The sequence below is a fragment of the Esox lucius genome, chromosome 25 (assembly GCF_011004845.1).
Source record: "Esox lucius isolate fEsoLuc1 chromosome 25, fEsoLuc1.pri, whole genome shotgun sequence".
NCBI classification, from domain to species: domain Eukaryota; kingdom Metazoa; phylum Chordata; class Actinopteri; order Esociformes; family Esocidae; genus Esox; species Esox lucius.
In genome coordinates, this window is record NC_047593.1 from 18806040 (window position 1) to 18878128 (window position 72089).

Below are 72089 nucleotides of genomic sequence, written 5' to 3' on the forward strand. Positions count from 1 at the left end.
TTAATTCATCGATTTGAAATCTCTACTACATCTTCCAGTAGTTCTCTGATGTAACACTGGTTGTTTTCCTCTAGATGGCGGAAGCAATCAAGTCAACGCGCCTACGTTTTGTTCCTATTGCAACTCGTGCCCTTGTAATCTTCGATTTACTGCAATACTTTTGACCTGTCCAAAAGGGGGAAGAAAAGTTTCTGAAAAAAATCCCAGTTCTCTGCATTTTGTTACTAATGGCCTATTATATTTTAGTGCGTGTTCTAAGTCCTTCCTTTTCTGCCAGTTATAACCAAGAAAGGTCTCAAAATATTATGTCAATGTATAATTCATTATGTATAATTAATTATACCTAAACCAAACATTATTCTAACTTCAATGTGTGTACATTGTATATTTGGTTAGTATGTGTATTTCTAGTCTTAATCGTCTAGTTTGATTGTCAAGTCTCATTCGCTTCTTGTACTGTAGATTGTCTATTTTGCTCTTGTCACTTCGAGGATTGCCTGGGTCAAGTTACTGCCTTGATCATTGAATTAGTGTAGTCTCCATTGGCTACTTTGGGAAAGTCTTGATCACTTTTTCTAGGTTTGCTATTTTGATAAAGTCTTTCTATTATCTTTCTACATCCTCTTATAGTCATCTTTCTTTGCAAGAAACTAAGCTCTCCTTTCTGTCTCCCATTTCATGTTTCTTTTGCTCCTTCATTCTTCTACTCCTACTATCTACCCTCTGTCTGGCACCTAGGCTTCTCTCCTAGAACCTAGGCTTCTCTCCTACCACCTTGATTCCTCTCTTAGGATGTAACCTCCTAGCACCTACTTAAGCTAGGTCCTTTTTCTTAGCCAGTGGTGCTACTTCATAATATGCTATAGATAGGTAGCAGGGCCAGAATGCACTCATAATATAGTAAAAATATAGACAAGACTGGAGTTTAAAAGGATGCCCAGAATGCAGGGTCTCTCTGTGAATTTCTAAGGGGCCCAGCGTACAGGAGCCTATCTACAAATATTTAGGGGGGACCAGCATACAGGGCCCTATCTAGAAATATATAGGGGGCCCAACATGCAGGACTGTATCTATACATATCTAGTGGGGCCCAGTATGCAGGACCCTATCTGTAAATATCTAAGAGGGCCCACCATACAGGACCCTATCTATAAATATCTAGGGGGCCCAAGATACTGACATGTAATGTTTGCTTTATCAACCAGATAATTAAAGTAAGTATGAATATTATCACTCAAACACTTGCAAACATTGTGCCTCTGTAAAACACTGTTTTAAAAAACAGTCCACAAAATTACTAGGTAGCAGTTTCTGTCAGACCCTGGGTCCTCCAAACTGCCACCATCTGCAAAACCTTGGCATTTTGAAACTATAGCAGTTTTCAGCTTCAACGTCGGGATTCAACCCTTGTTTCATCAAAAAACAGGAGTCATCTCACAATGCAACTTTTGCAGGCGTTTTCCCAGACATTCACAGTGTTCACATTCATCTTGGGATGCTGTGCGTGGCGGCTTGAAAATAAATGACCTTTAAAAGTCAAGTCAACGTGTCACTCTATGGCACAAACGGTCTCGGGCAAAAAAAAAAATACCCAAAATAAAACCAGTCTGACAGGAGGTTTCAAGGAGCTTTTAATGTCAAAGTCAAACTTATACACATTTTATCATCATGACCATGATAATCAACATGAAAATCACTGTGATAATCACCATGATAATCACCATCATCAACCTTTCTGTCACATAATCTCACCTGCAGCCTCAATGGTGTCCTATTCCCACCACAGTGGTCTACGTTCAACCCCGGGAGCGCAGGCACAGCGTAGGGAATAAGAGTGTCATTTAGGGACACACCACTCCTCCACGTCTTCATTAGCAAATGCAATTAGTTCAATAATGAATGACAGTTAATAATAGAGCAGCAACAAAGATGCGTTGCCACCCACACAGAACAATTAAAGAAAAATAGAGAATTAAAAAAAATAAAAGTATTTTTTTATTTAATTTTTGTAATCTTTATTTTTTTGTTTTTTTTTAATAAGTGCAAGAATTGAAACAGGTAAAACATGCCATTTTGTCTGTTATTCACGTTGTTCTCGGTTCCGCGGGTCCCTCGGTTCTACTGGGTAGTTTTTACGGTTCTATACATACATTAGATGATCCATGGGGAGGAAGAGTATGAGCAGGGACCCACCCCAAAACGCCCCCTAGTACCTATCACTTAAAGTAGTGCACTATTTTGTCCCATAGCTCAGGTCAAAAGAAGTGCACTAAATAGGGAAAGGGGCACTTATTGGGACACACAACAGGATGTGCCTTTAAATACACAAATATCTTCCTCTAACAAAAGAAAGTTCTAAATGGGTGCAAATATCTCGTTAAGACGTCATTAAGCTTGTTATGATGCTGCCGCCCACTCCCTCTCCGGGCCCATCTATCCGGGCCGAGGAGAATTTAATGAAGTTGTTTTTTAAACGTGCAGTATATAAAAACACACCCACACACACGCACGCACGCACGCACGCACACACACTCTATCTCGCAGGCTCCGCGTCCCCAACGACACCCTGTCCCCTAAGTAGTGGATCACAGCCAGAGGGGCTCCTCGTGTAAAATGTTGTGTACTAGACAGGGGACAGGGGCCCATTTAGGATGCAAGTCAGGTTTATTTACACTGTTCCTATAGGTCTGTATTAGTCTGGGTAAGGAAAGACTGGTAGTAGGGTATTATGAAAGGACAGGAAAAAAACTGCATTAAAACAGCAGTTTGACGCCCGAAGGAAGTGATCTGCCCTGCTGGACACACAGATCCCCCGAGCTGTTTTCAGTCCCCCGTAACAAAGTTCTCTTGGCCGGTTGGTGGCCACCGAGTTCCACTCCTTCTCCCGGTTCCAGGATTTCTTGAGGTCCGGAGGCAGTATTTATTTGTCAGTAGCTGAAGGGAGAGCCAGAAAACCCGACAAGGATTTTGGCATGGGCCGATCCCAATCCGCTTTGAGCACCCTAGCTCGGACCCAACGAGCCCGGAACTGCAACCCGCACAGAACGTTAAGTCCGTTGTGGCATCGGCACATCAATGACTCGGTACTACCAATCGCAGACCTCCAGAGGAGGACAGAAGGTTCGGAGACGGCAGGAGACGAAAGTGGACGTTGGAGTGAGGACGGGGGTGGCGAGAAGGTCAGCGTGTCTGTCTATCAAAAAACAGCATTGGTATAGAAATCCGGGTAGGGCGAGAGAGCGAGAGAGGAACAAACATAGAAATACAACGCAATTCTAATTCTACCGGATTCTAATTCTCGTGGATTCTAATTCTAGTGTTTTCTATGGGAGCCTTCGTGCTACTGTATTTATAAAGACGCCCAGTGGGTTATTCTACGCACCCACCAGAGTATTATACACACCATTGGCCCATCTTACCTGAGAGTTGGTTTGTGTTTAACAAAAGCAATAGTGGCTCTCTCTCTGCACGGGGCCATTCATTCCCCTGGCTTCATTTTGACCGCGTTCCCGACGGGTCGCCTCTCTGGGCTGTTTAGAAGCAGCGTCCGGACGCCACAGTTTTAAGCGTCCGTTCGGCGCGAGGCTTTTTTCAAATTTTCTTTTCAAATGCCGCTGCTGTTAACCTCACACATGGGGTCAAGGTCGCACGCGCACGCGCACGCCCTCTCGCTCCCTCTCATCCACTCCTTGAGAATAACAAGGATGTGACTTCACACACTGATGGTCTCTGTCCACAGCCTTTCACTCTCATCCACGCCTGTCTCCCTGCCTCTTCACCAACACACACTTCTACATATATACTACATGTTTTCAAAGAGGCGTCACCCACCCCCCCCCCACAAAAAAAATAGGGTATCCGGTTTTCAAAAAACCCGAATGAGCATTTAGCCGTTTTCTTTCATGCAGGAAAAAAGATACGTTTTTCTTTTTACAGAACATTTGGTTTGTTCTATGACTTAGCTACTACTTACAGTTAGAGGAATATTTTAAATATCCCTTTAATGTATAGCCAGTATATAGACAAAAACGTCCCTTTAATGTCTTGAAATATGAATACCTATTTAAATACATTTCATGTTTACATACTGCATGAAGGAAAGGGGGTGGAGGGGATCAGGCAAAATGGTACAACTAGTTTTCAGAGAGGCAATTATGTTATTATGTGAAAGTATAGTTCTAAGCATCTATACCCTCTGTGTGTGTGGGTGTATGTGTGTGTGTGTGTGTGTCAGGCTGTGGAGTCATGTACAATGTCCATTACGAATGGGGACAGTGCTATCTCAGTCTAAGGCTATGAGGTGAAGTTTCCCCTAGATACAGATCCCGGAGTGATCTGACATCAGCCTCTGGGTCGGGGATGGTGAAACCACTTGACCACATCGAGGTCTGGAAATTCAACAGAGAGCTGCACACAAAAAACGTCGACCGAATCGTGTCCCGTTATGTGAAAATATATAGGTCCATTATCGGTTCTGCACACTTCCCAGTTTTAGAATGTTCAAATCCTGCCGGAACTGCTAAAGCCAAAATTCCAATTTCCTCCCCAATGTAAACCTGACTTAATTGGCTGACAGCACCTAGGTTCGCCCACGCTCCGTCTAGAGGCAACTTCACCGACTCTAAGATATACATATACAGAGTCTGAGGCAGAGAGACAGCGGAAGTTTCATTTTTCATAAGACAACGCTACAGTAAAATTGGCACGGACATTAGTGTGAACCTTGTACACCGAATGTTAAGAGCTCAGTAAAAACGCAATGTTGTTGTTGTTATTAGCTTTTCTTGTATCCCTCCTCAGTCTTCTTGTATGTTTTTTCAAAATACCTGATGTTTATTCAATCAGTTCTGTTTTTGTAAGTCCATGTCCCCCTTCTAAAGGACCTGACTAAATGCTACGGGAAAAAAAATGTTTGTGATTGGTTAGATTCTGATAATTTTCGTTGTGTGACTGGTTAATATCGCAATAGCCATGTGATGGTTGGTGGGTTAGATTTAAATCACATTTGATTGATTAGCATAATGTCCATTGAAAATGATTTTACAACGACGGCTGTCGTTCAACTGGCTAACCCTCCATGGGTGCTCTGAATGGCCAGATCGATTTCGATCCATCCATCTCAGTGAGTGTCCCATCAGTCCTGAGGCTTGCATGGCATCAGGGCCAGTTCCTTAGTCTTACTTTCCCCACAGCTCCCCCGCTGGTGGGAGGTTAGGCATGCATCTGATTAGGTTTAAAGAGAATAAAAAAAAGAGAAGTTTCCACTTGACACTGATCTAAAGTCAGTATTGTGTTGCTCTGCTCCAATTCTTAGGATCCAGGTAGGAGTACGCTGATCCTAGATCTGTGTTTGAGAGAAACTTCTACCCAGAGTTCTGATTAGATTAAGAGTCAGAATGTCACACCAGAGCACCATCTGCTCTTCCTTTGACAAAGACCATCAATCCATATAAATATGAAGTGTTTAGCATCCAAAAGTTCAGATTAGATTCATTTTTTGGCAAGGAGTTCAGTATAATCAACACCTTTTCTCATTTTTTTTCGACACACCTCGTAGTCTTTTCTTCTTGGAGTTCAGTGTCCTAGTTTCTATTCTTCTTTTTGTAGTTTCTGGATGTCCGTATCCTTTGCTGGTCAGTCTCAACAATGCAAATCAAAAACATGACTGGTCCCATGTCCCCCAGTCACGATCTGCTGCTGGTCAAAGTTCTCAAAAAAATTAAATAATGGACCTTTCCGGTGTTTAGAGAACCAACAGGGTGGATCATTCCATTGAGTCAGAAATGGGGGTGACCCAGCAGTGGAGCGACCCATTCCCCCTCCTCTCACAGGTAGACCTCTCTACGGGAGAGCGTGAGGCATGACGTGGTCTTGTAGTCCCCCGTCCTCGTCAGTGGAATGACCTCTGGGGGGTTGACCCCGCCCTGAACGCCGCCTTCCTCCTCCTGATGCCGTCTCCCAAACCCGGCAGAGCTGAACGTGTCGTACGATGCCGACGTCATCTTCCGGTTGAGCAGGTTCCGGTTGTGGTCGCCCATGTTCCTGTTCAAGCCGTCTCCGCCCACCAGGCTGCCGAGAGGATCCCCGTTTCCCAGCGGTAACCTCTGACCCGCGCCACCGACCCCTACGCTGACCACGCCCGGTTCCGAGCTCCCGGCGCTGCCGCCGCTCACGCTGTCGCTGTCTTCCTCGTCGTCGTCGTCATCGTCGTCGTCGTCGCGGTTGTTGTTGTTGTCGTTGCCGGGGGACGTGAACGTGGACAGGCGGGGCGGCTCGCTGCCGTGGCGCTGGCGTTGCCGGGGTGACGGGCGGATGGTGGCGGGCATCCAGCAGGTGTCAGAATGTCCGAACTCGTCACACTCCCTGGTGCATTTTCCTGTCAGGGCCACATCTGGAAGCTGCCTGGCATCTGGGGGGGGGGGGGGGGGGGGGGGGGGGGGGGGGGGGGGCAGCAGAAATATATTGCACATTTATAATCATTTCCAGAGTAGGCTTAGGCAATATGTAAATTGTGAAGTCATGCTAATAAAGCAATTTCAATTGAATGGAATTGAGAAAGAGAGAGAGAGAAAGAGAGGTAGAGAAAGAATAAAAAAAGATAAGAAATAGCCGGTAGGGAGCAGACACGAAGAGGAGAAGAGGAAAAGCGAGAGAAGGAGACAGACAGGAAAAGTGAGAAAGAGCTATAGAGAAAGAGACACGGAGGAACAGACAGAAATCGTGAGGAGACGAAGGGGAAAAAGAGGAGAGAGGTTGTTTTTATTAAAGAATCAATCACGTCTGGTAGCTGTCTGGCAATCTGTCACTGTGGGATTTAAAGAAATCCCCTAATAATGCAGAACACTGTCATCATATTGGTAATAATAGCAGCAACCAGAGGATGTTTGAAAGAGGGAGAGCTACAGTCCAGACATGACATTCACTGGCCACCGGGTGGCGCAGTGCATTAGAGGAGGCTGTGCTGTCTCAACATTCTCTGAAGACTTGTTGTGATGGGCCCCTACGAGCTCAATCGTGGTTTCTGGCCCGGGAATGAGATCCCCTCCTGCATACGTGTGCTTCCTGGCTGAACCGGAACAGTGTGACCGGAAACAGAAGCGCTTCCCGTGGAAAGCTGGCTCGTAGCGAGATATGGATCGCAGTAAATTCGTGTTTTTGTTTGCTTATTCGGGATCGGTTACATCGGCAACATGGGCTTTCCTCGCAATCCTGGTGACCACAAGGGGTCGCTATACAGCGCCATGGTTCAGCCCAAAAGCTTGGTCCTAGAAATTGGACAACAAAATCTAGTGCATGCGTGACCTCGCTAAGCCCCATGAATGAAACCGGTCTGGACTTGTATCTTAGATCTATAGTCGGAGGAGAAGGAAGGATATAATCTGTTAATATCGGATTAGGAATAACAGATTATTTTTGTTGGAATTAATCTGGTAATAATCAACATCTACAATCGTTTATTAGATTACAGGGAGAGGGGGAGGGGGGGGGGAGTGGAACAGATTGAGATACTTCTTTACTAGATGTGTAATAGAATATTTAGAATAACACATTTCTTACTGAGATATTAAAGATTTTTGCAAGGAAATATATAAAGCAGTCTCAACAGCACCAAACGGTCAATAGGCCAAATGTCAGAGGTCAGTCTGTTAATGAGGTCACCTGAGTCATGACCCTATGTAGACTGATTTCATGTATGCAATTACAAAAAAATAAATATATATATTTATTTTAAGTGGTCTCCAGATATTACTTAAAGCACTCTCTACAAGTCATTTGAGCGGCTTGTGACTGTAAAAAATGTATTTCTCAATTTAAAGGGATCTCTAGACACAGAAGCAAACCTTTGAAGGGTATGCTTTATGACTACAGTTATAGAGGGTAGTCATAGAAACAAGTTCCAAAAAAAGTTGCTCAAAAAAATATATAGACGTTGTGAATAAAATAAACATTTAATTAAAAATATATTTTTAACAACCTTTGCACTCTGAACACAATATGTTTCTGAAGAGAAGTCTCCCAACTTAATCCAAGCCCTATGTCGCTAACAGAAATACAGCAGCAAGAAAAACTAGGAAGAGTTTCGCCCTCTCTGTTTCAATAGGAAGCAGCCTCTGAATGGTCCCGGCTATCACAAACTGGATTTACTCCCAACAGCAGAATACACACTCATAAAAAAGACTTGCACACAGTCACACACAAACATACACATGCACAAATAACACACACACACACACATATAAACACAACATTAAAGTACTGCAGCAAAGGACTAACTGGCTGACCTTGACAAGCAACGGGCGAGCAATGGAACCAAACAAATGAACACACACAGCCTTGGCAATTCTAGACTTTGCTAAAAACGGCCAATAGCAGACGGAATCCGCACTGTATAACCACCCACAGCCAAGCCAGAGGAGAGGGAGGGGAGGGGGGGAGATTGGGAGAGGGTGGGGAGGGAGAAAGAGAGAAACTAGGAGGAGATATGTATTCAGAGACGAGCGAGAGAGGAGGGAGACAAGCGTACACAAATGAGAGGAGAGAGACAAGGAAGAAAAAGAGAATGCCAATGGGAGAGAGAGAGGAGAGAGACCAGAAAGAGAAGGCCAATGAGAAAGAGAGAGGAGAGAGACCAGAAAGAGAAGGCCAATGAGAAAGAGAGAGGAGAGAGACCAGAAAGAGAAGGCCAATGAGAAAGAGAGAGGAGAGAGACCAGAAAGAGAAGGCCAATGAGAAAGAGAGAGGAGAGAGACCAGAAAGAGAAGGCCAATGAGAAAGAGAGGGGAGAGAGACCAGAAAGAGAAGGCCAATGAGAAAGAGAGAGGAGAGAGACCAGAAAGAGAATGCCAATGAGAGAGTAGAGAGACAAGAAAGAGAACGCCATTGGGAGAGAGCGTAGGGAGACAAGAAAGAGCATGCGAATTAGAGGGTGTAAGTACAGTAGTGACTTGAAGTACAACCTCTAACCTCCACTCAGAACCTTGACAAGAGCTTCACATAACGATACAGCAGAGCGGTTGACACTGAACTACCAGGCATGTTTCTCACCGTTCTCCACATGCTCCTCTTCGCCCACGCTGCCCTCCGGGGTGGTCCGGTCGTACCCCTCTTCAGGCAACGAAAGGGCCCCCAGGCGGGGTCCACAGGAGCCCTTACTGCTGGGAGTCTCGGAGTCCTCCAGACCGCTGTCATAGCAGCCGCCATCCTGGGGCCCAGCCACCACCGAGAATGTTACCCGTCGGAGGGTCCCCTGGAGAGACCGGCAGGGATGAGGGGATGGAGAGAGAGGGGGATGAGGGGATGGAAAGAGAGGGGGATGAGGGGATAGAAAGAGAGGGGGATGAGGGGATGGTGAGAGAGAGGGATGAGGGGATGGTGAGAGAGAGGGATGAGGGGATGGAGAGAGAGGGATGAGGGTTTGGATTAGGAGGGGGATGAGGGGATGGAGAGAGAGAGGGATGAGGGGATGGAGAGAGAGGGATGAGGGTTTGGATTAGGAGGGGGATGAGGGGATGGAGAGAGAGGGGGATGAGGGGATGGAGAGAGAGGGATGAGGGGTTGGATTAAGAGGGGGATGAGGGGATGGAGAGAGACGGGGATGAGGGGATGGAGAGAGACGGGGATGAGGGGATGGAGAGAGACGGGGATGAGGGGATGGAGGAAGAGGGGGATGAGTGGATGGAGACAGAGGGGGATGAGGGGATGGAGACAGAGGGGGATGAGGGGATGGAGACAGAGGGGGATGAGGGGATGGAGAGAGAAAGGGTGGTATGATGAAGAGAGAGACCGACATCTGTTAGAATGGGAGTATACATCTGGAATGAGGTGGTCGTTAAATATCACAGGAAATAACAGTCACTTTTTTAAACACATTCCGCAAACTACTTTTCCCATAATTCTACTGAAAACGGACGGTTTCTGTTAGCACTGACCCTGAAGGATCCTTCTGGAACAGAAAACCCACTTCTACACCCTCTCTGTTGCTACATGACTGATTTAGCCCTGTGCAAATTACAGCCCAACTAAATTAGCTTCTCCTTTAATTCCCACTTCAAATCTTAAAACAGGCAGAGAGAGAAAGACATAACGAAAGAGAAAGATGGAGATAGAGAGAATGGCAGAGAGAGAGAGAGAGAGAGAGAGAGAGAGAGAGAGAAACTAAATAACTAAAATATTGCTAAAACATTACAGAACGATGACTCTGAAGAAACGCCTATGGGCAATTTCAGAAAAATGTACGGATAAGACAGATACATTTCATCCATTCACTGCATTTCCCCTGAAGATCACAGTGGAAGCATTATGTCGCAATCAGCGTGAGAGAGAGAACAAGATTTTTTTTTTTTTATACCGACGAACAGAGAGAAAAAGGGGCGAAGACTGGATATAATTAGATAGAAGGGATCCCTCGCTCAATCCATCCGACAAAAAAAAGGAGAGATGAAAGGAGGAGGGGAAGAAGCGAGGAGAGATGAAAGGAGGAGGAAGGAGGATAAGATGTGAGGAGAGATGAAAGTGGAGAGGAGGGGAGGAAGAAGGAGAAGTGTGTCAATCATGGATGTCCTATCTGATACACAGAGAAACAGAAAGAGGAGGAGAGAGGGGAGACAGAGAGACAGAGAGAGGGGAGACAGAGAGACAGAGAGAGGGGAGAGAGGGGAGACAGAGAGACAGAGAGACAGAGAGACAGAGAGAGGGGAGACAGAGAGACAGAGAGAGGGGAGAGAGGGAGACAGAGAGACAGAGAGACAGAGAGACAGAGAGAGGAGAGAGAGGGAGACAGTGAGACAGAGAGACAGAGAGAGGGGAGAGAGGGAGACAGAGAGAGGGGAGAGAGGGAGACAGAGTGGGGGGAGAGAGGGAGACAGTGAGACAGACAGAGAGAGAGAGGGGAGAGAGTGAGACAGAGAGACAGAGAGAGGGGAGAGAGGGAGACAGAGAGAGACAGAGAGAGGGGAGACAGAGAGAGGGGAGAGAGGGAGACAGAGAGAGGGGAGAGACGGAGACAGAGAGACAGAGAGACAGAGAGAGGGGAGAGAGGGGAGACAGAGAGACAGAGAGAGGGGAGAGAGGGGAGACAGTGAGACAGAGAGACAGAGAGAGTGAAATAGAGACGGAGAGAGGGGAGAGAGGGAGACAGGGAGAGGGGAGAGAGGGAGACAGTGAGACAGACAGACAGAGAGAGGGGAGAGAGGGAGACAGAGAGACAGAGAGGGGAGAGAGGGAGACAGTGAGACAGAGAGACAGAGAGAGGGGAGAGAGGGAGACAGAGAGAGGGGAGAGAGGGAGACAGTGAGACAGACAGAGAGAGAGAGGGGAGAGAGGGAGACAGAGAGACAGAGAGAGGGGAGAGAGGGAGACAGAGAGAGACAGAGAGAGGGGAGACAGAGAGAGGGGAGAGAGGGAGACAGAGAGAGGGGAGAGACGGAGACAGAGAGACAGAGAGAGGGGAGAGAGGGGAGACAGTGAGACAGAGAGACAGAGAGAGTGAAATAGAGACAGAGAGAGGGGAGAGAGGGAGACAGAGAGAGGGGAGAGAGGGAGACAGTGAGACAGACAGACAGAGAGAGGGGAGAGAGGGAGACAGAGAGACAGAGAGAGGGGAGAGAGGGGAGACAGAGAGAGGGGAGAGAGGGGAGACAGTGAGACAGGGAGACAGAGAGAGGGGAGAGAGGGAGACAGAGAGACAGAGAGAGGGGAGAGAGGGGAGACAGAGAGAGACAGAGAGAGGGGAGACAGTGAGACAGAGAGACAGAGAGAGGGGAGAATGAAATAGAGACGGAGAGAGTCAGAGATTGATACAGGATCGTATGTGTGATATTGACAACGCGAGATAACTTGGTAATGGAGTCGATTAGCACTGAGTCTGCATTCTGCATTCATCAGGATTGTCACATATGTCTGGAACTAATAGGACAAGCAGGCGTAAACACACACACATTGTGCACATTCTATCACTTGAAAGAAAAACAGCTTTGGGCTTCTTCTCTCCCCCTCTCCCCCCCTCTCTCCTCCTCTCTCCCCCTCTCTGCTCCTCTCTCACCCTTTCTCTCCTCCTGTCTCCATGTCTTCTGCCATTCACAATTACCCCTTCTCTCTCTGTGTCTGGTTTATGATGTAAAGATCAATTCTGTGTCCTTGACTTCACATGACTCCCTCTGCTCTGTCTCTCTCCCCCTTCCTCACCCAGTACTCTCGCCCCGTCACCAGCTGTACTGACCTACTCTCTCTCTCTCTCTCTCTCTCTCACCCCCCACCCCTCTCTCTGTCTTATACTAGCATTGTTTCCGTAACAAGCTTGTCAATGTTTAGCAACAGTGTGTGTGTGTGTTATGAACATAACACAGTGTGTGTGTTTGTATGGATATCTGCGACACTTGTGAGCATATCAGTGTGTGTGTTTGTGTAAGTCTGTTATGAGTATAGCAGTGTGTGTGTGTGTGTGTGTGTGTGTGTGTGTGTGATTGTGTGTGTGTGTGTGTGTGTGTGTGTGTGTGTGTGATTGTGTGTGTGTGTGTGTGTGTGTGTGTGATTGTGTGTGTGTGTGTGTGTGTGTGTGTGTGATTGTGTGTGTGTGTGTGTGTGTGTGTGTGTGTGTGTGTGTGTGTGTGTGTGTGTGTGATTGTGTGTGTGTGTGTGTGTGTGTGTGTGTGTGTGTGTGGGTCAACTCAGTCTTCAAAGTAATTAGAGTGTAAACCTTGTCTCTGCCGGTTCAAAGAGAATTAACAAGGCCTGGTTAATTATGAGTCTGTATCTCACGTGTTACACAAGTGTACATATTCAACGTAGACACACACACACACACACACACACGTTTGTGAGTGTGTATGAATGCAGATGTGTGTTGGTTTATTTTTATTTTCATGTGCATATCTGTTGGTCTATTTCCATGTATATGCCTATATATATATATGTGTGTGTGTGTGTGTTGGTCCATTTCCATGTAACTGTATGCATGTGTGTGTGCATGTGTCTTTTCAGGGTTGGAGGGGGGTTATTTCCTCATTACATGAGTGTGCATATTCATCAAAGTGGATGGGGTATATGCATAAACCACAAGTACAAATATCTAGTGGGATTAGAGAGAAACAGATCTAAAGCCACAGGGCGCCACACACACACACACACGCACGCACGCGCACGCACGCAGTCCATATCAAAGCGCTGCAATATATTTGTAAATGTTTTCCTACAACAGAGGTGTGTTCAGGCTTTTGTTCTATCCTGGCTGCATCAACCAGGCTGACTTTCAAAGGCTTAAATTATCTAAGCTAGTTTATTACAACTTTAATCTTTTTGTTCACTACTGTGTATTTCAATTGTATAGTTCCATAGAAACAATTTGAATAATATGTTTTTTTTGTTAAGCAACTGGGTAAACAACCAAGAAATGTGCTAAATAAATAGACTGATTGTTTGTATAGACACTGACAGGACAGACAGTCCCAAACGGAAGCTATTATCAAAGCCAATACCATATTGACATTGTTTCCTGACCCAGGGACTGAAACCCAATGACCCTGAACTTGTTTTTCGACTAAAATCTAATTCCCCCTGTAGCTCAGGACAGCAGGTTTGTTTCGGGGGGTCACGCGGACCTCAAATGTATACACTCATGATTGTTAATTGTTTCTTAATGAAATTGTCCGCTAAATGACACGTCCCGTGTGTCTGCTGAGCTTATCTGTGTCATCCATTTATCTGTGTCATCCATTTAGCTGCTTCTTTCATTTAGCTTTGTCATCCATTTAGCTGTGTCAGGGTTTGGAGGGTTTTCCTGCTCAGGTTGTGTGGTGACCTGTGTGAGCAGGGGTGAGCAAGCATGTGTGTGTGTGTGTGTCTCTGTGTGTGTGTGTGTCTGTGCGTGTGAGTATGTGTGTGTGTGTGTCTGTGTGTATGTCTGTGTGTGTGTGTGTCTGTGTGTGTCTGTGTGTGTGTGTCTGTGTCTGTGTGTGTGTGTTCCCAAGTGACGACGAATGTCTAACGCTACTTTAAAGTGTAACAACCACGATTCACACCGATGCTTGTGTGTGTGTCCTCAGGTATTTGGAGAACCTCAGGTGTCCAGACACTCATCTTCAGAGACAGGCTGGGACTGCTAGCGGGTGTAGGATAAGCTGAGATTGACCAGCAGGCCTCCACACAGAGTGCTGCCAAGCTAAAGGCAACATGTCGACCGATGCACAGCTTCGACACGCCCCGGCAAGGCTTCATCACGGCAAGGCTTCATCACGGCAAGGCTTCATCACGGCAAGGCTTGGACATGGCAAGGCTTCATCACGGCAAGGCTTCATCACGGCAAGGCTTCATCATGGCAAGGCTTCATCACGGCAAGGCTTGGACACGGCAAGGCTTCATCACGGCAAGGCTTCATCACGGCAAGGCTTCATCACGGCAAGGCTTGGACACGGCAAGGCTTCATCACGGCAAGGCTTCATCACGGCAAGGCTTCATCACGGCAAGGCTTCATCATGGCAAGGCTTCATCACGGCAAGGCTTCATCACGGCAAGGCTTCATCACGGCAAGGCTTGGACATGGCAAGGCTTCATCACGGCAAGGCTTCATCACGGCAAGGCTTGGACACGGCAAGGCTTCATCATGGCAAGGCTTCATCACGGCAAGGCTTGGACACGGCAAGGCTTCATCACGGCAAGGCTTCATCATGGCAAGGCTTCATCACGGCAAGGCTTCATCACGGCAAGGCTTCATCACGGCAAGGCTTGGACATGGCAAGGCTTCATCACGGCAAGGCTTCATCACGGCAAGGCTTCATCATGGCAAGGCTTCATCACGGCAAGGCTTCATCACGGCAAGGCTTCATCATGGCAAGGCTTCATCACGGCAAGGCTTCATCATGGCAAGGCTTCATCATGGCAAGGCTTCATCATGGCAAGGCTTCATCACGGCAAGGCTTCATTACGACAAGGCTTCATCACGGCAAGGCTTCATCACGGCAAGGCTTCATCACGGCAAGACTTGGACAAGGCAAGGCTTGGACACGTGTCCAGAACTCTACTGGAGGGATGTGATGCTGTGCTTCCAACCTGGAAATTCAACAGATTGTTTTTTTCTTTGATGGTGGTTAAGAACTATGCAGATGTCGGGGAAACTCATTAGAGTGGAACTGGGTTGGGGTCTGGTCGGGGGAACATGCCAAACAGGTCTCTTTTTCAGACCCACCGGAACTGGTTCTTCTAGCCAGGGCATCTAGGATAATGAACAACATACAGGCCAATAACCCCAAAGGATTCTGGGTCAATACCTGTAGTATACAAATATGCTACATCCCTCCTATACTAAAACATGTTGACAATCTCCTGAATGTATAGTCTACACACATACTGCATGTAAAGTGTGTGTTCAGGTAAATTATATATTGCAGTAAAAGCACTGCAGACTTCAATCTGTTCTTGGGCCTCCTTTTCTCTTTCTCAACCACTCCAATTTCGCTCTCACTCAGTCTCTTTCTCTGTCCCCCTCTTTTTTCAATCTCTCTCTCTCTCTCTCTGGAACGTCTGCCTTCCTGTCTCACCCCTCTGCTGTCTCTCCTTTTACCCCATCTTCTCCCTCCCTCCCTCCCTCCCTCCCTGCCTCCCTCCCTCCCTCCCTCCCTCCCTCCCTCTATCCACTAGCAGGTGATGTTGAAGTATCTGACTATCAAGATGGAGTCTGTGACAGGAATAATAAACACCACGCAGTACTGCAGAGAAACAGAAAGACGGAGAAAGTGACAGGGAGGGAGAAGGGAGGGAAGGAGAAAGAAAGGAGGAGCAGAGAAAAGGGAGGAGGAGCAGAGAAAATGGAGGAGGAGCAGAGGGTGCAGGGGGGCCAAGAGGGTGAGAGAATATATATATTTTAAATACACAAATAAATGGAAACAGGACGTCAAGGACACTCACTTTTAACTATGCTGATGTGTAGAGTAGAAATACTAATAGTGCCACTAGTAGTAGTAGTAGTAGTAGTGATATTAGTAGTATAATTAGTAGAAGCAGTGGTAGTAATCGTATTTGTAGTAATTGTAGTAGTAGTAGTAGTAGTATTATTAGTGGTAGTAGTAGCAGTAGTTGTAGTCATAGTATTCACAGTAGTCATAATAGTAGTAGTAGTAGTCATAGTTGTATTAGAAGCAGTGGTAGAAATGGTAGTAGTCATGGTAGTTGTAGTACTAGTTGTAGTAGTAGTGGTAGTAGCAGTAGTGGTAGCAGCAGTAGTAGTAGTAGTTGTAGTCATAGTAGTTGTAGTTGTAGTAGTAGTGGTGGTGGTGGTTGTAGTAGTCATAGTAGTCATAGTAATAGTTGTGGTAGTGGTCATAGTAGATTTAGAAGCAGTGGTAGTAGTGGTAGTAAACACTATTTACTATCAGGCATGCTAGTGCCATGTACTGGGGTGAATTTGATTTCTCTGCAGCTTGATCAAATCCCCTGTGAGGTTAGTCTTCAAAATGGCCTGAGTCCCTATTCCATATCTGAAGGACCCGGAGAAACGTCTGATATTTCAGTGTAAATTATGAAATCACAAACACACACACACACACACACACACACACACACACACACACTCCCCAATGGGACAGTCTCCTTAACCCCATTCAGTTCTACTGGATACTGGCACTGCACAAATGATATTGGAAAGAGTGTGTGCATGTGTGTGTGTGTGTGTGTGTGCGCGCGCGTGTGTATGTGTGTTTACAACAGCGTGGACGCTGCATCCCTGCTCCCATTCACAAGAACAATCAAAATCATTATAATTAAGCTACTCAGAACTCCCCCCCTCCCAAACACACACACACACACACACTGACAGCCTCTCGCTAAGCTCTCCCTTTCTCCCAGCTGTACGCCTCGAGTCACACAATCACACCAAATCACTGTTCACAGAGAGAAGAGACTCTGGATCAGCTATCATTGTGTGCTATAAACGTCCGGCTAGAGGAGAATCTCTAAAACAATGGAAGACAAAAGAGGACAGAGGGAGGGAGGGAGGGACGGAGCGATGGATTGATGGAGGGATGGAGGGAGGGATGGACGGAGGGACAGATGGAGCGATGGATTGATGGAGGGATGGACGGAGGGACAGATGGAGCGATGGATTGATGGAGGGATGGATTGATGGAGGGATGGATGGATGGATGGATTGATGGAGGGATGGATGGATTGATGGAGGGATGGAGTGAGGGAGGGATGGATGGAGGGTTGAGGGGGTTGGAGGGGAAATGTGAGACGCCAGCTCAGAGGACGAATGAACAAAAGTTGGATCAGCTTAAGTCTTTTGTGTGTGTGTGTGTGTGGGTGTATGTGTGAGGGGGTTGTCCATGTAAATGTAACCATTTGTTTTAAACTACAGACACACACACACACAGAGGTATCACACAATTTAGAAGGCTGAATTAGATGTTTGTTTAAGTCCCCAGAATGTCAGCTATTACTGTCAAGACGTCTTGCAGCTTCCAAGGGGTGTTGCTGTGGATTGGTGGATGGGCATAACATCTGGTCTCCAGCCCTGAGGCTCACTGGTTCAATCCTGGTGCTAGGCACACCTTTTCTGTTTAAACCCTCACCCAAACCAATCAGAATAAATGCCTAAACTTAACCGTGGCATTGCTTCTGTTTCAATCCATCCCAAAACCCAACCCCTTAACTTAAGTAACGAGGGGTAATGCCTAAATTAAACAGGGGATTTTGTTTACGCAATATAATATTTGATGTGGGTCAGAAATATATATATATTTTCAAAACCAAGAAGGAGCGCAGCGCCAGCCTTGGAAAGGTTTGGCTAAATAAATGGGTTGTAGGTGCATTGTGGCTTGTCCTTCACTGGCCAATCAGAACATCATCAGTGGCCAGTGATGTTGTGGCTTCATGTTGGTGCGTTCATGTTCTCTGAATCTGACCCAAAACAATGATTTATATCCCCAAATGAGTGTTAGCGTCCATTAAATAGGTCTATGTAGACATGTCCCTTGTTTAATAAGTACGTTAACCGGAACATCTAATGTCAGTACATTCAATGTGAAAATACATTAAATATATGCTATTATAATCCTGTATTTGCTTACAATTAAAATACTGTTTAAAAATAATGAAAATACAGTATTTGCTTACAATTAAAAGGCTGTATTAACATCTAATTTAAATACAGTACATGCATGAAATATATACATATTATTCACACTAATATCAAGGCTTTTTTGATAATGGCTCACCACAAACTGATATCAATAAATATTCATTATTGAATGAACCTGAAAGAAGAGTAAACAATGACCATAAACAGGATACTTCTACATATAAGTTTGGTTTTATTCTTTTGAAATTAAACATGACCTATGTTTCCAGAAGGACCGTGTGAACACAGACTAACCATCAGGAGGTTTTATTTTATACCAAAACGGGACCTGGATTGCTTAATGTGGGCTGATAACACAACCTAGATAAAAAGGGGATGTTGATCTTTTAATAGAGCTTTGGGGATGAAAATGCATTTTCCAGTTGTTCTCAAGAGCCACAGTCGTTCCATAGTCTTCAGTACGTGGGATTTTCATGGACTTAGACAAAACAAACTCTGTTCTCTGAGAGGGGGAGACGACGCTTCATAAGAAAAGAGGCCATTTCTATTATTCCATGCATATATGGTTTGTGAGCGTTGTCCCTCAGCGTAGGCTGCGTTGACATCCAACACCCTCCCTATGAAACAACTTAAACAGCCCTGACAACGCTGCATGTAATCTGCATTTCTGATCATGTTGTTGAAGGTCATGTCTTCAATATTCCCACCCCTCCTGTTTAACTGTGGGCCAGTTGCTGGAACTCAGGCATTTATCACCAATCCATGCTGGACAGATCGGCCCGTTGTTGTCTCACGTATAAAAAACAGCCCAAAGAAAACCAGCCAAAATAAATACTTCCTTGTCCGTAACTGACAGCGAAGGCATATGATGAGGCACCATTAACGTTGGTCCTTGTTTTGCTCAACGACAGTTGGCCACGCGCACCAAACGAAACCTTGACCGCGCCCTGTCTGTAACCAAGCCAACCGCTCCTGTCTGTAACCAAGCCAACCGCCCCTGTCGGTAACCAAGCCAACCGCCCCTGTCTGTAACCAAGCCAACCGCCCCTGTCAGTAACCAAGCCAACCGCCTCTGTCTGTAACCAAGACAATCGCCCCAGTCCGTAACCAAGCCAACCAGCCCTGGGGTGAAAGGTCTCAGGCCCGGCCTGGGTGGGACCCCGAACGGTGCAGCCGGCACATGCGGACGCGACTGGCTCGAAGGGGTCCCACGTCCAAGTTGGAGGAGTTATTTCGGCGTCCCGGTGACCCATGGCACAATTTTCCAAACGTCTGTCGCCTAGCTACCGAAAATAATCCAGACTATGGTAGCAACACGGGAGTTATGTGGGAGTGTCATGAAATGGAACTCCCTATTGCCCAAACACTTAACATCTATCCCCTCCTATACCATACCCCCCCCCCCCACCCAGCTAGCCTCTTGCCCTTTAGCTCTAACCCCAAATCCCCTGGTCCCCTAGTCCGTCTCTAAAAGACAGGCTGTGTCTCTTGATGGACAGTGGGAAGAGAGTGGGAGCTGACAGACACACAAACACAGACAAGCACAGACACACACAGACACACATACGCACAAACAGACAACGACTGGGTAATGAAATCAGTTCAGCATACAGTTGGGTGCATTGTGAAGGAACCAGCCTGTTGGTGCCCATCTCAACAAAGACGACTGTTATAGAGTGGAAGAAATGACTGTTTTATAGACACACACACACATGGTGAACAGTGTGTATCACCACACACACACACACACACAGTAAAGAGGGATTCGTGTGCAGTGCTGGACAATGACACAAGCCAATCAAAGGCCATTGAGACATCCGGAGCCAGGGGTGCAGTAACACCAAGGTCCGTCCCAGTCCGCGTCGCCTCCCCCGGCTCCGTTCTCTCCCTCTCCCCGAGTCTCTACCCCCCACTCTTTCCATACGTTTATACTCCCCCTCTGTCCCGTTGTGACACAACGACAGATAGACAAAGATAGGTAAACGGATGGAGTGGCGGTGATAAAAAGAGAGAGGGGTCGAGTGGTAAAACGAGAGAGATGGAGCGAGAAGCAGCAACTCTATTAAGAAACAGAGTAAACAACCGTGTGTCGACAGTGGCTGACAATGTGAGCCAGCAGAGATCATTGAGATCCATCTCGTCCGGTTTGCATTCATGCCAGTCGCTAAAGGATGGTTAAACACGAGGCTAGCACTGCTTAACATTGCTGTCACACACACACACACACAGACACACTACGTGAGAGCGGCACATTAACTCATACATACATTCAGCATTCGGTTCAGGGGGTCTGTGTGTGTGTGTGTGTGGGTGGTTAAATACGTCTATCTCATTGAGCGTCTGCGCGTGCGCGTCCGTGCGTGCGCGTCCGTGTGTGTGTCCGTGTGTGTGTGTGTGCGCGTGTTGTCCCTGTGATAGACACAGTAGAGGAGAAGTGTCTGTCAGGGCAACGCGGGTCACTGTGACAATGGCCTCTGTGTGTGTGTGTGTGTGTGTGTGTGTGTGAGACATGGGGACACGATAGACAGTCGGAGGACACTGCACCCTTTCACTTCTCTGCTAATATTTCTCATGGCCTTTTTTCCTTGACGCAGTATCTCTCCATCATTCTCGCACTTGGCTCTTTTTTGACGCAGGGAAAACATAATCAACTCTTCTCTCTCCCACTCCCTCGGCTGCTTCACTCACCCCTCCTCTCTCTCTCTCTCTCTCTCTCTCCCCCTCTCTCTTGCGCAACTTCTTCCTACCTCACTCCACATATTTCTCCCTCTCTTCTCTCCCTCTCTCATCCCTGTCTCTCTCGCTCTCCCCCTCTCTCGTTCCCTCCCTTTCCCTCTCTCATCCCTGTCTCTCTCGCTCTCCCCCTCTCTCGTTCCCTCCCTTTCCCTGTGTGTACAGTTCTGTATAATTAATTTTGCTTTCATTTTCACAGCATTGTAAAATATTCTTCTACTATGCTAACAGGCATGTGTGTGCGTGTGTGTATCTGTGTGTGTGTGTGTGTCTGTGTGTGTGTCTGTGTGTGTCTGTGTCTGTGTGTGTCTGTGTGTGTGAGTCGATACACCAGAGACAGAGTGCAGAGAGGAAGACCTAGCAAAAGAGACGATACTGCTTAAAGAATCTATCAATATACTCCAGTGTGTTAGTGTGTGTGTGTGTGTGTGTGTGCGGACTGACTGTGTAGATTATAGTCATGGCCAAAAGTTTTGGCACCCCTGCATTTCATTTAAATAATGCAAATGTTTCTATAAAACTGTTCAAATTCAGAAATATTTTGGTATCCACATGTGTATTCACTTGGTTTGCAGTCAAACCAAAAAATCTGAACAATTTACCAAATCTTAGCTAATTAAAAAACATACAAATACAATTATTACAGGCTTCTAGAAGCAATGTAAATAATTACACCTCAATCAGGTGGTTCCCTTTTATTTTGGAATTAAACTCACCTGTGGTCTATTTCAGGTGCCTGCAATATGAAAATCCTCCATCCAACCAGTTTGAGTAAAGGACTCATCCTCCTGTTTGGTGTAATTAGCGGTGAGCAGGGAGAAAATGCAACCAGATTACTGTGTGAGGAGGCCAGACACAAGATTGTGGCTCAGCATGTACAACCTCAAGGCTTCAGGTCCATCCTCAGAGACCCTGACGTTCCTGTTTCCACCATACATAACGTTATCCAGACGTTTAAGGCCCATTCCACTGAGCCAACCGGGGCTGCAAGCAATAACTAGAGTCTAGACCGCACTGAAGAGCTGTTGGAATGGAGGAGAAACCTCGATCAACCTCCTCGCAGACGTAAGCCGACCTTCAGACACGAGGTGGTTTCAAGTCGCACCATCCGTCACCAACGCAGTTAAAGGGCGTCGTATGGCACAGAACACACCGCTGAGAGAACTGTAAGAAAGCCCGATTGCAAATCTGCCAAAACACACTGGAATGTCCCACAGTCCTTCTCGGACATTAGTGTTTTAGTAAAACACAACGAAGCCTCGGAAGAAAACACTTTGCCCAGAGTCAAACATGGATGAGGTCTGGAGAATACCAAGACTTGTTGGAGGGCAATGCTGAACCCGGTTTTAGAAAGCTGGGTCTCCAACCGAGGTCATGGGCCTTCCAGCTGGACAATTACCCTAGACGCACTTCAAAAAGCACCCAGGAGCGGTTCAGGATAAACACTGGACTGTTGTGAGTTGGCCAGCCTGAGGAGAGACTGGGCCAAACTGCCAGTACAGAAATGACTATAGGAAGCTCTTTACTGCAATTATTTTTCCTAAAGGCTGTGCTACAAAATATTGAGTGTAGAGCATCAACAATTTTGTTAATGCTAAAAAATGAGTTAAAATTGCACAAAGTAGTCGGTCTGCACAAATATTTTCAGTGCTAATATAACAAAATACTTTTGACAACCTGACCCTGGCTTTAAAACGTTTGTGTGTATGTGCCTCGCTTTGAATCATTAACCCTTCAAAAATGTACAGTCATTCTAAAGTAATTTCTTTACATGTACAGATCAGTAAAATATCTTGGTTTGCCATGAGTTATTATAACTGTGAGAACTGTTTTTTGTAGCGTAGTGACGCACACGTGCACGCACACACACACACACACACACAATCCAACAGACGGATCTCTGCAGTCACAGCGTTTAAGAACCATGAAAGTAGTTAAAACAACCATATCCTTCTATGCCTATGTTTAAACAAACAGCTTCATTCTCATATTTGCTTTTGTTAATTCATCTGTTCTGAAAAAAAGATGTAGAAAAACTGATATTTTATGATAAACGAGCCGCCCCCCCCCCCTTCTTGCTACCTCAGTGAAGCGTCAGTGAAATCCACTAAATCTACCGTGCTAACGCTGAGAAAACAGCCAATTTGCCAAAAAGAAATAGGGATAACTTTTGACAACAAAGTCCTCTAATAGCACCCAGAATGTGGATAGATTCCAGTGTGAAAAAATATGGTTCTGATGATGGCTTCAAAAACCTCAAAGTCCTCTTAATGGTTATATCTGTCTCATATCTGTCTTCCCTCTATTCACTGGGATGCTCCAATCAAAATGTCCAAGTGCCCTCATTTCGGTGGTATTTAAAAATAAGTTGCTTATGTCTTCAGTCATGTAAATAATAGCAAATCGTGTGGAACGTGTTCATGAAAGGTCTGGTTTTGGCCCTATGCTATTACTTCTTTTCTCCTAGTAGGTGCAAGACATTGTAGACACTCCTTGAAAAGGTGGGTTTTCCAAGAAAATGGACAGCAAACGCTGTTCAAGAGGAAGCTGATTCCACCTTTGGGGGGCAAAGACAAAAGAAGAGTTTTGCATGGGTTTAATGAGTCGCCCATGTTTGCTAATTCCCTCATAGGCAAATATCTCCACTGATATGAATATATGGCACACACCTACTCTATGAGTACTGGATACACAGTATTATATAAAACTACAGGCCTAAATATAGCATTCATATGCCCATCTATACACTGATCTACCACTGACTCAGACAGAGCAGGACAGGAAAGCTCTTGAGAAAAATGCAATGCTAGCCATCTCACAAAGTCTCAGGGCAGTGGTTCCCAACCAGGGGCACTAGGTCCCTATGGGGTTCCAGTTCTGTCCACAGACGAGACCCGTTAGACCAGAGGCTTACAAATGCACGAAGGGTTACTCAGAGGAAGTACTCAGTGGAGGGTGAAATTCAGTACTTGGTACAGTCCCGTCGCAGGGAACCACTGGTCCAGGCGAAGGTATTTTGTCTCCAGCCGGCGTGTTAGCTGAGACAACAGTGTCATAGTTCAAACAGGCCCTTGGCCAATCGGTTTGAAGAACGGGATGCAAACATATTCCCCATGTCACCATTACGACTATAAGAGCCTGCGTTGAAACGTTCTGAGCCAGACGTAGTCGAGGTAGGCCCATTATCCAGGAAGTTATCGACGTATTCCCGCGGCACTAAAGCAAAGATTTTGACAGGGACTGACAGAGGTTAGCCGAGGCTGTTGAGCTCTGCTTGGAGAATTGCTGCTAATTGTCAATCATGGCTTCTCATAAGCCTAAGAGCCACTAAACACTGTGACCAAAGCATCGTCTCTGGTATATAGAAGTACAGTCGGTGCAAAATGTACACGTTTCTACTTGAGAGTGTGTGTGTCAGCTTAAGTATCTGTGTGTATGCACGTGCATGTGTGCTTGAATGTGTGTTTATATCTGTGTGTGTGTGTGTGTGCAGGTATCTGTGTGTGTATTTTCTTACAGATGGTGGGTGAGTGCCCCTTAAGATCTCCAACAGATGGTGTGTGTCTGTGTGAGTGTGTTTGCATGAGTGTGTGTGTGTGTGTGCATGTGAGGTTGTGCATTTGTGTGTCTGAATGGTTGTGTGTGTACTTTCAGAGACTTATCAGGTGGCTTGGTCAGATGTGCTCTTCCTTTTATCCCACCAATTAGACGCTCCCATTTCATCCCCATGGAAACTTGTTTGGGGCCTAATTGGCTGTTTTATTTGCATCACTTTGATTCCAGTTAAGACTGTGTGTGCCTCTCCCTCTGCATGTGAGTGTGTCTCACTCTGCATTATGTTTGTGTCTGTTCATGTGTGTATCGCTCTGTGTGTGTGTGTGTGTGTGTGTGTCTCTGCTTCTGTGTGTACTGGTGTGTGGCTAATGCTTCTCTCTGCATGTTTATCTGTGTGTGTGTGTGTGTTTCTCTCTGTATGTGTTTTTATGAGTGTGCGTGTGTGTCTCTCTGCATGTGTGTTTACTGGTCTCTCTGCACATGTGTATCTCTATGTATGTGTCTCTCTCTGCGTGTGTGTGTGTGTGTGTGTGTGTGTGTGTGTGTCTCTCTCTCTGCGTGTTTCTGCATGTGTGTGTGTGTGTGTGTGTGTCTCTCTCTCTCTGCGTGTTTCTGTGTGTGTGGATGTATCACGGGGCAGGTCTCTCTAATGCATAGACAAAAGAGGTCTAACTTCTCTAGCGTTCCCCACCTGAATCTGTGTGTGTGTGTGTGTGAGCGTCCTTATGTGTTTATGTTTCTCCAAAAAGTCATGACCAGGCAAGCAAGGATCCTTCCCAGAGAATGAACACAGTACTCCCCACTACTGGGGGGTAGCGGGGGGCTGCGGACCGGAGCTGCTTGTGTTGGCCTGCACACTCATACCTAGGTAACGCTTAGATAAGACACACACGCCATCAAGACTTTCTTCGCAGGTTTGACCTTGAGAGGAAAACATCCCGCTATATCTCATGCTCTTTTTCTTCCTCCCCTTCAAACCTTAGCTCTCTCTCTCATCTTCTTCTTCCTCCCCTTCAAACCGTAGCTCTACAACTCCCCTGCTCACCTCTCCCTCTCCCACATCTCTCTCACCCCTCTATCTCTCATTTCTGTCTCAACTAGCTCTCGCTCCCTCTATCTCCATCCTTTTCTCTCCCCCTCCTAGAGAGCGTTCGTCACTCATATCTTGTTCTCCATCTAATTTCAATTGGTTTCTACCACTTTCTAAAGGCAATCAATTGGTCTCTACCACTTTGGTTTCCCTTACCTACCCAAATCAATAGAAAACCTGTTATACGGTAAACCAACAGAAACCAGTTACAAGGTTAACCATGTCAAACCAGTCACAAGGTAAACCATTAGAAAACAATTACAAGGTTAATCATCAGAAACCAGTCACAAACTTTACCATCAGAAACCAGTTACAAGATTAACCATGAGAAACCAGTTACAAGGTTAACCATCAGAAACCAGTTACAAGGTTAACCATCAGAAACCAGTTACAAGGTTAACCATCATGTCAAACTAAGCTGGGAGTAATAATGTATTTTCACACTACGATGACTGCGCCCTAACTAACAACTAACAAAACAACCTACTATCAACTTGTTGTGTATTTTTGTGTCTGTGACTGTGTGTTTGTGTGTGTTTAGATGGAGGCCAGGTTTTGCTGGCAGAACAAAATATATATATATCTCTAAATACCAATCCCCTGCAGCAAAAACACTTTTTCCATCAAAAGCTTCTACTAGTATTAAAAACACAAAAACATCCTGGAAAGAGACAGAGACAGAGTGTAAAAAGACAGATAGAGGGAAACAGAAAAAAAAAGAGAGATAGGGTGACAGAAATAAATATCTCCCTCTCTCTCTCTCTCTACATATATATATATATATATCCCTGTGAGTGTGTGAAAGACAACATTGAGAATGTCTATAGACAGAATAGAACACTGAATAAATTGTATTTACAAAATCAAATATTGGGTTCTACTTTGCCCAAGGCTCTAAAGCCGTTACTTTCATAGACTGGGTTTGGGTCTTTTTGGCAAACATAACTGCCTCTTGTCTATTTCAATGATGCGGTATGGCGGGAGATTTATTTCTGATTCAATTCAATTCACTTAGCCGGCCGCTAAGCTGCTTAACATCCTACAGTGACAACTAAGGAGATATAAGATTGAGAAGCTGTCGGAATTAGAACCAGTGTTACAGAATGCTCCATTGTCCCCTAGAAAACATTATTTGCTATGGAATAATTCTATACTCGCCAAGAGTTCCCGCCCCATCCAACATGGCGCAGGACTAGAAATCTGTTTTAAGCCAGAGAGGTGGTCTCCCATTGGCCTCCATATTCCCTGACGACTGGAAGGCTTGTATGGCTGTGGGTCAAATGTAACGCACCACGTTGAAAAAGGGGTGCTATTAATTCCTATATCACTTATTTGGAATTAATTAGATGTGTTTGTTTTGTTTTAATTCATCTTGCTGCTGTCTTATAGGTTGAAAAGGAGTGCCTAATCCTGTTTATAAATATTTGTATTAAATTTTATGCTCCAAATTAAACACATTTGAAGCCACAATATAGGATTACATATAAATAGGCCTTTCTTAATGAAACCGCTCATGGCTCTGTGTTATTAGAGCCTCTGAATTAATGTAGGCAGGTAAAGGAGGAGAGGCAGGCAAAACACATCCTTTCAACTCTCCCACACACACAGACATGTTTGTGTGTGTGTGTTAATGTGCCAGTTTGTGCATTCTCAGTGAGGGGAAACCTTTAAAGTCTTTCTTGTGTCATCAAATTCTTTGTGTGTGTGTGCGTGTATGTATGTGTGTATGTGTGTGTGTGTATGTTTCTACGTTTGTGTCATGCGGTTGTAAATATGTTCAGAAGTTTATATTTGTGTGTAATTATATGTCGGAGGCACCTGTGTAAGGGTCCATGTGAATGTGTGTATGTGTGTGTGTGTATGTGTGTATGTGTGTGTGTGTGTGTGTGTGTGTGTATATGTATCTGTGCATGTGTTGCGCATACAAAATTAGGAATTTTTATGAGACATCACACCAAACATCTAGGAGACATCACACCAAACATCTAGGAAACATCACACCAAACATCTAGGAGACATCACACCAAACATCTAGGAGACATAACACCAAACATCTAGGAGACATCACACCAAACATCTAGGAAACATCACACCAAACATCTAGGAGACATCACACCAAACATCTAGGAGACATAACACCAAACATCTAGGAGACATCACACCAAACATCTAGGAAACATCACACCAAACATCTACGAAACATCACACCAACCATCTAGGAGACATTACACAAAACATCTAGGAGACATCACACCAAACATGTAGGAGACATTACACAAAACATCTAGGAGACATCACACCAAACATGTAGGAGACATCACACCAAACATCTACGAAACATCACACCAACCATCTAGGAGACATTACACAAAACATCTAGGAGACATCACACCAAACATGTAGGAGACATTACACAAAACATCTAGGAGACATCACACCAAACATGTAGGAGACATCACACCAAACATCTAGGAGACATCACACCAAACATCTAGAAGACATCACACCAAACATCTAGGAGACATCACACCAAACATCTAGGAGACATCACACCAAACATCTAGGAGACATTACACAAAATACATTGTTACATTCTACAACATAGACAGACATGAGGTAAAGATGGCAGACAGAGGAACCGACACAGAAAGACACACACAGACAGACGGACACACACAGACAGACAGACACACACACACACAGACAGACACACACACAAAGACAGACACACAGACAGAGACACACACACACAGACAGAGACACACAGACAGACACACACACAGACAGACACACACAGACAGACACACACAGACAGACACACACACACAGACAGACACACAGACAGACACACACAGACACACACACACACACACACAGACAGACAGACACACACAGACAGACACACACAGACAGACACACACAGACAGACACATGAATCCTTGAAAGTATTGACATTCCAAATGGAACCATATTCAGTAGACTGACATGGCTCCGGTCTGATGACCCAGGATATCTGACCTGTCCAACTCCGTCTGACACACACACACACACACACACATCTCTAACCATTATACATTTCCCCATCAGACATACCTCTTCCTCTCCCACTCCACACCCCTCACATTCTCTGACACATATTCTAGTCCATGTCAATAGAAAAGCTTTCATAGTCCTGTGGCTGGCCAAAAATCGATACCTACTCTACCTCTCCACAATACAAACATGAAGTAGTTAGTCACACACACAAACACACACACAGACACATAGCAGAGCAGAGACACAGGGCTACTATACTGCTATTACACAGTCACTATAATCGCTGTTATTTCTACCATCTCTATCACCTCTATAATCTCTATCGCACCGCCATCATTTCTATCACATCTCTATCACCTCAAACATCTTTATCATCTCCATTACCTCTATCGCCTGTCACTTTTAAATTCTCTATCATCTCAAACATCTTATTCATCTCCATTATCTCTATCACCTGTCACTTTTAAATTCTCTATCACCTCAAACATCTTTATCATCTCCATTATCTCTATCACCTGTCACTTTTAAATTCTCTATCACCTCAAACATCTCTATCACCTCAAACATCTTTATCATCTCCATTATCTCTATCAACTGTCACTTTTAAATTCTCTATCACCTCAAACATCTTTATCACCTCAAACATCTCTATCACCTGCCACTAATTCTCTGTCAACTCTATCGTCTCTATCTCATATATCATCCGTTACCTCTGTCAACTCTATCGTCTCTATCTCAAATATCACCCGTTACCTCTGTCAACTCTATTGTCTCTATCTCATATATCATCTGTTACCTCATCAACTCTATCGTCTCTATCTCATATATCATCCGTTACCTCTGTCAACTCTATCGTCTCTATCTCATATATCATCCGTTACCTCTGTCAACTCTATTGTCTCTATCTCATATATCATCCGTTACCTCTGTCAACTCTATCGTCTCTATCTCATATATCATCCGTTACCTCTGTCAACTTTATCATCTCTATCTCATATATCATCCGTTACCTCTGTCAACTCTATCGTCTCTATCTCATGTATCATCTGTTACCTCGTCAACTCTATCGTCTCTATCTCATATAACATCCGTTACCTCTGTCAACTTTATCATCTCTATCTCATATATCATCCGTTACCTCTGTCAACTCTATCGTCTCTATCTCATATATCATCCGTTACCTCTGTCAACTTTATCATCTCTATCTCATATATCATCCGTTACCTCTGTCAACTCTATCGTCTCTATCTCATGTATCATCCGTTACCTCGTCAACTCTAGACGTCTCTATCTCATATAACATCCGTTACCTCTGTCAACTTTATCATCTCTATCTCATATATCATCCGTTACCTCTGTCAACTCTATCGTCTCTATCTCATATATCATCCGTTACCTCTGTCAACTTTATCATCTCTATCTCATATATCATCCGTTACCTCTGTCAACTCTATCGTCTCTATCTCATATATCATCCGTTACCTCGTCAACTCTATCGTCTCTATCTCATATAACATCCGTTACCTCTGTCAACTCGTTTCTCTAATATCTCGATCACCTCTATCCCATCTACCATCTCTAACATTGTATTGATCAACTCATCTCTCATCTGTAACACCTTCATCACCTGTATGGTCAACTCCATCTACATAGTCTCTATTACCTTTAGAATCTCTAATATCTAAATCTCTATCTCTATCTCCTCTATAGTCTATACAATCTCAATAACTATCAAATGTACACTTCCAACTCACATCTCTATCTGACACCTCCTCTCTCCCCATTTATTTCTCCTCCCCTCCTCCCCTCTACACCTCTCAAATCCATTTCTTTCTGAAGGGCATGTTCGACGCGGGAAACTTATTCACTTAGCTGAAGCAGGTGCAACGTACGAAAGATAAAAATGAAAATAATAAATAATAAAAGAGTTCAGGGTAAACATTACACACACGTTTTAAAAGGATTAAGGCACTTCAAATGTTGTATTATTAGCGTTATACAAAGCCATTCCTCCTCTCTCCCCTTTCTCCCTGTCGCTCACTACTCCACTCCATCATTTCTCTCTGTCTCTCTCACAACATAATTACTAATTGCCTCTTCTTCTGTTTGGCCGCCCTCTGCATTACGTTGTCATCCATCTCGCCTTACCCCCCCACCCCCCCTTTGAGGTGAGAGTCAGGCAGATCAGTTTGCATGCTGACTGTCTAGCTGATCCCTGGTTTTGGTTTCCTCTCCACCTTTGACCTCAATCCCCACACCTCCCCCTGCTTACCTGCCCTATCCATCTCCTCACCTTTGACCTTTCAATACCACTCTCCTTGTCCTCGCACCCCCCTCTCATCACTCGTTTCTTTATTCTGAACCCAAACCCCAACCTCAGCCCCACGACAGGTCAGCCAGTCGAGACCCATCCTCAGGAGATGAAGAGGGTCGGGTCATGGCGTAGGCAGAAAGTGGCAATCCGACGGAGACCGGGCCAGGAGTCAGCCTGACGTGGGCTTTGAAAAGCTTCAGCATAACAGCCGGTTGTCCTCATTAACAGCCCTCACCACTGCGGTGTTACGTCTCTGTCTTATTGTTCTCATGCTTCAGGCAACGCCTTCAATGACAGCCTCAATGTATCATAAGTGAAACGCTGGTACCCCACGCAGGATCTCCAATTGCCCTTTTCCAAAAAACAACATTTGTTTAGCTGGTAGGCTTTAACTAGGCTTTAACTAGGCTTTAACTAGACTTTAACTAGGCTTTAACTAGGCTTTAACTAGACTTTGTTAGTCTGTGGCAAAGAAACAAAACATACGAATTCAAAGTCAGTGTAATCAGAAACAAAACAGCTGATAAAACACGTTTCATTGTAAAACACTGAATCTCATATTCTGAACACTTACATGGCCTTCCATGTGTCACTCGAGTCGATTTCAAACACCAGTTGTTGAGTCACCAGACTCCAACGAGTCATTCAGCCTCTGAATAGAGTGGCCAACCTTTGCACACTTAGCGGAAACTTCGTCCAATTAAACTCGACATGTCACCTAGCAACAACATAGGAAAACCCACATCGTCCTCAGAATAATTTTGGTCCTACAGTGGTTCCATATTTCTACATCTAGCAAAGGAGTTTAGGGCTTGAAAGAGCAGTATTTTTTCATGAAGCACACGAAAAACTAGCATGCTAAACTTAAAGCCAACCACTTAATTTGAAACAAATGTGCAACGCAGTACACTTTGCACTTTCAAGAAGATAGCTACTGTCGAAACAAGTTCATCACCTGTCCAACAACCTTGCAGAGCAACAATTTGCACGTCTGGAAACATGTTGAATTGCAGAACGACTGCTGGGAAAATGAAAAGACGAGCAGAATTTCATCAGGAAGCTGTCAGATTGTCATTGAGCTGACAAGCCAAATATGGTTTATCAGCGCGCCTCAAATCCTCAGCCAATCTAAAATTGCATCGCAGTGGTTGTCAATGAAGAAAATGTTAGCAACAGACAGTAGAAAACAAGTTAAATCAGCTCTTAAAATCATACCTGGCAACCAATTTTTTTTGTACACACATATTTCACGCAGTAGAAAGATGTTTCTTTTGGTTTGTCACCCCCCCCCCCCGTCAGAGTACTGCATGGGGGTCATGAGGTGAGACGGATCGTTGTGCTGCGTCCTCCCCAGAAAATATCATCCCCGCAGTATAACCTAACCCCGGCCCTAATCTCACCCCTGACCTCTCCCAGCCTCACCCGCCCGTTCCATCCCTAACCTCACCGTCATCTGCCCTCTCGGGTAGCATCTGCTGCCTTTCCACCGGCAACCATGTGGCAGAGACTGGAATGGTACGTGCGTTTCTCTGTGTGTGTGTGTGTGTGTGTGTGTGAGTGTGTGTGTGTGTGTTAGAGTGAACGTATGTCCGTCTAGATCTGTGTGTGTGTGTGTATTTGTGATTACGCGTGCTTGTGACAGATGCTGATCATAATTTAATCCACCAGGGAGATTTCATTTCTCTTTACAGATGATGCATCCCAAGTGGCACCCTACAGCCTGAGTAGTGCAGTACTTTGAACAGAGCTCTGTGGAACCTAGGGCACAGAGTAGGGAACAGGGTGTTGTTTGGGACACCAAAGATAAAGCTGCTTTTCCAATCAAACCCTCTAGCAGCAGAAAATCCCCTTTATTCTTCATCCTGATTCCAACACACCAATTATGTGAATAACAGAGACAAGATGCATCCCATTGAGTAGCATTCATCTCCACAAAACATCTTATCTCCATTACATTTAGGGTTATGGGCTAGAAGGTAGGGAATATCGGATATAGGGAATATCGGATATAGGGAATATCGGACATAGGGAATGTTTTTTTTTAAGGCTGGATTACCGTGTCTCACTTCAGATGCAATTCCAGGTGTGTGTGTGTGTGTGTGTACTGAGTAATACAGACTCTATGGCTCCACACACACACAGATTAATACACATAGTTCAGGGAGAGAAAGTGCTCACTGCAGTAAAAGAAGTCTCACTTGTGAAAATGCTGAGTTGTGCTTTGTAAGAGGTGAGTGGAGAGAGAGAAAGAAAGAAAGAAAGAAAGAGAGAGAGAGAGAGATGAAGAGATAAATGAAAGATCGTTTTACCTTTATCACTTGGCTCTGGCAACATTTTCATTGTCACTCATGCCATTAAAGCATAAGAAATGACATCTTCATAGAAGGGAGGGGGGGTGAGGAGGGGAGGGAAAGAGAAAGTGATGGAGCGGGGAGGGGAGGGAGGAGAAAGAGAGGGACATTTTGGGTGTCGGCCAGAGAAACCGGATAGGGATGTGGGTCACTGTTAGACCCACTGGCACCGAACATCCATTACACACACACACACACACACACACACACAACCTCAAACACACACACACACACACACACAACCTCACACACACACAAACAAACACACACACACACACACACACAACCTCAAACACACACACACAAACTCACACACACACAACCTCACACACACACACAAACAAACACACACACACACACACACACACACAACCTCAAACACACACACACAAACTCACACACACACACAACCTCACACAAAACCTCACACACACAGACACACACAGCCTCACATACACACAGACACACACAACTTCACACACACACACACACAAACAGAGAACTGATCACTGTCACAAGGCCATCATGCTATAGTCAATATGGACTCTCTCTCACTACCTCTCCCCCAATACCTCTCAATTTCTAGCTCAACTTCTCTCTCTCTCGGTCCTTTTCTATGTCTCTCTGTCTGCCCCTCTCCTTCCCCTTGCCTATCTCTGTCTCTCCCCTGCATGTAACAACTTCTTTTCTCTGTCTATCATTTTATCTTTTCCATACATCTCCACTCCTCTGTCTTTGTGTTTCATTCTCTTTTAGTTTCTCCCTTTCATTTTCTATCTGTTACGTTCTCTGTCAGACTCTCCACTCTCTCCCACTACAGTCAATATGAACAGACATTCTATTTTACTCGCTTTTCCCATCACCCACTCACACGCTATGTCTCTCTCCGTCACACACGCCCCCCTCCCTCTCCTTCTCTCCTTTCCTCTCACTTCATCTAATTTCTGTCTCTCTGTACTATCTATCACTCTCTTCTGTCTGTCTGTCTCTCTTCTGTCTGTCTCTCCCTGTCTGTCTGTCTCTCTTCTGTCTGTCTGTCTCTCTTCTGTCGGTCTCTCCCTGTCTGTCTGTCTCTCTTCTGTCTGTCTGTCTGTCTCTCTCTGTCTGTCTCTCTTTTCTGTTCGTCTCTCTCCTCTATCTATCAGTCCACTCTGTCCCAAATTTTCTCAGTCAAAGGTTTGGACACACCTACACATTCAAGGGTATTTCTTCATTTTTACTATTGTACCTTGCAAAACAATAGAGAAAACTATGAAATAACACATATGTAGTGAATCATGTAGAGACCAAAAATACACCTTAAGGTTGTATCACTTATAACCAAAGTTCTAAACAAATCCATTTATATTCAAGCTCTTCAAAAATGCCACCTATTTCCTTGATGTCAGCTTTGTACACTCATTGTTTTGATGCCTTCACTATGATTCCACAATGTGGAAAATAGAAGAAATAACCTTTACTGAGTAGGCGTGTCCAGGCATCTCTTCTCCCCGTGTTCTTCTCTTGATACCGCCCTCTACCATGCACATACATGAAAAAGCCTTCCTCAGGGCAGACACAATCACACCTACACTACTTCACAACCCCCCCCCCCCCCCCACACACACACACACAAACTGTACACACACACACACACATAAAAATACACACTTTCAAAATCTAGGGCTTACTGAAGTTATGGGAGGTCACACAGTGGCTGCCTAGCAGTTAATTACCCTCACTAATCAATAATTCATTAGACTGTCCGTGTGTGTATGTGTGTGTGTGTGTGTGTGTGTGTGCATACGAACACCAAACTACCACAGTAAGCATTTTCTTTCCCTGAGAACACCAGATTAAGAGGATTGACTCCGTAATGGATTAACCTCTGGCGTGGGTTTGTGTGTGTGTGTGTGTGTGTGTGTGTGTGTGGGTGTGTGCTCTGCAGGATCAGAAAGGCATGTATGAATTGATTAGCTGAGAAAGCTCTTCCCCTTTAAGGCCCATGTCAGCGGTATTCTGCGAGAGGAGAGAAAGCTCTTCCCCTTTAAGGCCCATGTCAGCGGTATTCTGCGAGAGGAGAGAAAATGCCGAGGTGTCAGTCAAGGCAGAATGGGGGGGGGGGGTGAGGGGTGAGACGTCCATCAAACGTCACGGCACGGAATACTCCCCTGCGGCCTGAGGGTAACCCTGCCGTGTCAGTGTGTGTGTGTGTGTGTGTGTGTGTGTGTGCGTGTGTGTTAGCAAGCTGTCAGCAGCTGTATTTGTCAGCAGGATTTGTGCTCATGAACTACGCAAAGCGACACTTTTTCAACCATCACCACCATTTTAGCTGTTTCCCGAAAGGAGGGGGGGGGGGGTGCGGGGGGGTTAAGTGGCCAGTCACCAGAACAGGTGTCTGTGGCTTTCAGGATAGAGAGTTTGCGGCAGGGCTCAAACACGCACACACAAACTCTTTAATCGTACACAGGCAGACGAACAAATACGTACACACACAAACACACACAGAGATCCTGGGTGGCTGGCGGTAAGCCTTGCTAAATAGAGTCGGCTGTTTGACATGGAACACACACACTCAGACAACGGGACACTGTCACACTGCACAGGCTTATAGCGCCGACACGCACACACAAAAGCCAGCTTATGAGGCGATACTGAGGGGACTGCAAAAAGAGCACGAGAGAGAGAGAGAGAGAGGGACGAGAGAGAGAGATAGAGGAGGGAGAGAGAGAGAGTGAGAGAAAGAGAATGGAGTGAGAGAGGGGAGAGGAAGAAATAACGCAGAGGAAAAGAACGACTCCAGAGAAAACATCAAAGATCAAAAAGAGCGACATACAACAAGAAAAGGAAAAAAAAAACATCCGCAGCCAACCAACCCAGAAGTAAACCACACTAATAACATCATCATCATCATGTATTGGGCCCGAGTAGTCAAGCTACAAGCTTGTATTACCACTTGACGCTTTAAAACAGCTCCCGAAAATCTTAATATTAATGCATACATTGGTGCCAACCAGTTCCAGTTCAACTACACTTAGCAGGAACTACTTTAACTAAATTATACAACTTCAGTAGTTGATTGCTTTCCTGTCAAGTATGGGTCTCGCTAAGCAAAAACCAAAAAAATGTATGGAAAAACTGAAGTAGAGGAAAGAATTTCCTTCTGTTCATCAGTGCCAGACCCCCCTGAGCCTCATTTGAATGGTGGCTGCTTAGTTCAACAGGCTAAATGCACATTACATTCACATCAGGTGGGATCCGTTCCGGGATTTTCCTCCACACGCGCTAACCAAGCAGCTCGCACGCACTGAACTGCTCTCCGAAAGTAACTTTAGTGTTAAGTGAACTATATAGATCCAACGCGTGGCCTTTCCCGTGGGATGCGGAAATACGGGGCATACCGGCCCCCGAAACCAGGCCAGCCCAGTAAGGTCCAGCTCGGCTCGGTGAATTGGGGTCCCAGGGAGGGAAATCACCCGTGACCCGTTTTCCCCGAGCACCCCCCGGCAGAACCAGCCGCTCAGACCCGACGGGGCAGGATCAGCTCGGTCGACCTACCTGTTTGCTGTACTTGTTTCCCGTCTGGCATCCGTACTCGGAGCACTGGTCCGACCCTAGTGACATGGCGTCGGCGTTCCCGCTCCCCCCACTGCCGCTCCCGCCGGATCCTCCGCTCCCCACGAAGGTGTTGGACGGCGGCAGCTCCTGCACCGCCTGGTGCTTCTTGCCCTCGGCCGGCGGGCTGTGTGGCTGCAGGTGGACCGCCGGGAGGGGCGAGCTGGACTTGTAGTGCCGGGCCAGGTCCGGGCTGGACTGGTGGCGCCGGGAGCCCATGCGGGGGCTCCCGGGGTCACCGTCAACAGCGCAGTAGCGTGCCGCCAGCCGCTCGCTAGCGCCGCTCATGTCCTCGTCCTCGTCGTCGTCGATGCTGGCCATGTGGTGGTCGTTGCCGTGCCGGCGGAGCCCGTTCACCGTGACGATGCCGCTGTAGAGCGAGTGTTCTGTTTTGTTGCCGGCTCCTCCCGTACCTCCCGTGCCATTGCGCTTGTCCCTGCGGGGCTTCCGTCCGCGGTCTAATGTTCCTCCCCTGGCCTGGGGCACAGCCGGCTGCGGACTGAAGAAGTCCTCCTCCGGTTCTTTCTTCCCAGCCTCGTAGCCGTTCTTGCCCTGGGCACCGCACTGACGCGCCGTGACCACCAGGAGGATGACGAGAATGACGGCGGCGGCACCTGCCAGGACGCCAATGGCCACTGAGAGGCGTTGTTTCCCCAGTGCTCTCTCGCTGTCCGGGTCGCCAGCGATGTCCAGAGAGAGAGGGGCTGCTAAACTACGAGCCACCTGAAGGAGAAAGAGAGAAGGAGAGATAAAGAAAGATAGAGAGAGAGGCAAAGAGAGAAAAAGTGAGACATAAAAAAGCAGAGGAAAGAGATGAAAGTAGAGGGAGGTGAAGGACAGAGGATTAAAGAGGTAAGGTAGAGAACTGCAAACACTGTAAATCATTACTCTCCATTGATTAGCAATATTGTGACATCAGAGAGTGGGAAGACCACAAAGCCACCCAGCCAGGGATCAAAGACAGAAGGGTTAAAGGTGGGGTGACTAATTTATGAAAGGACTGAAGGGCAGAGGAAGACAGGAAGAAGGGAAGAAGAAATGAAGAAAGATCAAGGGGCCGGGGGAAGACAGGTGTAAAAGCAGAGCGGGAGAGAAAAAGCAGTGGTGGTTTGGTACTTCTAATAACATTGTGTGGTCACGCCTGAGGTGAAAAAGATGGCACTTGGGAAATGTTCAGTAGTAATGCCTTGCTCAAAGACACAACAGGAAATCTAGAATTTGATAGCAACCGTAACGTTCACCATTTCAGAACCCGGGTTCAAACAAATACTGTCATAAGTATTCGAAAAACTGTTTGGTTGAACGCTGAACAGCAATCTGGACCAGGTACATCCTCCATTGTTGAAAAGCTGCTCCAGAACTGCAGACATCGAACAAATATATGAGGATTACTATCAGCATTGGAGTATTTGGTGGAAGATATGATGTGGTGAGGTCAGCCTAAAAAACAAAGTGTTGGCACGAAAAGCTGTGCTTGGTTGTTCCGTGACAATGTGCCCAATCACCTTTGTGTTGCTGTGCACTCACTGTCTGGGATGTCCATATAGGATATAACAAGGATAACACTTTGGATACGCTGTTAATGTAACGTGAACTGAAACTCACCTTGAATTCTTTAAATAAATCTGCATGTCTGTCTCTGAGGCACTTCGCTAAGTTGGAAGTGGTTCCTCCTTTAGTCTCGTGAGTTTGAAGGCCCCGTTTGCCTAGTGATTTTTGCGAATATGTTACTCCCGGATCATCCGCCTATAACAAAAAGTTTGCGACTCGTACTGTTTTTCTTTCAGACGAGTCGAGGCGAAGCGGCACATGCCATAATCTGACAAGTTTTGGATCCCTGGTAACTATGGTTCTGTATAAAAACCAGTACTGTCATGTTTTCAGGATTTTGGCATCAACTTGGTACCGATTTATCAGTTCTCGTGACATCCCTAGTTGTGGTATCATCATTTGTCAGTCTGAAACAGAAATGCAACACTAATGCAATCTGGTACCAGCTTCTCCAGCCACATAAACATTCATTTATGTCAGCTGATTGCTTCAGGGTTTTTTGACAAGCTCTCCCTGTACTCGGCAGAGCATAAGGTGAGATGTTTAGTCAGTCCTCTGAAGCGTGGTATTATTTAGTCGGCTGTGGTGATGTCGGATCCGAACACGAGACAGCGGTGACAAGCAGTGTGTCAGACTCTTCTTCATCTGCACTGAGGACTCAGCAAGTCATTTTCCGTTGAGAGTTCTGCTCTGTGACAATGTCTGGTTGGAGATGATTGTCCCCTTCAAGGAGATCCCGTGCAAATGTTGACTTGCAGTGCGGTAAACATTTCCTGACGTTTTGGACGAGGCCAATCGTCTGTCATGCCGCGGGATCTCCAAGGTCACTGGAAGACAAGTAGCAAGTCCCACTTATGTTCAACAAACGTCTGTCAACAGCAGTATCAATAAAGTACACTAAATATATGACTTTGTTGAACACTGAGTTATAATATATATTCTCAGAATTCTACAGAGAAACTGTCCTTTCGCTCAACTTTTACAGCATGTACCACCCAACTATGGGTTACAGCCATTCTTTTTTTCTGTCAGTACTGGTATCTAAAACAGCGACCTGCAAGCAACGGCCCCGCCTCTTAGTCTCATTAGGTATAAAAACAGGTTTCTAAACACTGTTTTCAGAACCACTCGTTACTCCACTGCCTAGTTCACCTCCTCAAGGGTACCTATCTAGGTCAGGGCAGTACAGACCGACCTTTAACTTAGTTCTCCTGCAGGCCACAACACTCTGTTAGTCCGCTAAGCTTTAGCATATGTATTAGCCCGCACCATTTACCCAAGACCACATCATTTCCAAGTAATTATAATCCCACCACTACCTTGGCGACCACGACGGAAGCCCCCTGTCAAGGGCGGTGTTCGGTGTCGCACGTGGCAAAGCCTTAGTCACCGCGGTGCTTCCATTGAATAAGTCGCGCATTCACGCCAGAGCGTGGGTCTCAGCAAAGGAAAAATCATTCACACAACTAATTCCTAAAACCTTCATAAAAAGGCTGTACCAGACTGTTCTTGAAAGCCGCAGCGGCACTCATAAGAAGCACTTATCGGGTCGGGTCAGTTGGACCAGCAGGTTGTCGGAGCTGTTCCTGACTGGGTTAGTTTGGATACCTTTGATACCCTCTGCTGACACTCCGCCTCAAGCGAAGGTATTAATTCGCTCATCTAATGCACCTCTTCAGGCAAGGTTAGCCGGCGAGGCGCGTTGACACCGTTTCCGTCTACGCCGTGGTTCAAATGATGTTTTAAATGCTCCCGTTACTTTGGTGTCTGCTTGAGCCTCGAGGGACAGGCTGACGGGAGCTGCATATTGCGGGGCTCTTTACATTAACATCAAGGCCATTAGCCGACGCTCTCATCCACAGCCACTTACAGTAGCAGGCGGGTACATTCTTCTTACCTTTTCTTCACACGACCGTCGTGTTGAATCAGGCGTGTCAGTTCTAGGGCCTAAGAAAGGTTGTGAAACACTGGGTCACGGCAGGGAACAGTTAAGGGATTCAGTGGAATAACCGGGCCTGAGTAAACCAGCTTGAAGCTAGATACAGCAGTTGAGAAAAAGACTAGAGGATCTCTGTTTTCGATGAGGATGAGCCCGGACAAAGAGCTGTGGATCCAAAGACTGCCCATCCACGATATCAACGTGATTAGTGACTTGGTCTTGCTGACGATGGAGTGGGTGTTTATTTGGGGTTCAGAGCCAGGACGGCGGAACTCAGCTTACGTGGCATTTATACTGTAAGTCATGTTCTTTAAGAATCACAGGCTATATGATTAATTTATCGGTCCAAAAATTGATGCAAGAACTAGGGACTCCAAACCACCAGTACGGAAAGGTACTGAAATGAACTGAAAACATTTGAAGGTACAAAATGAACAGAGCCACAAGTCTGTGGGTCATGACCCACTGGCCAGGTATAGAGCCAACAACCAAGTGGCATGGGGTCAGAATAGACCATGATCCTAATGTAGTATTGCCTGGAAACTGTAAAGTGTATGTGTGTGTGTGTTTGTGTGTGTGTGTAATGGGGTCAGTAATTTAGAATAGAGCATGAGCGTAATGCAGCATAGATTTTGCCATAACAACATAGAAAATCAATACACAGAAGGCCTACAAAGGGAAACCCATTAGACACACACACACACACACACACAATCATACATGTGTATATACACACACAAACACATACTAGACCTCAAACACCCATATCCACCCAGGTCTGTAAAACAGGTCTATAAATGCATATCTGACTTTGTGCAGTCAACGCTGGGAATTCTAATTATCCAATATCCTCTATCCTATTGAGTGCTGTGTGTGTGTGTGTGTGTGTGTGTGTGTGCGTGCATGCGTGTGTTTGTGCCTGCCTACAAGCATGCGTGCGTGCATTTGAATCTTCCATTACTCTTTGAAGTCATGTTCTATTACACAGAACACTTTAATTACATTTTAATGTTTTAGATAATATAGCATTACAATTATTTTCTTCCACATCGCTGACACTGCTTTTCTTCCGCTATCGGCAGAATCACTGTGATAACTCTGACAAAGCAGCACTTCAGATTGTATCAACAGCACAACATACCATCTCGCAAGATTGAGAGTGTTTTCATTTTCCAGATACTGTAACAGAATTAGCACAGCCATTTGCCTAGCTCCGTAACACCAAGACTCAGGAACTGTTTCATGGCATTGTTTCAATTACTCCATTACACAAGTTAGCAGTAACATCCTATGGTTTTACTGTATTATACTGTTTTACTATTTTCTGTTCCATTGTCCTACTGAATTATATTACATTCTCTTGCATAATGATATTCAGTTTTCTTCATTTCAGTAGATTTTTTTTTCTACATCCTGTCCTATTGTCTTACTAGATTATATTCAATTGTACAGTGGATTATATTTCATTGATGGAAAATGTTGTTTGTATAGATGTCGGAATGGACAATCCTGGCTAAATACAATTATTCAATATCACTGAATGACCATGGTAAAGCATTCGTTCTCTTGCCTTAGCAGATTCTATCATTTGGGTTCTAGAGGGTCCTATTCTGTTGTCTTGAAATATCCTATTATATCCGTTCCAGTGGGTTCCATTCAGCTGTCTAAGAATAATCTATTATTTCCGTTCCAATGGCTTGTATTTATTGTCTGGGAGATTGTATTACAGGCCATGACTACAGATCATCCTTCTCTATGACCTTCAAAAAAGAAAAATCACCTTCCTAAAGATTCACCACATGTAAAACATTTCCACCCATGGGGGGGAGCACAAAATCTCAGCCGTCAGACACAAACAAACAGTGTTTGTGTTTGCTTTTGTTTAGGCCCGTATTTCCAGCGTTTGAGATTCAGTACCGTTTGTTACTCCACATCAAACAAATTGAAGCTAGAAATAACACCGGCCTACTGCTTAAAAAGCCAAGCACAGTTTGTCATTGTTTGCCTGAGTTAAAGAACACCACTTTGCCTGCCTTCTCCTTACGCCATAGGCTGTGTGTAATTTTCTGGAACATTCTTTCAAATAGCCGCGTGGATTTTATTCGGGCCGTTCAAACTCAGATTTTAAGGAACATGAAGCAGTACGAAGGGCAAGACACGGCGCACAGGGAATAAACGCATGCATGGAACCAGAACGACACGCGGGCAGAAGCTTCTGGATCTTCGATGAAAAGGAGAGTTATTTTCTCAAGGTCTGACAAAAGACAAATCCACAGCCACACCATTCATCATATCCCCTCCATCGGTTCCATTCTATTGTCTTAGCGGATTGGATTATTTTATTCTGTTGTCTAGTGGGTTCTACTGGTTCCATTGGGTCTGTTCCGTGCCATTGTTCCGCTGTTGCCTGGCTCCTCTCCACTCTGCAGTCCCTGTCCCATTCACATTCTCCTCAGCACGCCGCTAGCTCAGCACGCCGCTAGCTCACAGTGACTCCTGCTCTGTGCGCGCATGCACGCGCGTCCTTGTCCATATCCGTGTGTGTTTTTCTGCACTTTTGTGTATTCATATTGCATTTCTGAGTGTATGTGTGTGTGTTTACGTACGTGTTAGTGTGTGTATGTGTGTGTGCATCTGCCTATAAGTGTTCAAACCAAGAGTGCAGCACGACCACTTAGGCTCTGGTACATCTTCATCCGTCCTGACGCGTCATCCCTCGCTCCCCCTCATCATCCGCATCATCCCTGCCTCCCCAGCTCAGCCAGCTCCCACAGGACACACACATATACACACATTCCTAGCCACACTGCCCCACGACTCCTCCACTGTGCTGCACCAAGCTTTGTACTGCTCAGCCTTAAAGGGTAATTTCAAGATTTTCTGAACTTGATGTTAAACGGTTCCTCTCTCATTGAAAGCTCATTATTTTCCACACGTCAGGCGAGGCTGCCGTTGCTTTGCCAATTAGCTAGCCAGTGCCACTGCCCAAAAGGAAGCAATGCCACACTCCAGCGTGAATCACCAGTACACTGGTGTTTTATTGAGGCGCTAGCTGGTGGTTAGTTAATGCAGTCAAATGTGTACACACGGCTGAATAAAGAACTGAACCATGTTTTTTTTTGTGGGTCCTCTCCGCTCACAGACATATTTCGGGGCGAGGAAGCACCTAACACCAAGTTTAAGAAAATAAATGAAATTCTCCTTTAACAATGTGTGTGTGTGTGTACTGTTTAGCACGGGAAGCATTTCTCTTTGTAGGTAGTGATGTGTCTCTCTTGATAGATACTATGAATAGCTGTTCTTGCTCCTCTGCAATGCTTGCTCTTTGGGGTTTAAGGCTGGATATATATCTGTAAAGGATTTTGTGACTAATTGTTTTCTGTTGTAACAAGGGATTCAGTCAAATACACTTGAACAATACAATAGATTTATAGATTCATTCATTGAATGCCTGGCAATGTGTAGCTTTAGTGTAATGACATTTTGAACATCCAAATGGTTGGAGCATAAACACCTGTGTAATGGGCTAAAAGGTAAAGGGTCAAGTCGAATTGAAGGAAGTACGTTTTTTAAATACATAAAATTAGTAGACTAATTTAAATACATAAAATTAAAACATATAATTTTTTATTTAAAAAGCTTTTTTTTAATTTCCTGTTGAGTCACTGAAAAATAGATTACCTTTCTTATTAAATTGAAACTTTAGTTTATTTCCTGAAATGACTGTGTTTAACACCGCCATGGCCACAGCCATGAGCCCGAAACTGCCTGCTGGTGGAGTACATGAATACAGCATGGGCTTAATGTTGGGCAGGAAAATTAATGTGCCGTTTTGCAAGCCCCCCGGATCAAAGTCCTTCATTGAACTGAAGCTGGGGTCGGGAGTCCTTGTGCAGTTACTCCTTGTGCAGTTTTTTATTTTATAATAACTAAGGTCAACTCTGGGCCCCAGTTGACAAGACAAAGCCTGGGACCAGTTACAAGGCCAGAAAGATAATCTAAAATTTGAGAAGCTCCGGCTTACAAACAGAAATTAGATTCCAATAGAACGCTGAAGTGGCCTAGAACACAGCAGAACAAAATGGAATCCCAAAACACAACAATGGAACAATGGATTGTAATGTGTGGAAGTATATGCGGTAATCTAGAACTCCTTTAGATTACACCACGGACAGTTTAGTTTAATTGGAAAAGACCAGCACAGCACAGCACGCTGTACAGGGTAATGGAGAAGAGGTGTGTGTGTGTGTGTGCGTCTATGGAAGGAAGCCAAAGTGATTAGTGAATGAAATGGCAATGCAGCAGAAAATTACTCACCTCTTTACATCTAAACAGCAAGAGTCACAAGTTGGCCACTAAGCATTATGGAAATATACCTTCAGGACCATGTCAAACTTTGTGCCACTAATTGTTTGATTCAACTTTGACCTTGTGTTTTCAGGGATTGGCCTAGGTGCTCTTTGGCAATCCAGCCCAACACTAACTGATTCATCTATTTAACTAATTGCCGACCATTTACGTAGTTTGGCCAGCGTAGTTGAATCACTTGTGATAGTGTTATTCCCTCCATTGGTGAGGCCTGCTATAAGCTGTTCTTATTAAAAGATGAAATGATGGTCCTCTCTTAACTCAGCCATTCCATTATAACATGCTATTGTTCCATTCTAATTTCTTCCATTCTGCAATTCCATTCCAATTTGCCCATCTATTATATTGTAAGTTGTTCTAATCCGTCCCTGCTGTTCCATTAAAGGGTGATGCATTGCATCAGTCCATTCTGGGCTATTGACTTGGATAAGTATAGCCTGTAGAACACAGTGTGCCCTTGACAAATGAACTGACTGCTATGAGTTAGAAAAAAACTATAAAACCAAATGGAATAGCCAAGGAGTCTGATCAGGATGTACAGTGTGTAGGTACCCTACATTAGCATTAAACTCGGCTTTACCAAAAGGCTCCCTACATCCTATGGACACAGGTCAAAAACAGTGTACTTTATAGAGAACAGGATGTCATTTGGGGCACACATCACAGCCCTAGTGTAATCCAGAGCCGTGGGCTAAAAAAGTGCGGTCTGGGCCATGATGAAAGTGAAACTCCTAATTACCTGAGCATCCACCAGAGTGGCGTTGACCAAGCTCTCGTTGATGAAGACGTGCACTAGCGCCGTGGCGCAGAGCGAAGGCTCCCCGCTGTCGTTGACCCGGACAACCAGGCGATGAAGACCCCGGTGTCTCCGCTCCAGAGGCTCCGCCACGGTGATGACCCCGCTGGCCGAGCCGATCTCGAACAGCCGGAAGGGGTTCCCTCCAACCAGCGAGTAGCGCAGGTCTGCGTTGCGGCCAAAGTCGGAGTCTGACGCAGCCACGGTCCGGACGATGGTTCGGGCGCCCGACGCCGGCGGGAGAAGGGTGTAGGACTCGTTCGTGGGAGAGATCACGGACGGGGCGTTGTCGTTCTCGTCGGTCACGATGAGCGAGACGGTCGCCGTGGCAGAGCGAGGAGGGTCGCCGCCGTCAACAGCTCGGACGCGGAAGGTGTAGGTGGAGCGGCGTTCACGGTCAAAGGACGCAGAGGAGAAGATAGTCCCAGTGTTGTTCTCGATTGAGAACTTTTCTTTACACCTTCCTCTACATCCCTCCTCGCCTCCATCGGTCCTCTCCCCATCTCCTCCCTCCACCTGCCCATCCATCAGTGTCTCTTCTTCATCCATCTCCACGAAGAGACTCAACTCTGCATTCTCGCCCTCGTCCGCATCAGTTACTGTCACCATGCCGACAGGGCTGTTGGCAAGAAGGTTCTCCTTCACATAGAATGTGAACACTTCCTGGACGAACTTTGGCGCATTGTCATTTCGGTCAGTCACCATGACAACCACGGTGGCCGACCCCTGCAGGGAGGGGGCTCCCTTATCCCTGGCGATCACCCGGAACTCATACCTCTCCCGCACCTCCCGGTCGAGAACCCCCGTCGCGCGGATGTCCCCGTTATCTGCATCGATGTAGAAAGCGCCATTAACCGACGGATCCAGTGAGTACACAACCTCAGCGTTTTTACCGGAATCGGCGTCCGCCGCCACCACGGTGACCACCCGTTCTCCGGGCTGGTTGTTCTCCGCGAAATGGACTTCAACCACGGCCTGCGCAAAGGTGGGCGCGTGGTCGTTGACGTCCACCACCCTGACCATGAGGGAGCTGTTGGAGGAGAGCGAAGGCGATCCCGAGTCTACAGCCACGATGGTGACGCTGTACTCTTTAGTCACCTCGTAGTCCAGAAGGGCGGATGTGTGGAGGAAGTACTTCTTACGGTTCCTAAGGGAGAAGAATTAAATAAAAAATATAGGTATTTCCTGGGAAAAACATTGCTGCAAAATTAATATTTTTGTATAATGATTTTACAAGTATTAAATCTAGTATATACATATATATATACACACACAATTCTTTAACTTTATTTGGCAAATTAAACATCATGCATTTGATTCAGAATTGTTGCTAGCTAGCAGTTATCGGTATATTTATATGTATACAGTGGATATAAGAAGTCTACACACCACTGTGAAAATGCCAGTTTTTTGTGATGTAAAAGAATGACACAAAGATAAATCATGTCAGAACTTTTTCCACCTTTAATGTGACCCATAATGTGAACAATACAGTCGAAAAAACAAACTGAAATCTTTGAGTGGGGAACATTTTTAATTCACAATAACCTGGTTGCATAAGTGTATACACCCTCAAACTAATACTTTGTTGAAGCAGCTTTTGATTTTATCACAGCACTGAGTCTTTTTGGGTTGGAGTCCATAAGCATGGCTCATCTTGACATGGCAATATTTGCCCACTCTTCTTTGCAAAAGCACTCCAAATCTGTCAGATTGCGAAGACATTTCCTGTGCACAGCCCTCTCAAGATCACCGAACAGATGTTCAATTGGATTCAGGTATGGGCTCTGGCTGGGCCATTCCAAAATGTTAGTCTTCTTCTGTTGAAGCCATGCTTTTGTGGATTTGGATGTGTGATTTGGGTCGTTGTTGTGCAACTTCCTCCTCGTCTTCAGCTTTCTAACGGACGCCTGAAGGTTTTGTGCCAAAATTGCCTGGTATTTGGAATTGTTCATAATTCCCTCCACCCTGACTAAGGCCCCGGTTCCAGCTGAAGAAAAACAGCTCCCAAAACATGATGCTGCCACCACCATCCGTCACTTTGGGTATGGTGTTCTTTGGGTGATGTGCAGTGTTGTTTTTGCGCCAAACATACCTTTTGGAATGATGGACGAAAAGTTCAACCTTGGTTTTATCAGACCATAACACATTTTCCCACGTGCTTTTGGGGAACTTGATGTTTGTTTTTGCAAACTTCAGCCAGGCTTGGATGTTTTTCTTTGTAAGAAAAGGCATCCGTCTTACCACCCTACCCCATAGCCCATTCATATGAAGAATACTGGAGATTGTTGTCACATGTTGTCACTTGCCAGAAATTCCTGCAGTTCCTTTAATGTTGCTGTAGGCCTCTTGGAAGCCTCCCTGTCCATTTTTCTTCTCATCTTTTCATCAATTTTGGAGGGACATCCAGTTATTGGTAATGTCTCTGTTTTCTCCACTTGATGATGACTGTCTTCACTGTGTTCCATAGTATATCTAATGCTTTGGAAATTATTTTGTACCCTTCTCCTGACTGATATCTTTCAACAATGAGATCCCTCTGATGCTTTGGAAGCTCTCTGTGGACAATGGCTTTTGCTCAACTGAGATAATGTCAGGAAAATCTTACTGGTTAATTCTGAACACAGCCACATTCCCAGTTATAAGAGGGTGTGCACACTTATGCAACCAGGATATTATTTAAAATTTTTACCCTTCGAAGATTTCAGTTTGTTTTTCAATTTAACTGTTCACATTATAGGTCACATTCAAAGTGGAAAAAGTTCTGACATGATTTATCTTTGTCTCATTCTTTTACATCACAAAAACCTGGCCTTTTCACAGGGGTGTGTAAACTTTTTATATCCACTGTATATATGTACTATGCTGGAATTCCCCCGAAATGTTACATTGTACAAACACTACGAAAATAAACCCAACCAATACATTCCAAAAATAAGGTTTTGAAAATTGACAGGACTGCGTTTTCATCTCACCTGTCAAAAGCATCATCCGCCGGCAGAGGCAACAAGGCTGCTTCTCCAGCCGGTTTTAATGTGAAGGGAACGTCACCAACCACCGTACATGTAACCGCTCCATTCTCCCCCTGGTCGCGGTCAGAAACCTGAACCAGTGCAATCGGCGTATCCACAAGAACATTCTCAGGCACCAAAGCCACCCCGTCCCTCACAGGGATTCGTCCGATTTTCCTGATCTCCACGACGGGCACGTTATCGTTCTCATCTCGTACCGCCAGGACGACGGTCGTCCGGTCAGTGCGCGGCGGCTGACCGCGATCCCTCGCCGTGACCGTGAACCTCAGCTGAGCCACTTCCTCCCGGTCAATCCGGTGAAGGACGCTCAGCCATCCGGTGGCCTCGTCCAGTCGGAGAAGACGTCTGACGGATTCCGTGGCCGCCCCGAAGACGTACTCTACCTGGCCGTTGACACCGACGTCGCGGTCCGAAGCTCGTACTTGGAGGACAGGGGTTCCAGGCGGCGCATTTTCTGCCATTTCAGCCTCATAGACAGCTCTCTCAAAGCGCGGGCTGTTGCCATCAAAGGAAAGAAATGATGTTGTAACAAAATTACAATTGTCACACTTTTCTAGCTAGCTACTAGCAGTGTATAGGTGCAGACACTACAGACACCTTACGAACAAGCCATTAATGCCGTGTGTCATTTTCCATGACCTCAAACGCACATACACAGGGGTGTACATACACACGCTTATATACACACCAACACATCCCGGGCACATACGCAAGCAGGGAAATTTTGGTCTCACCTGTTGTCATTGACGTCGGTAATGGCAACGCGGAGGAGAGCCTGGGAAGATCGTGGAGGGTTCCCGCCATCGCGGACTCGCAAGACCAGTTCGTAGGAGTCCCGCGCCTCACGGTCCAATGGGCCTTTTACGATCAGCTGGGGCTGCTTCTCGCCATCGGGAGTGTCGGCAACTTGGAGCTCAAACACACTGCTTCTCACACCTCCTCCTGCGCCTCCTCCACCTCCGTTGTTATCCACCGCTCCTCTCCTCCTATCGCCCCCTCCTGCGCCTCCGCCGGCTCCATCTGCTCTTCCCATTGGTCCGCCGGCTGCTCTCCTCGTCGACCCTGACCCTGACCCCACTGGCGACCCGGAAGAACCGCCATCTTGAATCAACTCATAACGGTCGATTCCGTTGCGTCCGAAGTCGCGGTCCGTTGCGGTGGGTAACAGGTACAGTGTGCCGATTGGCCGGTTCTCCTCGACAGAGAGTGTGAGTACAGGTGATGGGAAAGAGGGTGTGTTGTCGTTGATGTCAGTGATGACGACGCGGCCCTCAAAGAGATCCACCCAGCTCTGCAGCGGACCAATCACAGACACTTCGAAGTCCAGGAAACACTCATTTTCGTCGAAGATCAACTGACACTGGGTCAACTTCTCCCTGTCAATCCTTTTCTGTCCCGTCGACAGTTCCCCAGTAACGTTATCAATCTTGAAGAACTCAGAGCCACTCTCCAGGGCAAACGTGACATCCCCAGAGCCGGTGCCGGCGGTTAGGCCAAGGTCGGCAGCCACGTTACCGATCTTGACGTCCGGGGGACCCTCCTCTGCCACCCGGTAACGGAGCGCTGAGTCGGCTAGCGGAAGCTGAGTCAGCGTTAGTAGAGGTACTATAAGGCAGAACAACGCCCCCGGTCCTGTTACCAAGCAGCAGAACAATGATCCACCCCCACCAACACCTACTCCTGTCCTCCTCATGGCTCTATCTCACTCCCTATCCCCTGTCTGTCTGGATATTTACTTGCTGTATACCACTTTGTTCTCTTACCCTACGTGTGTCTGTCCTATTGTATATCACTGATATTCTCTCACACTCATTCGAGCTCTCTCCTTTCTTCTCTCTCCCTCCCTCACTCCCCTCCGCAGTTTAGGCTGTTAGGGTCCAGGAAAGCTTTCTCTCTGATAACTGTGCAGTTCACTTAGGTTGAAGTGTTTTCTTTCTCTTACTTTATTGTTGAGTGGTTTAGACATAAACTGTTTATAATTCCTCCAAATCTCTTGGGGATGTTCAAAGCACAAACATATCCGAAAATCCCTCCAGCAGGAAAAGAGAAGAATAAAACCAAATCATCCACTCAAATTAATGAATCCAATTCACTGTATATCTCGCTTGCTCCGTTTTATGGTAGAGATATTAACGTTATTCCAGTCCTGCCTCTCTCGAGGACTCAGTATTTATAGTTAACAATTTTATTAGTCCATTAGTAATTTCGCTTCATTCCGGTCTCGTTCCGGTAGAAGGGGATCTCTCGGCGGGTTACACGAGTTGGAGAGAAACTGCAATGCAGCACTACCCACAAAAGAAAACTGTCCACGACTCTGGCTCAGGACACCGGATTAGAAAAGAAAAACACATAGAACTTAGATCCAAAAAGCGGGGGGAAATATGTTTTAAAAAATGTATAGTCTTCTGATAGGTTACTTGATTAGAGCTAAATGTTGGTCTTCTTACCTCTTGCTCTACCGCGTGAATCGGGGAGCTGCGCGTGTGCCTTTTTCCCGCAGTGAAGCAACGTGCCAAGCCGTTGATCGGATGCCTTCACGGAACTTCACGAGACAAGAGTGCTTTTCACACCGACTTCCTCAGGACAGAATAATAATCTAAACGGAACCAGGAGCCTCGAGCTCACATCAGCAACGGTTCTTGTCAAAAGTGAAGAGATCCCGACGTCAACAAACCGGTAAAACTATAATTCCGTGAGCGTTTGTTGGGATGTTTCGGTAATGAACCGAGGAAAACTGCGTCTTTTCCAAGAGTCCCGCATACCCTTGTTCGATTCCTCCCTCTCTAGTTCTCTTTTTTCCTTCTGCCTCTCTCACCTGCACGTTCTACTGCACTGCATTTACGTGCGGGGCTTGCTGCTGCTTGCTCTAAAATGATGCTGCAGTCGCGCGCTCTCTCTACCCCTCTCTCTCCCCGTTCACATGCAACATTTCCATAGCCCGTAACTTGATCGTTCAGCTGAAACGGGAGAACGGAACGAGAGGCAGTGTTGGGTCGCTCAGTGTGTGCGTGCGCGTGTGCGTGCGCGTGTGTGTGCGTGTCGGTTACGGGGTGATCAGAACCTCTTCTCCTGGCTGTCACTGCATAGATTAATGTCTTGGCGTTTATGGTACTCAGGGCGGTATGAGATGAGGGGAATATCTTCTTTTTTTTTTTACAAAAAAAGACAGAGGGATGGAAAGAAGGATAGGCTATTGCATGTCAGAGAAATATCATTTTTAAATTAACTTACTATTCTGCAGAATCGGCATTTTTTCACTGCGCTGGACAGGCTACGGGACTGGGGTTTAAATTGAAATTGCCTGCCGTAATAACCTAGTCTCACACTCTTTATAATGATTTAGATTTCTTTATCCAGTTATGACTTCAACAATGCATCGCAATGTCATCACACAATCGGAAGCACGTGGTCCTCTCGTGACGTCTCAAAGTAACTTAATCTTTATGCCACGAACTGTTAGATGTGTATTAAAAACTACAAAGCCCTTCTCGCTAGAGGTCATCTGATAGGGCAAACATGTTAATAATAATATTAATAAGAATAAATTGGCTATTATGATTACTTTTATGTATATCTATATATATATATATATATATATATATATATATATATATATATATATATATATATACATATATGGCCTATATTTTTTTGTAATTGTATATATACATATATATATATATATATATCAAAATGTGTCATATTGATATAAATGAATATTAGTCTATAGTGTATGGCCATGAGTTGTTGCAGTTGTTTTTAAGTATAAACCTAGTTATTCTCTATTGAATATTTAAGTATAGCATTTCCTTTTGTCTGACTACTGCACGGTGCGCCCTCGCACAAACATACACACCCACACACGCACACACACACACACACACACACACACACACACACACACACACACACACACACATACACACACACACACACACAGTGTACTGAAGACGTTACAGCCTCAGAATCTCTGCGCAGCAGACTGACCCGCAGCATGCTCTGCTGGGTGAGCGCAATGCAGCAACCGGCTCCTCTCTTGCTGTGTACTAGCAGCGATAGGGAGAAAGACAGACAGAGGTAGAGAGTAGCCTACGAGATTGGGGGGGGGCACCCCACCGCAATCCTCTTCTCTCCCTCATCACACTCCACCTATCCGTGGTTCTGTCATTAAATTATTCCGGGCCAGGTCCGGCGGAGGTTGTCAATGTTTCATCCAACCAACCAGTAGTCGGTCCGGAGTCCGGAAATGTGTGTGTGTGGAGCGTGTGTGTGCGTGTGTGTGTGTGTGTGTGTGTGGGGGGGGGGGGGGGTTCCCCACTCTCTCTCGTCATAACGCCGTGAGGCGGGAATACCGACTGGAGGCGCATGCCATGTACAGTATGCTGAGAGACAGCCGTTAAAGCGGGAAGGAACGGCGTAATATGTTAACGCGACTCTCTCTCTCCCTCACACACACACACACACACAGAAACTGAGTCACTCTCTCTCTCACTGCTGCATCGGCAGTCTGTTTAGCATTCCTGCGTCGTCGGCACGCGCTGCCTCCCCTGGTGCTCCCGCGCCCTCTGTTCGATCCGCGTGGGCCTTTGATTTCCCTCGAAATCAATCGACGTCTTGCACTGGGTGCGGGTAGGTGCAGGGGCGGCCTGGGACAGAAATTCAGCCCTGGCACTGTAGCCACACAAGCAAACATTACCCACTGACACACACATTCGCCACCAAAGCTTACTCAGTGACTGGCAGACGATGCTTATTACTTTTTAAAGAGCAAATGTTAAAAACAAATGTACACATACAGTACAATATATTTAAAAAACAGTGGCTGTGCATCTGAGTCTGTTATACTGCTGTTGTGTGCTGTCTGTCTCTACATATTGTCTACTGTCACTGTCTTGATTGTCATTTTCTACAGTATGTTGCTCTTTGTTGTCACTGTGTACAGGGCCGGCTCTAGCCTTTTGGGGGCCCTAAGCAACATTTTATTTGGGTCTCTCTCTCTCTCTCTCCTATTGGTCGAGGGCTCCCTAGCAGTCAGAGCCCTCCTGGCGGTCCGGGGGCCGACCGTTTATGTTGCATATGTCTGGAGCCGGCTCTGATTGCCTGTCTGTCTGATTCTCCTTGTTATAATGCACAGTTAAGTTTAAATGTAACTACATGTAGATATCATTAGGATTATTGTCACACGTTTTCCCCACTAATCTAGAGTTAATTACAAACTCAAAGTACATTTGTGTATCACTGATTCCTTCCTGCCTCTACCACACTCCGCCCTGTCTCTGCTAGGCCTACATTAGCATCCTCCCTCACAGCACTGGTACTAGAAGACCAGGGGACTCTGGCTCTACTGATTCCAGCAACATCCAAGTTAATTCAAAATATTAGAACACATCAATGCCATGTTTCTTTTTGACTCACAACACTGCTAACTCATTTAGCAATGAGTGGCAGGCTGTCAATGTTTATTATCACATGCCCAGGGTTTAGGGTGTAAATGTTGCAGCAAAAATGCTTTCTCACAGGCTGCTCTCAACACTTGAATACACATGAATACTAACAAGCAATAATAACCATTATGATAGGCAATAGGAATACATACACAGAGAATAGGAATGTGTAGAATAATATAGAATATAAATACTACAATAATATGCAAAAACTATAGATATTAGCAGCAGTCTTTGAAATGTTTAAATCCTTTGTGATACACAGTTATTTGTGAATTATAATAAAGTATGTTAAAATGTGTGTGTGTGCTAGTGTGAGCTGTGTGTGCACGCGCGTCTGTGGTGTAAAGATGTGTGTGTGTGTGACACAGGTACCTCATATCTGAAGGGTTAATTAAGGATTAATTAGAGCCACAGTGTTAAGAAACTGGCAGCATCTGTGTCGGTGTGTCTCTCTCTCAATGTTGTCTTCCTACCTCCACTGCACTTGACTCTGCTGCAGAAGCTTGGCTGGAACTTCCTAGTTGTGAATAGATGAACACATGATTCAGACCAAGGAGAACATAAGCAGGGCCGGTGCCAGGATGACATGACTGAGGGTGCATTTTGTATAAATGAGGGGGCGTGTCTAATCACTGCCCCCCCCCCTCCCCGAAATGTCTGGTGATATTTCAGTTATGCAATTCAGTGACACGCTAGCTAACAGTACCATGCACAGAACCTTCAAGAGGCATGTGCCGAAACTGAAAAAATGGGCAGAGTTGTCAGCTCACACGGACAGACAAAAAAGTCTGACGACGCATCGCCATCGGAGCGCGTGACACACGTAAAGACGGACGACGTGTCCCATCGGTGTGTGTAACATACATCACTGAGACGGACGGGCACATGCCAAATGGAAAGGGCACTATATAGCAAAGGGGCTTGTGCTCTGCACAGGTTGTGCCTCACCAGTGCACATGCCCTGCTATGCTATTGTCCCCGGTATGCTACTGTCCCCACCTACACTACTGTCCCTGGCTACGCTACTGTCCCCGCTACGCTACTGTCCCTGGCTACGCTACTGTCCCCGCTACGCTACTGTCCCTGGCTACGCTACTGTCCCCGCTACGCTACTGTCCCTGGCTATGCTACTGTCCCCGCTACACTACTGTTAGCAGCGTCAGACTTTAGAGCCCTTTTTTTGCTCTCTCAAACTTTTTCAGCATCACCTTTTTTTTCTTATGGTCCATTATTTAGCTATCGTTTTCCGTTCTGAACATATTAACCTAGCTCTACTGACTATCTCTTCGAGTTGCTCTCTCTCTCTCTGGTGATGCGTTTTGACTGAAAGTCCCCAATTTGCTAGAATTGCCAGATGACTAGTCCACCTCTGGGTAGGTGTGTGTGTGTGTGTGTGTGTGAATGTGTAGTATGTCTGTGTGCGCACACCCATCTCTGTTCTGCGACGGGTGTGCCTACAGCGTGAAGGCCTGATTCAAGGCATATAGCGTTACTAAGCAAAAGGAGGGACATGACAACAACACCCACACAGCACAACAGAAATAATTCAAAAGTTCCGTTGAAGATGGAAGAGAAATATAGATATCCCCCTCCTCTCTCCTGAATCCCATTATGAGTGTACTGCTATACGGGAAATACTGGATACTGTCGTTATTTCACTGATTCTCTTGGAACGAAACGGCAGGTGAATAACACGGCGTCATAGCTAGAGATTTTCCTGATATTCTGATGTGTGTAAAACTGTCGTTGAAGGAATCTCTCACTCACTCACGGACGTTTGGTCTTTTCCCGCTGTCAAACAGAATGCGATCAATTGTAAATGTCAGATGTTTTTAAGAAAAGTACGGTGCAAAAATGTTCAGCGACGCAAACTTGGCGCAAGGTGACGCAAAGTATAAAATGTGAAATGTACAGTAGACAAATGCATAAATGGGGCCATGTTTTTTGTTGTTGCGCCATTGTGAAGTGGCTAATTAACAGCCTGAACATATCTTAAGAATAATCTCATTTATCTAAGCCTATGTCTGTATTTTGGGTTTTGAACTTACAGGCCCTTCAGAACAACCTTAATAGCTTCCGTAGAGACACAGAGAAATTGAGGGAGAGGAGGGAAAAAGAGTGAGTGGGAGGGATATGAAAAGAAAGAGAGGAAGAGAGGAAAGAAAGCCATTGGATGATGACGTTAGTGGAGAGAAAAGGAAAGATTACGAGAGGAAAATAAAGAAAGATTAATGAAGACATCACTGGACAGGTTTCAGTCAACAAACTACAAGCTTTACAAACACACAGTCCAGTATTAAGGTTAGGGAACACAGCATTTTTGCGGTACATGAAGAGACTTTCTTCGACACACATACAGACACACACACATGCACACAAATGAACACACAACAAATTGGGTCCTGGCCACCACTCTCGCTCTCACTTGTCAACTCTGGAATGAAGGTATGAGACCCAAGACGACCTGACAATGTAGTGAGTGCCCACACACACACACACACACAGGGTTGGGATATCCTGTCCAACTTCCTTACCACATCTCAAAACGACTAATACTCATATCAACTTTATATAGTACCCCAAAAGACAAATATGTGTTGAACCCCTAAATGTTTAACATTATTCTTTTGTGGTGTTTTTTTTTTTATATTATTGAGAACCCTAGGGTTCAACCCAGAATGTAACACAACTTGGATCCCTATAAAATAATTTATAACTGACAGCTGATGCTAACAAATAATAATATGTTCAGCTAAAAATATGATGAATGATATGAAAACAAACAAAGATAGACAAGCGTCGTTCTTGGATGTGATTGTTATTGTACGCTAACACGGCTTGTAAATAAGCACTTGTTGCTCGTGAGGCTCGTCTGGGCTTGACAAAGGAGCGGTAACACAAGTTTGCTTGATCTTCCGAAATGAGCTACTCTGCCAGAAATGAAGACAAAATGCTCTGCGTGCTGTGTCATTGTTATAAAGAAGACAGGGGAACATTGTGTACTTGTTGTCAGCGGCAACCGAAACAGATCCTCTCCATCTGACAGTTGGGTTACTGCCAGACTGAGCCGAACAAATATAGTGTGTTAAAAGTCACGTAATAATTAACTGAGCTTTCGCATCTCTAAGAATAATCATGCATAATTCATTATTGAATAATTAAGATGCATTACATGGCTCTCAGTCAGCTCACTGCCTATCACATGCATTTAACAGAGGTCAGGGACAGTGGTCTAATGGCTAGACTATACTGAGTAAGAGTTTGAAGAGTTGGCTAGCTAACCTGGCTAATTAAAGTAAACTAGACTTTTCCGGTCTAAACCGTGGGCGGCACGGCTTGCTAGCTAAAGTTTACATGCGGTGCCAACACATGTTAACAAAAACAGGCAAGTCGCTCTGCGGATGTGTGTTTTTATTTGATCACGCCACTGCAGAGTGCCCCGCGGAACCTCGTTATCAGCCTATGGCTTCCGTTCATAATGGCGGCGTAGAGTCCATCTTAGGCCAAATATTCTGTAACAAAGAAACAGTTCTACTTGTCCTTGATGCTCAAATCCAATTACGCGCACTTGGTGGATGATAATGAAAATGCATAAATGCTGTACATGTACGAATAAACAGCCAAATTAAGTCATTAGCAGTCTGTTTACCACCAGACCCGCATGCAGGCAGGAGTCTATCTCTGCCCTCTATGTTGCCCAGCTCCCTTTTATGTGGAGATGTACTTGTTCTGAGCTGCAGTTTCTCTTCTCGTGGTCCCAGTCTGCCAGTCGTAAAGTAGTCAAGTTCCCCCGGACCCCCGCCCATTAGTGCCCGTTGGTCTTCCCTGTGACGGAGCACACACACAGCTGGGGCCGTTTTTCCGCCGAGGAAGAGGCGAAGCCAGAGGGTTATCTCAGGTCGGCCTCGCCGCCCCCGCGCGTCCTATTGTCAGGTCGAAGACACAGACCACAGGCATCCCGTCATTAGCTCTACCTGCGGATCTCCGCTGTGAGCCACTCTGCCCTTTGCAGGGAATGGGTGTGTTCACCCGGTACGGCCCGGCCTGATGTTTTCTGCAGGTATACAGTACAAAACCTATAGAGGCAGAAAGGGATTTTCTTCCCCCCACACCAGTCAATAGTGAATTCGACAAATGTTTTAGCTGAGTTTTGAACGGAAAGGAACATTTTGTACTACTCAAGGGTTCAGTTTCTGTCTGGTAGACGTTGATGCAGGGAGAGGTAAAAGGGGTTTTTCAGGGCAGTAATGTGCAGCTATTTAGTAGACAGTTTAGAGGTGTGGTGATGTGGTCACTACAGTGTTATTAGCCTCGATGGAGCAGATGGCTGAATACTGAGGACCACGGAACGGGCAAAGAAGCCACTCAGGAGGCAGTTTTTTTCTAGCATTATTGTCCTGCCTGGCAGGCATGACTGTTGGTTTCTGACAGTTGCAAATGTTTCAAAGTGCCTTTCACAATATGGTGAGGTAAAAATCAGAGAATGACGCTTGTATGGAGGTCAGCCACAATGTACAGTGTGTTCCTGTCGTCTTTTCAATCACGTTTATTACCACTAATTCCTGTGCGCCTAGAATGCTATGGGTTATACTAATGTAAGCTAGCATTTAACAGTCACTTCTAAATCTGAAATGGACGTCTTATGAATGTTTTGCTGCTAAACCAAACCAAATACATCAACATTGAACTTGAGTCAGGAAAATGTGGGCCAAACATTTTCAGCAGATAGTTATATTGTATTCTATAAAATAGTTGTGTTCTACTGTATTTTAACAGAAATTGGACATAACCAAAGTAGCCCAACTGGTCTCAGACTGGCCTTGTGCTAGTCTGGGGTAAACGTAAGAGATGCTAAAGACAGAGGGAAAACAAAAGAAAAAACGTTATTAGCCAGTTCCATTTTTCGGATCACCCCACCTCCCCCCGTACATGTTGCAGTAATGGATCGATCCACCCAAAAGAGATTTTTGCGTGTGTTCGTGAAAGAGTAAAGAAGCAATATGAATAATAAAAAGGTTTAAGTGCTGGCTTGCCTATTCAGCTGAGCAGGTCTGCTCCCTGGACGGAAGCACTGGCAGGTTCCACCGGAGATGGTGTTGGAGGTCACTGGGAGACACCTGGGGGTCACTGGGAGACACCTGGGGGCCATGACGGGGACATTGCCCTGCAAACGGTGCCAATCTCGGGGTGTGCGTTAAATGGGTGTCCTGACACTCAGTGGGCACTAAAGACCACATGGCATTTATGCAGTAAGAGTAGGGGGGTTAATCCGGTGTTTTGGCTTAACCTCCACTCTGGCCCTCATTTCAGTATGGCCGACTAATCATGACCTGCTTCCTATTGGCTCATTTATCCCTTCCCCTCCCCTCTCTGGGAGAGATGTATGCTAGCACTTAAGCTGAAGGGTCTTTGAAAGGCAATGGGTTCTAAGTGGAACCATAATTTTCCTGAGAATCTTTCTCGGAAGGAAAGGCTTGAGACATCAGTTGATTCTTTGGAAGAGAGTTCGCAATTTAAATGTTCTTAACATTTTAAATAGCTACAGTGTTTAAGATGTTTTTTAACAATTAATTAATCAGTTATGTATGAAAAGAAAGGTGTACTATTTTAAACTCTACCTGTATAGCAATATCTGGTTTTCCTTTAATGATGTTACATCAGCGCTAACATACAGTACGTTTATTTGTCATTAACGTCTTTCAAATCAATATTTTTGTTGACTTTACTGTCCAGAATGGACTTTGAGTGAACCAGCTGTGAATGTATGGTACAATGTTTGACCCAGTTTGACCTAATATTCTGTCTGTTAATGAGATTTCTAGTTTTGATAGAAATTATTAACCAGAGTACAGTTTGAGCCTGTCATTTCAATTCTGTATTGCGCAAATCACCCCAAACCAATTCTTCTTAATCAGATTTGCCAGCAAATATATGGTGTTGCTGTATAATTCGAGACATCAATCGGCTAATCAAGTTTAACCTTCCAGCATTTGATTGAGAACCAGCTCTACTGGTTACCATCAAAAGAGAAAGCACTTTGAAAACTTCAATAATTTCATTAAAGAGTACATTCTGGGATTTTAACTTTATCCCATTAGAAGTAGCTAAATTTGATCGAATTAAAGTCTCCTGCTGCTGGTGTGTGTTTGTGGTACGTGTGTTCATGTTGTGTGTATGTGTGTGTTGGTGTGTGTGTGTGTGTGTTCATGTTGTGTGGTGTGGGTGTGGTGTGTGTGTTCATGTTGTGTGTGTGTGGTGTGTGTGTGTTCTTGTTGTGTGTTGCTGTGGCGCGTGTTCTTGTTGTGTGTGTGTGTGGTGTGTGTTTGTATGGCGTGTGTGGTGTGTGTGAGTCTCTGTGGTATAGAGACACCTCCTGTGCACTAACAACCCCTCCATCTTATGACCTCTCTGATCACAAACACATACGCACACCACATACACACACCCAACCACCGACAAACACACAGACACACACAGACACACACAGACACACACAGACAGACACTGAGGTGATGGATAGTGTTATTAGCAGAAGCTCTTCAGGGCCATGGAGGTGCTTACCAGAACAAACACATCTGACTCTCTGTGCTTCATCATCAGGAATTACAATACAATACGCATACACAGACACACACACACACACACACACACACACCTCGCTGTCGAGCCAACATCAGCCTGCTAACACACATACATGCTAACTAGCCCAGCGTCTAAACCTAATCCAAATCCCTAACCCTAATTCTAACCGCAATCCTAACGTTAACCAAAAACATGGCAATACAGGTTGAACGTGTTGTACTCACTTTAGTTTATTTCGGTCCCTATAAAGATAGGGATATTGAGTACACACACGCAAGCGCTTATTTCCCACCATCTTTCCATCTCTCTCTTATTTATACCGTTTCGTCTTCCTTTCTATTCTTAGAATTTAAAGTTTTGCCTGGAGAACCCACTTCATCATCATATATCATGAACAGATCATTGGGTGCATAGGCAAACAAACCCAGACACACACACACACACACACTCACACACACACACACTCACACACACACACACACACTCACACACACACACACACACACACACACACACTCACACACTCTGGGTGAGGTGACTAGGCAACATGATATAGAAAATAAACTACAGCAGCAGGGTATGTGATGAGTATCAAAGTGTGTGTGTGTGTGAGTGTGCGTGGGCATGTTTTACTTACCTTCTGCTACATCTCTGTCCCCAGAAGGTAAGTTAAACAGGCCCCCCCACACACACACACACACAGTTTGATACTCATCAAATACACTGCTGCTGTAGTTTATTATCTACATCTTGTTGTCTAGTCTCCTCATCCAGTCAGAACAACAACAGGCTGAATGGTTGATCAGTTAATAGAAAGTCTGAACACAATTCCTCTTCTAGTGCCCCCTCCCCCCTTATCCCACCCCCTTTTCTCCTCACCCATTGCCTCCCCCTCCCTCCCTCTCTCTCTCCTCACTACCCCCTTTCACACACTCTATCTCTCTTACCCTCTCCTCTCCCTCTCTGCCTTGCCCCCCCCCCTCTCGTTTCCTGACCATGTAGATCTCATTATCTGTTTTGCTCATTGCATTGATGCATTCATATTTTATGCATAATGTGGTCCTTTTGGAGCCTGTGTGTGTGTGTGTGTGTGTAGCTTGGTGAGTGTGTGTGTGTGTGGACCACTGTGCTTGCCCGTGTGTGTGACAGTAAGTGTGTGTTGTCAGATCAAATTCTGCCCTCACAGCTGTCGAGCAGTCTCAGACTAGCCATGATCAGTCTGTCTGCCTCTCAACCTTCCGCCTCTCCTTATGGCTTCCTTTTCTTCCTCTTTTCTCCTGTCTCTTCACCTCGCGTCGTCACCAGCCTCTTTTCTCTCTCTGTTCTCTCTCTTTCTTCCCTCTCTCTTCTCTGTCTCTTCACTGTCTCTTTACCTCCGTCACACTCTTGCTCTTTCTATTGCTTCTCTCACTTCTTAATTATCATTCTCTTTCACTTCAATTTAACCCCCCCCCCCCTCCTATTTCTAGCATTCCCTATCGTTTCCTCTCCTCAAATTCAGATATTGATCTTTGAGGTTTGAACATTTTTAAAAATTCTAAATGAATCTACCAGAATGAAAACAGGGAAGAACCACTGCAGGGAGGTTAGGCCCTTTACAGTTCGTCATCTTTCCAAAACATTCATCAGTGTCATAATATTTGGACTACCAATACTCACTGGCATAATCTGAACGCTTACTTCTTATTTGCTTGGTAAGATTTAAACCCTGGTCGCACAATAACACAGCAAACAGAGAAGTGGAGACTTTAGCGCTGCTCCATTGAGTATTTTATTGTATGACTTCTTTAGAGGCGTTGTACCTGTGTTTCTGTTCATGGTTGAGTTACTTTGCCATCAGGACTTATTGGCACTCCTTAATGAGTTCAGAATGTGAACGAATCCCTCCGGTATTTACGACTTCAGAATTGCTCATTTTCCATGTACCGCTTCTTTACTATTGCAGAATTGTCAAGGAACAGCACCCAGTGAATCTCTTCCTAAGTGTCAACAACTGGTGTCAACAACTGATATCTTCTTAGCTAAAGTCTTCTCATTAGCAAAGTTGTTAACACGTGAACAAAATAGCACACTTGCTAAGCTTTAACTATCACGCCAGCAGCAGCATTAAGCTTAAATCTACCATATAAATGACATATTTCCTCCTGACCAGATGGTAGACTAACAAACAACATTGAGGAACCATAGTTATGCAGCATAGCACTTACAGGAAGACAATGTTCCATTGTGTAGCCTAAGTAGAATACATCTGACAAATGTGCTTCGTTCAGGCCTACAATTAATGTCGTTTTTGCATGATATACCGTTCACCCAACATACATTGACCAAATCGACGCAGACTGAAATATCCTACATTCATCCAGGTTCCCAGCACAACAGGATGTGTCTTCGGAACTGACCACTAGGGACAGCAAAGAGCAATAAACCCATCAGTTAGGTTGGCAGTTTACCAGCGCATTGTTTTGCTTTGGTATGGGCGGGTCACTGCCTCCAGCTTCCAGGACAATGTTTATGTTACATTTACCTTTTGTTTGTTTTAACCCATTCCCCTTAACTTTAAGAGTAATTCCCCTTAACTTAAAGAGTCAGAAAAATGCCTAAACATTAGCATGGATTTGTATTAGATTTAACTTTATCTTTAAGGTCTTGTATTGAGTTTTCATTAACATTTACATGTTAGAGGTACAGTGTGTGTGTGTGTGTGTGTGTGTGTGTGGGTCTGCGTATTTTAACTTTTACGTCCAAGTCATCCAAGTACAATAGCAATGCTCGTACCAAGTGAGCTACAAGTGTGTTTGTGCGTGTTTATATATGTATGTGCGTGTTAATGTGTGTTTGTGACAGGCTTAACGGTTGCCCTCTTAATTTGGCCCCTGTTACATCCAATCACATCACGGTGGGAGAAATCACACAACGCGATTCGTCCCCGTTACCTTGAAGTCTGTGACGTTTTGGTTGACACATCTAGACCCCCTCCCCCCCCCCCCATCCAACTGTAGCTGAGCAACAGGGGACAATCAGCCGATTGCATAGCAGCCATCACTGACTACACACGATACAAACAAATAGTGGATCGCTGCGTCAAGAGGGAGAGAAAGAAGAGAGGAAGAGGAGAGGAAGAGGAGAGAAAGCGATGGGGACAAAGACACAAAGGGAGAGGAAGAGAAAGCGACCGAGAATAGAGGGGTGAAGAGAATTTGAATAAAAAAACCCAGAGAGGGAAAGAGACAGCGAGGATATGAAGAACATTGTAGTAGATGGCAGTACACACACACACGCACGCACGCACACACACACACATTTACATGCAATTTTAGTAATTTAGCTGACACCGACAGACAGACATTTACATTGAGGTAATTTAGCTGACACTATGATCCAGGGGGACCTACAGCAGTGAGTGCATATATATATTTTTTACATACATTACGGAGAGCATACATTCATTACCTGGATTAGTTACAGTGGTCGTTAGCTACGTGGGGGGTGTGGGGGGGGGGGTGTGAATAATGACCAAGTCGGAAGCTGAGGACGATTAGTTGCCTCTGGGTCAACATCCCCCCTTATATGAAGGCGCGGTCCGCTGAAGACGAAGACTTGCGCGCTTCTTTTGAAGAGTCGAAACGTCGACCCGCCCGGTGACGGCGGCAGCCTGAAGATGAGGGGCAGGCCCTCCCCGTATGTCCCTGCCGTCGATAACACAGGATCATTATGATGAAGGATGTACTGTGGCGGTGCTTTTGCATCTGATGTGTGTCTACTGCCCAGGCCTGAAGTCAGCTGGCGATCATGGTGGATTTACCTCACCGGCCCGGCGGGGCCACATTCGCGTCGTTGCAGAAATGTCCCGGCTATGCATGATGTGAGGAACGAACTGGGCTCAGGGTTTCAGGAAGGCCCCCGAACTGTCCGAGTTCCCGTTGAAAATGTGAGGCGAATGGGCCAACCTCTTGAGAAAATGTCAAATGTGTGTGTATCTACTCTTGTGCTTGTGTCTATGTAGTATTGTGTGTTATTAACACACCTGTGTGTGTGTGTGTATGTGTGTCTATATACATAGGTGTGAGTTACTGCCGAGTGGGGAGAACAAGTCGAGGAGCTCGGCAATGAGTATTTATCCAGGCTTGGTATGATTGACATTTCCAAACTGCCTGTGGTCACGATGATAGAGGGCTGGCCCTGGCGAAGCCAATGTGCACATCCAACAACAACAGGCTCCGAGGGAAACGGGCAGCGAACCTGTTCGAGAGGAGGCTTAAACACACACACAGCGCGGGACACCTTCTTTACCCGAGCCAAACAGAAGGCGCCTTGGTCCTGAGCGCCGAGTGTATTTTACGCGCCGCTAACGCACCTGATACGCCTGTACCAAGCGCGCCGTGACAACACAACTGCCGGGGAGGTAGCGGAGTCTCCTGGCGTACTGGACCGGACACGGACACCTCCCGTGGGCTTTAAGGAAAACGGACCAGCCAGACTATTGGGCCGGCGCTCAGACGGATTCAGGCAAACACACAGACTTGAGCCTCTGACGGAGTCGTGACAGAACCCGTTCGCGGGAGCTTCCGTTACGCTTGATGGAACATGGCGTCCTAATTCAAGGACAACACTGCGTGGGCTCAGACAGAGGCCGGGGCGGCCAGAGTCTAATGTCAGAGGCTCTGTCGACCGGGTTTTGAATGGAGGCTGACGGCGCTGTGCCATGTACTTTTTCTACACGTGACTTACTTTTAAATGGGATAACAGCTCACCAGCCGCACACGCCTGCAAGCAATCTTGTGAGAAGGCGATGTTGGTGTACGGAATCCCGGGTAGGCCCCTCAAATTAGGACTGAACAGCCTAGGTTATCAGGGCAAACGTGCAGTGCTGATATCTGGGAGGCTGGATCATGTCCACAGACAGGCGGTGCTGATATCTGGGAGGCTGGATCATGTCCACAGACAGGCGGTGCTGATATCTGGGAGGCTGGGTCATGTCCACAGACAGGCGGTGCTGATATCTGGGAGGCTGGATCATGTCCACAGACAGGCGGTGCTGATATCTGGGAGCCTGGGTCATGTTCACAGACAAGCGCTATGTGGCCTTTAGATTGCAGGCCCACATACGCCGAAGGTGAAACAGCTAGCGAGGCAGCGCTCCGGGTCAGAGGTCATGGGCAGGTGTCATCTGAACCCTTAGGTCTCCTTGCACACAAAACTGGATGTGTGTGTTTGTCTGTGGTTGTGTGTGTGTGCGTGTGTCTACGTGACTACGTTAACTTGGTTTCACCCTGGGTGCTGGCTCGTGATTGGATGAGAGCTCGGGTTGGCACCGCAACAGTTTCCGCAGAATGCCACAAAACAGAAGGCCTGGAGCTCCGGCAGCATCTGCCCCTCTATCAGTGCCAACACACACACACACCCACACACATGCGCACACACGCACGCACGCACACACACACGCACGTAGGCACACATCCAAACTAGATGATTGTCAATCCTGTCCATCTACCCTCAGTCAGTGTCTCCTGTGCCAATGTAGTCACTGTCTTTCTCCCTTTAAATCTCTTTCTGGCATTTATCACTCACTCTCTCTTTCTCTTCACCCTTTTTGTCTTCCTCCTCCATCCGTCATATTTGGTTCATTTGTCTCATCCATGTCTTCATCATTCCTTTGTCTTTGTCTACAGTAGATCCCGCTATCTCTATCTCATTCACTCCCTCTCCCTACCTCTTTGTGTGTGTCTGTGTGTGTTCACATGTGTCTCTCTTAGTCTCCTTTAAATCTGTTGTTTTATTTTCTCTCTCTTCAAATCTGTCCACCTTTCCCTCTCTTTGCAAAACGCTTCCCTTATCTAATATTCATCTATTGCTCAATGTCTTCACACACACACACACACACATGCGCGCACACACACACACACACACACACACACACAGACACACAGACACAGGTTTCCCCACCCACCGTGGTTACAACCTGGAGATAGAGTCATAACTCACAGACTGACCTTTCCCACGCCTCTGATCCAAACAGACTGAGATAGATAGAGAGATAGAGCGAAAGATCGGAGAGAGGGAAGAGAGGGATGGGAGAGAGGAAGACAGATGGGGGAGGTAGGATGGAACGTCTGGGGGATAGAAAGAAACCGTGAAAGAAAGAGAGAGACTGATAGAGAGGGTGTAATAGAGCGGTAGCGAGAGAGTGATAGAAAAAGAGAGAGCGAAGGAGCAAGTGTGGGAGCGAGAAAAATAAAAGAGGAGGGGCGTTGTGGGCCAAGTGTAATTGGATGCTTGTGTAGCTTCTGGAGAATAAAACTACTTACAAACATAAACGTTTATTTTTGGGATCTCCATAAGGAGACTTTTGTTTCGTCTTTGAAGCAGCTCTGAACGTTGATGTTTTGAAGGTATCTCAACTGCATTCGTTTTTTCCCGATCGCTTACAAGCATCGAACAATACAGATGTTACAGAAAGAAAAGTCTTCACACAGTCAGCATAATGGAAGTGTTGGCGAAACAAACAAAATGCTTTCAATGAACACATTCCCCAAAATCCATGAACTCTTTTCTCATTCAAACTCTACAAAACAACATATTAACAGTACATGTTTTCTCAAATGCATCACACACTGACCTCAAAACGTTTCAAAACACATTCAAAACAGAATGATGGCAACTGGTGTGCATTTAAGCAGTAACCAGATTGAAATATAAAGAAAATGTTTGATATTTGTTAGAAATTGTTAATTATGTTAGAATATTTAGTCAATCCCAACACAGTTGATTGCAGTTTCAACTGAAAACCGACCCAAGTGTTGTACACTGTGCCCTTTGAGAGAAACGGCGAATTTGTGAAAGAACTCTGGTATCAATATATCCAGGTAAGATGTCTATTCAATAACCAAACAGGGTATTTACACATTTACATCTGCGGTTTCGTGTAGTGGTCAAATAATGTAGAACAATGTGAACATTCTTGGGGTTATCAGGGCGCAACCTACAGAGAGATGACCTAAACAGAGATGTGTCTGTTGTTCTCATTATCTAGGCACATTCACTTCCAATGAAACGTACATATTGTAATTGGCAATGCTCAGATTCCACAGTAATGCTCCCTGTTGTTAGTGTTTTTTAGCTCAGTGTGTTATGAGTGACAGTGTGTGTTTCTGAGTGAGAATTGTTGCCAGTGTTTTGGTGGAACAAGCTTGTTTTGAGACAAGTAAGCAGTCGAGAAAAACCGTCAATGGGCCAGAACATTTTGTGGAGGGGTCCTCCTCCGATTATAGGCTCCTTATCTGCTCCTGCTCACCCTGTCTTCGTTGAGGTAAAACATTAAGTATCTCAAAACACCAAATCTGAGCAGGGGTCCAACATTCTGCCTTCATGTGGAAACAGAGGTTAAACATTGAATGCATCCCTAGGATTTTTGTGTGTGGATGTTTTAGTATCTTGGGGAGCGCAGCCAAACTTGTGATGCCATTACCATGATGCCAGTACCGTGATGCCAGTACCGTGATGCCAGTTCCGTGATGCCAGTACCGTGATGCCAGTACCAGAACCAAAGTTGAAGTAACAGTTTGGATGTTCTCTGGGTTAGATACCGTAATTCCACGTCTATAACCCACAACGTGTATAAACCGCCCCATTCATTTTCTAACTTTGCGCGTATACAAACAATCATCTGTGAGAAAGTTTCTCAGGTGGAAATGGTTTTAAAATGTAAACGTGTGCATGAGCCACATCCACATGTTTTCTGCTGTGGTTGAAAATGTTTTCAAAGCCTGTGTATAAGCCGCGCGGACACATACGGGAAACTACGGCACAGCTTTTAAATGGTACGCCTTATTCTAACCAATAGAAAATCACTCAGTCAATTCATCAGTCCAACTTCTAAACATTTCCACTGCCATTAGAGTACTGTCAGATGGCTGAACCCCAGCAAAGATTAAATGACCTTTGATTATACTTACAAACTATTACAAATAATTCTCAGACTGTCCCAATACATACATACACACGTGGTTTTGTTCATAAGTCTAGTTTCTCACCAGGCACCAAGCTGGAGGCTTGGAGGTGTAATGCGTCATCTATACCAATGTGTCCCGAATGGCAGACTACCCCTGACCAAAACTAGTGCGCTGCTAAGGGATTAGGGGGCCATTTGGAGCGGCACTAAACACCAACGAAACCCAACTTCCTGCCAATCTCCACAAATCTCTGCAAATTCCTCAAAAGCCATGGAAACAACGTTTCCATGACCACCGGCGGCCATGGAACCGCTGGCAACAGAAGCCCATAATAACCTGGAACCGCTTGGGTGCTAACATCAAAACAACAGACCTCAGACCCGACAAAATACACCCTGACGCACTTTGAAAATACGTGTGTGTCTGTGCGTGTGTGTCTGGGTGTGTGTGTTTGTGTGCGTGTGTGTGTCTGTGCGTGTGCTGTAAACATCTGTTGTCCCCAAAAAGTAAGTAAAACTCGAATCCCATTAAAAATACAGAGTTAGGATTAGTGGTAAAATTGGGGTTACTGTTAGCTTTAGGCATTATCAGGTATGTTTACGCATCAGGGCGTGGTCGAGTTTAAGGTTAGGCTTAGGGTATGGTTTAGAGATAGGGAACATGGATGTCTGGGTTAGGACTCAGGTGCTGACGAGGGTAGGAGGACAGAAGTGCGTATGTGTTCAGATGATGTCAAGTCTGTCATCCCTAGCAAACACACTCATGCACCTCTCCGCGTTCCTTTGAAACAGACACACGTGCGCACGCACACACACCAACACACGCACGCACGCACACAGAAATGTATGATGTGCTCATAACCAAAAGCTGAATTATAGATCATGCTCCCTGCCATAGCTGTCAGAGAAACGGAGTCTGTGTGTGTGTGTGTTTCAAAGGAATGTGAAGTGCAAGCCACAGTCTGATAGACAGGTCGAGTTTATGCATCCCTCACCATGAGAAGGCCCCCACACCATCACCAGACCGCAGTCATCATCCCCCCCAACGCAGTCATCATCCCCCCCAACGCAGGCATCATCCCCCCCAACGCAGTCATCATCCCCCACAACACATCTGGGGCAAATAAATGATCAGGAAGCGCAGCGATTATTGAGAAGAAAAAGGAAAACTTGAATCAGTGGCCGTGTCTTTCTCTGTATCGTTGCATCTCCTGCTGAAGGAGGAAGTTGTCCTCATTCCAAGCAGTCCTTTTCTAATCACCATTCACTGGTGCTGACCTCCGCTAAATGGACACATTCACCTTTAGAGGCCGCGTCGAAGGTTTTGCGAGAGCACGCCTGCAAAAGAAAGGGACGATCAAATCAAGATATGGCACCGGTGCATTCATTACTAATGTGGTATGTTCTGTTCTGTAGTTGACCGTAGGGTCTGGGAGTGTCTGACGGCACTTTGCCCTTGTGGTGGTTTCTCTGTTGGCAGTTTTGTGCCCTTCCCCTTTTGACAAGATCTTTGGTAAATGCTGCAAGATTCTCTCAAAATCTCTCCCTCTCTCTCTCTCTTCCTCCCCCTCTCTCTTTCTCTTTTTCCTTCTCTCTCTCTCCCCTCTCTCCGCTTCTCTCGCCCTGGCTCCTTCCCTCCTGCTGACATGGACATAATTTCTGCTGACAGTATGAGCTCTCGTAGATTACCACCTTGGCCTTCTAATTTCTGATCACTGAGTGTGTGTGTGTGTGGGTTTGTGTGTTTTGGCGTGTGTGCAAATCTATGTTTGTATGCAAGGAATTGTGTGTGTGATTGTGTGTGTGTGTGTCTGATTGTGTGTCTGTCCATGTAAGGCACTTTGGGCTGTAGCTTTTTTGCTAATCCATATATCCTGCTCAAAATAACGAAATCCTCTTCATCCGGCTCCCTCCCTCACCCCCTCTTCATCCTGCTCTCTACCGCCTCCCTCACCTCCTCTTCATCCTGCTCCATACCGCCTCCCTCACCCCCTCTTCATCCTGCTCTCTACCGCCTCCCTCACCTCCTCTTCATCCTGCTCCATACCGCCTCCCTCACCCCCTCTTCATCCTGCAGGAGTAAACTAGATGCATTAAAACCCGCATGGGACTTATTAGAGAGAGAAGGCATGGGGAGAGTGAAGGAGGGAGGGAAGAATGGAAAAAGGGGGGCAGAGAGTTAGAGGAGTTGAGGGGAAGGAGCAGAGAGAGGAAGGAGGAGGTGAGGGAGGGAGGGAGCAGGGCAGAAAGAGGGAGAAGGAGGTGTGGAATGAGGTACAGAGAGAGGGAGGAGGTGAAGGAGGGGGGCAGAAAGAGGAGGAGGTGAATGGCTAGTAGGGTTACAGGGCTCCATGTGTCCTATTCATCTATGGTCCTCTGGGACAAAACACTTTGGTCTTTTACCTGGAAGTACTGGGCTGGAAGTACTGGGCAGGAAGTACTGGGCAGGAAGTACTGGGCAGGAAGTACTGGGCTGGAAGTACTGGGCAGGAAGTACTGGGCAGGAATACTGGGCTGGAAGTACTGGGCTGGAAGTACTGGGCAGGAAGTACTGGGCTGGAAGTACTGGGCTGGAAGTACTGGGCTGGAAGTACTGGGCAGGAAGTACTGGGCAGGAATACTAGGCTGGAAGTACTGGGCTGGAAGTACTGGGCAGGAAGTACTGGGCAGGAATACTGGGCTGGAAGTACTGGGCAGGAAGTACTGGGCAGGAATACTGGGCTGGAAGTACTGGGCTGGAAGTACTGGGCAGGAAGTACTGGGCTGGAAGTACTGGGCTGGAAGTACTGGGCTGGAAGTATTGGGATGGAAGTACTGGGCTGGAAGTACTGGGCTGGAAGTACTGGGCTGGAAGTATTGGGATGGTGTCTGAAAGGCCTGTCCAGGGGGTTATGATCAACAGACTGTGGATGGGAGATGAGGAGAGGGACGGGGGCAAGGAGGGTAAAGGGGCAATGGGAAGATGGGAGACGGGTGAGAGAGCGTGACAAAGCAGGAAGGAAAGAGGGAGAAAAGAAGGTGAGGGAGGAAGCCTTTTTATTGAAGAGAGTGGAAAGAACGAGAACGGGGGGGATTGACAGAAAGGCAGACTTTAGGGAGAGTGTGTGTGTGTGTGTGTGAGAGAGGAATAGAGGGGGACCAGTAAAAGAGCAGTAGAGTGAAAGAGACATGCAGAGAATCAGGCCATTCATCTGTGGGACTGGAGAGGGATGCAGTCAGAATGCAGGGTGACGCTGTCACTGAACACTATGAAACAGGACTGCAGTTCTACAACACACACACACGCACACACACACACGCACACAGACAGACCCAACACATACTAATCATGCCAGAGGATACACATGAACATTCAAGACAGAACCCTGTTTTTAGTGTGTGTGTGTGTGTTTGTGTGTGTGTGTATGTTTCTCTTCAACCTGTTAGGTAATTAGTCTCAGGGGAAGGCCTGCCTCTCTCTTCAGCTGCTTTAAGCCCTAATAAGCCTGTACACACACACGCACACACACACACACACACACATATACTTTAACAGACAATATTACGCACAGTATTCCAAGATTAATTTCTCAAGTTGACGGAAGTGAACATGACACACACACACACACACACTCCCTGAAACTGAAGCTAAAGCAACCAATTGTTTAGCACTGGTTAAGCAAAGCATCAGGGTTTGGTCATAATTA

General features: G+C 45.8%; 1 protein-coding gene across 3 annotated transcripts; it reads right to left on the reverse strand.

The window, feature by feature from the left end:
- Positions 1–1613: 1613 nt before the first annotated feature.
- pcdh7a (protocadherin 7a) lies at positions 1614–51895 on the reverse strand. 3 transcript variants are annotated; one of them, XM_029118383.2, is made up of 6 exons: positions 49161–51895; positions 48370–48921; positions 45338–46541; positions 36684–37463; positions 9046–9247; positions 1614–6409 (listed from the first exon to the last, which is right to left on the reverse strand). In XM_029118383.2, the coding sequence occupies exons 1-6, from the start codon at positions 50117–50119 to the stop codon at positions 5826–5828; spliced, it is 4281 nt and encodes a 1426-aa protein (XP_028974216.2). In that variant the 5' UTR covers positions 50120–51895; the 3' UTR covers positions 1614–5825. The 3 variants fall into 3 exon arrangements, with proteins under 3 accessions (XP_028974216.2, XP_034147049.1, XP_034147048.1); XM_034291158.1 differs by lacking the exons at positions 1614–6409; positions 9046–9247 and adding an exon at positions 9718–10564; XM_034291157.1 differs by lacking the exons at positions 1614–6409; positions 9046–9247 and adding an exon at positions 35484–35788.
- Positions 51896–72089: the final 20194 nt, after the last annotated feature.

Bases quoted from the DNA above. Each gene is read 5' to 3' on its own strand.
- pcdh7a (XM_029118383.2), bottom strand. From the start codon at position 50,119: ATGAGGAGGACAGGAGTAGGTGTTGGTGGGGGTGGATCATTGTTCTGC. The intron at 48,922-49,160 runs GTGAGACCAAAA...TGATGGCAACAG, and splicing joins ACCGACGTCAATGACAACAG to CCCGCGCTTTGAGAGAGCTG. The intron at 9,248-36,683 runs GTAGGTCGACCG...CGGTCTCTCCAG, and splicing joins GAAACAAGTACAGCAAACAG to GGGACCCTCCGACGGGTAAC.